Below are 72,089 nucleotides of genomic sequence, written 5' to 3'. Positions count from 1 at the left end.
TCGCCCAGAATAGGAAATAGTAGATGCGCAAGATATCGAGGTGAGGAAAAAAGAACTGATCTCGAGAAAGGAAAGAGCATTACTAGTACTACCTAATCCGCTTGGTCTAGATGCAGCTTGCCCCTCCAAGCTGGATGCCTGGACGGTGGAGGCGAAAGGAGGGGATCGAGCTAGTGGCTTGCATCCGTCAGCTGTCGGCACTCGATCGGGAGAGACAAAGGGGGCTACATAAAGGGGAGGGGTAACATATTTTATTACACAGTGAACTTACTGATGTGACTAGTCATTACATGTCTCACTGAAACTGGGGCCCATAGTGTGGCACCCCAAATTCACTTGAACCTGCACGGTGGGACGCATTGGCGCGTCAAGAAAACCCCCGAATTGTAGCGGGGAAATGAAACATTTCACAAAAAATCGAAATTCAAGCACACTGCCACGCGCCAAGCACGCGGGCTATTCCTTCCTCTTCCTCGGTTCCTCCTCCCCTATCCGAAAAAACCCCAAATCCCAAGCTCAAACAACAACAAAAAAAACCAAATCCCCTGGCCGCCATGCATGTCCTCGTTAACCCGCTGGAGATCGTTCCCGGATGAGGCGGACCCCCCGCCCTGAGATCCCGAGTTCGTCCGTTCCGTCCACCTCGAGGCACTGCGTGCTGTCTCGCAGCGGCGGCTTGAGGGCGCTGCAGAGGAAGTTCCGCCGGAAAGTGCTCATGGCAACCGTGCAAGCTCACCGGCGTGCTGTATCCCGAGAGGAACTGGTCAAAGCTTTGCTATTCGCAAAAAAAAGCGGGCCAAGATCTGGTCAAAGCTTCGTCGATGGCTTGCCGCGAGAGGCTTGGAGTCCAGAGTCAATAAACTAGCTGCTCGAGGACTTGGGCGGTTTACACTGATTCATATTAACTGACTCAAGTTTGTTAGTGTTAACAAATGCATCTAGATACATCCATATCGAGACAAAATTGAGTCAATTAATATGAATCAGAGGGGAGTGCCTGAAAGTGTTTCATGCTACCAATTAATGCGCTGGCAGGACTGGCTGTAGAAGTAATTGTGCTACTACTCATACAATGAACTGATTGTGTGGGTGTCAAATTTTGCAACGCGATCATCCACTGAATACTTAATTATAGTTCTAGCGCCAAAGGCGTACAACTCATAACAAAGATAGTACATACTACAGCACCAGAACATAAAAATACGAAACATAAAGTAGCTCAACATTTTGCATCAGGGCTAGGTGGTCCTGAGACTACCGGGACGCCCCTGATGATCTCCGGGCGTGTATCCGCTTCAACGCAAAGCTGTGTACTCGGTCCACGGCCTCCTTCTGTAGGCTGGATAATCTCAGGTGCAGGACCTTCGTCTATGAAAGGCTCATCATCAGTACCATCCACAGGTGCATCAGGGCTGGGTGGTCTTGAGACTACCCGGACGCAACTGATGATCTCTGGGCGTGCATCCACTTCAACGCAAAGCTGTGTACTCGGTCCACGGCCTCCTTCTGTAGGCTGGATAATCTCAGGTGCAGGACCTTCGTCTATGAAAGGCCCGTCATCAGTACCATCCACAGGTGCATCAAACTGAGATTCATCTTCAAATCTCCCATCAAACTGAGAGACCTCTTCAACTCTATGCTTCTGCAATTAGTACATCAACAGATTAGACAAACATCTAAGGGATGCAACCTGAACAAATGCCGTTTTACATATTTACCTTCTCATCTGGCACAGCACATGTCCCAGAGCTGAAACCCGGTTCCTGAAGCAAGCGCTTTTTCTCTCCTTCCCGTCCATCCATCTGCAACAAGTTAAATTTGAGTACAGAACTTGCACAGCAATGCAAACTATTGATCGAAACAGCGGCAGCATCAATATAAATAATTAACTACATATGCCAGCACACATACAGTGTGAGCAAGATCTGCTTCTCCCGCTGAAGGATCATTATGTGGTTCACCATGATAAACCCACCTAACATATGTGCGGTCCATCCCAAAAATGTGTAAATGATCTTCCACTACATGGTGAGGCCTCTTCTCACCATTCATACATGTGCAGCGCGGGCAATACACGTCCAGGTCGTGACCTTCATGAGCTCTAATAAACCCCATAAAGGGTTGAACACCATTTATATATGAAGGGGAACATAAGTGTCCATGCAGTATCCAAGTTCTATCCATCTGTTGAATTATGAGATACAATGGTTGGTGATTAATTTAAGGCGAAGTAGGAAATGTATATCCATCGAGTACAAAACTATACTAGTACATGATTATGCATTTCAGCAATCATGTCGAGTACAAAACAAAAAATGCCCATCGACATTTTAGCAAACAGATCGTGTACAAATCTCTGCCATGGCATTTCAGCAAATTAACGGATCGAGTGCAGAACTGACTCTATATGCCCACGCAAATGAACAAATTGATCGAGGACAAATCGAGCGGAAAACTATAAAGTGCCAATTAGTTCGAGCATACTGACGATTTTTTTTAGCAGCATCAAGAAAATATAAATCGTTAGGCCATCTTGCCCGATGCATGATTGAGCTAGAGATAGCAACCCTACCATGGATCAACTTGACCGCCGGTGCGTCTCGAGAAGAACGACGGGGAGGGGAAGCTTCTTCTTCGCACGGACGGGATGGGGAGGGGAAGCTCTTCGCACGGACGGGGATAAGTTGTGTAGCGGTGGGTGGGGGGTCATGCGGCCGGGCCGCCCGGTAGGTGGTGTTTAATGGAGTTGCGTGTCACTACAAGAAAAGTTCTGATAGACAACGTCTCAAAATCGTCCGCTAAGGGGTATTTTTCGTCGCCTATGGGCCTAACCCGACGATATGGGTTCTTTTGTCGAAACTGCGTCAGGCAAAGTCCTACCACGTATTTTTCGGTCCGTCGCGCTTGGGTGCCCTTCCGCCACGGAAAATCGGACCGTTGCAGAAGTGTTTCCGGGAGCCCGTTGACTGCTGATGTCATGCAAACTGCCACGTGGTAGAGGCCGTTAACTGGCAGTTAACGGCGTTAACCGCTGAAACCCCGTGGTAGATGGTAGACTGATGGCGTGTAACTCACACGTTCGTTGGGAACCCCAAGAGGAAGGTATGATGCGCACAGCAGCAAGTTTTCCCTCAGAAAGAAACCAAGGTTTATCGAACCAGGAGGAGCCAAGAAGCACGTTGAAGGTTGATGGCGGCGGGATGTAGTGCGGCGCAACACCAGGGATTCCGGCGCCAACGTGGAACCTGCACAACACAACCAAAGTACTTTGCCCCAACGAAACAGTGAGGTTGTCAATCTCACCGGCTTGCTGTAACAAAGGATTAATCGTATTGTGTGGAAGATGATTGTTTGCAGAAAACAGTAGAACAATATTGCAGTAGATTGTATTTCAGTATAGAGAATTGGACCGGGGTCCACAGTTCACTAGAGGTGTCTCTCCCATAAGATAAACAGCATGTTGGGTGAACAAATTACAGTTGGGCAATTGACAAATAAAGAGGGCATGACCATGCACATACATATTATGATGAGTATAGTGAGATTTAATTGGGCATTACGACAAAGTACATAGACCGCCATCCAGCATGCATCTATGCCTAAAAAGTCCACCTTCAGGTTATCATCCGAACCCCCTCCAGTATTAAGTTGCTAACAACAGACAATTGCATTAAGTATTGCGCGTAATGTAATCAGTAACTACATCCTTGAACATAGCACCAATGTTTTATCCCTAGTGGCAACAGCACATCCACAACCTTAGAACTTTCCACATCGTCCCAGATATCAATGGAGGCATGAACCCACTATCGAGCATAAATACTCCCTCTTGGAGTTACAAGCATCTACTTGGCCAGAGCATCTACTAGTAACGGAGAGCATGCAAGATCATAAACAACACATAGACATAACTTTGATAATCAACATAACAAGTATTCTCTATTCATCGGATCCCAACAAACGCAACATATAGAATTACAGATAGATGATCTTGATCATGTTAGGCAGCTCACAAGATCCGACAATGATAGCACAATGGGGAGAAGACAACCATCTAGCTACTGCTATGGACCCATAGTCCAGGGGTAGACTACTCACTCATCACTCCGGAGGCGACCATGGCGGCGTAGAGTCCTCCGGGAGATGATTCCCCTCTCCGGCAGGGTGCCGGAGGCGATCTCCTGGATCCCCCGAGATGGGATCGGCGGCGGCGGCGTCTCTGGAAGGTTTTCCGTATCGTGGCTCTCGGTACTGGGGGTTTCGCAACGGAGGCTTTAAGTAGGCGGAAGGGCAGGTCAGGAGGCGGCATGAGGGGCCCACACCATAGGGCCGCGCGGCCAAGGGGGGGCCGCGCCGCCCTAGGGTGTGGCCACCTCGTGGCCCCACTTCGTCTCCTCTTCGGTCTTCTGGAAGCTTCGTGGCAAAATAGGACCCTGGGCGTTGATTTCGTCCAATTCCGAGAATATTTCGTTACTAGGATTTCTGAAACCAAAAACAGCAGAAAACAGCAACTGGCACTTCGGCATCTTGTTAATAGGTTAGTTCCAGAAAATGCACGAATATGACATAAAGTGTGCATAAAACATGTAGATAACATCAATAATGTGGCATGGAACATAAGAAATTATCGATACGTTGGAGACATATCAGCATCCCCAAGCTTAGTTCTGCTCGTCCGGCGAGTGTAAAACGATAACAAAGATAATTTACGGAGTGACATGCCATCATAACCTTGATCATACTATTTGTAAAGCATATGTAGTGAATGCAGCGATCAAAACAATGTATATGACATGAGTAAACAAGTGAATCATAAAGCAAAGACTTTTCATGAATAGCACTTCAAGACAAGCATCAATAAGTCTTGCATAAGAGTTAACTCATAAAGCAATAATTCAAAGTAAAGGCATTGAAGCAACACAAAGGAAGATTAAGTTTCAGCGGTTGCTTTCAACTTATAACATGTATATCTCATGGATATTGTCAACATAGAGTAATATAATAAGTGCAATAAGCAAGTATGTAGGAATCAATGCACAGTTCACACAAGTGTTTGCTTCTTGCGGTGGAGAGAAATAGGTGAACTGACTCAACATTGAAAGTAAAAGAATTGTCCTCCATAGAGGAAAAGCATCGATTGCTATATTTGTGCTAGAGCTTTGATTTTGAAAACATGAAACAATTTTGTCAACGGTAGTAATAAAGCATATGTATCATGTAAATTATATCTTACAAGTTGCAAGCCTCATGCATAGTATACTAAAAGTGCCCGCACCTTGTCCTAATTAGCTTGGACTACCGGATCATCACAATGCACATGTTTTAACCAAGTGTCACAAAGGGGTACCTCTATGCCGCCTGTACAAAGGTCTAAGGAGAAAGCTCGCATTGGATTTCTCGCTATTGATTATTCTCAACTTAGACATCCATACCGGGACAACATAGACAACAGATATTGGACTCCTCTTTTATGCATAAGCATGTAACAACAATTAATAATTTTATCATATGAGATTGAGGATATATGTCCAAAACTGAAACTTCCACCATGGATCATGGCTTTAGTTAGCGGCCCAATGTTCTTCTCTAACAATATGCATGCTTAACCATAAGGTGGTAGATCTCTCTTACTTCAGACAAGACGAACATGCATAGCAACTCACATGAAATTCAACAAAGAGTAGTTGATGGCGTCCCCAGTGAACATGGTTATCGCACAACAAGCAACTTAATAAGAGATAAAGTGCATAAGTACATATTCAATACCACAATAGTTTTTAAGCTATTTGTCCCATGAGCTATATATTGCAAAGGTGAATGATGGAATTTTAAAGGTAGCACTCAAGCAATTTACTTTGGAATGGCGGAAAATACCATGTAGTAGGTAGGTATGGTGGACACAAATGGCATAGTGGTCGGCTCAAGTATTTTGGATGCATGAGAAGTAATCCCTCTCGATACAAGGTTTAGGCTAGCAAGGCTTATTTGAAACAAACACAAGGATGAACCGGTGCAGCAAAACTCACATAAAAGACATATTGTAAACATTATAAGACTCTACACCGTCTTCCTTGTTGTTCAAACTCAATACTAGAAATTATCTAGACCTTAGAGAGACCAAATATGCAAACCAAATTTTAGCATGCTCTATGTATTTCTTCATTAATGGGTGCAAAGCATATGATGCAAGAGCTTAAACATGAGCACAACAATTGCCAAGTATCACATTACCCAAGACATTATAGCAATTTACTACATGTATCATTTTCCAATTCCAACCATATAACAATTTAACGAAGAAGAAACTTCGCCATGAATACTATGAGTAGAAACTAAGGACATACTTGTCCATATGCTACAGCGGAGCGTGTCTCTCTCCCATAAAGGTGAATGCTAGGATCCATTTTATTCAAACAAAACAAAAAACAAAAACAAACCGACGCTCCAAGCAAAGCACATAAGATGTGATGGAATAAAAATATAGTTTCAGGGGAGGAACCTGATAGTGTTGTCGATGAAGAAGGGGATGCCTTGGGCATCCCCAAGCTTAGACGCTTGAGTCTTCTTAGAATATGCAGGGGTGAACCACCGGGGCATCCCCAAGCTTAGAGCTTTCACTCTCCTTGATCATGTTGCATCATACTCCTCTCTTGATCCTTGAAAACTTCCTCCACACCAAACTTAGAACAACTCATTAGAGGGTTAGCGACAATAAAAATTAACATGTTCAGAGGTGACACAATCATTATTAACACTTCTGGACATTGCATAAAGCTACTGGACATTAATGGATCAAAGAAATTCATCCAACATAGCAAAAGAGGCAATGCGAAATAAAAGGCAGAATCTGTCAAAACAGAACAGTTCGTATTGACAAATTTTATCGAGGCACCAGACTTGCTCAAATGAAAATGCTAAAATTTAATGAAAGTTGCGTACATATCTGAGGATCACTCACGTAAATTGGCATAATTTTCTGAGTTACCTACAGAGAAAACAGCCCAGATTCGTGAGAGCAAAGAAATCTGTTTCTGTGCAGTAATCCAAATCTAGTATGAACTTTTCTATCAACGACTTTACTTGGCACAACAAAACACTAAACTAAGATAAGGAGAGGTTGCTACAGTAGTAAACAACTTCCAAGACACAAAATAAAAACAAAGTACTGTAGTAAAAACATGGGTTGTCTCCCATAAGCGCTTTTCTTTAACGCCTTTCAGCCTAGGCGCGAAAGTGTGTATCAAGTATTATCAAGAGACGAAGTGTCAACATCATAATTTGTTCTAATAATAGAATCAAAAGGTAACTTCATTCTCTTTCTAGGGAAGTGTTCCATACCTTTCTTGAGAGGAAATTGATATTTTATATTACCTTCCTTCATATCAATGATAGCACCAACAGTTCGAAGAAAAGGTCTTCCCAATATAATGGGACAAGATGCATTGCATTCAATATCCAAGACAACAAAATCAACGGGGACAAGGTTATTGTTAACGGTAATGCGAACATTATCAACTTTCCCCAAAGGTTTCTTTGTAGAATGATCAGCAAGATTAACATCCAAATAACATTTTTTCAGCGGTGGCAAGTCAAGCATATTATAAATTTTCTTAGGCATAACAGAAATACTTGCACCAAGATCACATAAAGCATTACAATCAAAATCTTTAACCTTCATCTTAATGATGGGCTCCCAACCATCCTCTAGCTTTTTAGGAATAGAGGCTTCGCGCTCTAGTCTCTCTTCTCTAGCTTTTATGAGAGCATTTGTAATATGTTGCGTGAAAGCCAAATTTATAGCACTAGCATTAGGACTTTTAGCAAGTTTTTGCAAGAACTTTATAACTTCAGAGATGTGGCAATCATCAAAATTCAAACCATTATAATCTAAAGCAATGGGATCATCAACCCCAATGTTGGAAAAAATTTCAGCAGCTTTATCACGTGCAAGCTTGAGCTTTTAGCGCTTTCGTGCAGTTTTGTACGCTTTGCACTAGGAGTAGAAACATTGCCAACACCAATTATTTTATTATTAATAGTAGGAGGTGCAGCAACATGTGTAGCATTAGCATTGCTTGTGGTGGTAATAGTCCAAACTTTAGCTACATTCTTCTCTTTAGCTAGTTTTTCATTTTCTTCTCTATCCCACCTAGCACGCAGTTCGGCCATTAATCTTATATTCTCATTAATTCTAACTTGGATGGCATTTGCTGTAGTAACAATTTTATTTTCAATATCCCTATTAGTCATAACTTTCGATTTCAAAAGATCAACATCAGAGGCAAGACTATCAACTTTAGAAGCAAGTATATCAATTTTCCCAAGCTTTTCTTCAACAGATTTGTTAAAAACAGTTTGTGTACTAATAAATTCTTTAAGCATGGCTTCAAGTCCAGGGGGTGTGTTCCTATTATTTTTGTAAGAATTCCCATAAGAATTACCATAGCCGTTGCCATTATTATAAGGATATGGCCTATAGTTGTTACTAGAATTGTTCCGGTAAGCATTGTTGTTGAAATTATTATTTTTAATGAAGTTCACATCAACATGTTCTTCTTGTGCAACCAATGAAGCTAACGGAACATTATTAGGATCAACATTAGTCCTATCATTCACAAGCATAGACATAATAGCATCAATCTTATCACCCAAGGAAGAGGTTTCTTCGACAAAATTTACCTTCTTACCTTGTGGAGCTCTTTCCGTGTGCCATTCAGAGTAATTGACCATCATATTATCAAGAAGCTTTGTTGCTTCACCAAGAGTGATGGACATAAAGGTACCTCCAGCAGCTGAATCCAATAAATTCCGTGAAGAAAAATTTAGTCCTGCATAGAAGGTTTGGATGATCATCCAAGTAGTCAGTCCATGGGTTGGGCAATTTTTAACCAGAGATTTCATTCTTTCCCAAGCTTGAGCAACATGTTCAGTATCTAATTGTTTAAAATTCATTATGCTACTCCTCAAAGATATAATTTTAGCTGGGGGATAATATCTACCAATAAAAGCATCCTTGCATTTAGTCCATGAATCAATACTATTCTTAGGCAGAGATAGCAACCAATCTTTAGCTCTTCCTCTTAATGAGAAAGGGAACAATTTTAGTTTAATAATGTCACCATCTACATCTTTATATTTTTGCATTTCACATAGTTCAACAAAATTATTAAGATGGGCAGCAGCATCATCAGAACTAACACCAGAAAATTGCTCTCGCATAACAAGATTCAGTAAAGCAGGTTTAATTTCAAAGAATTCTGCTGTAGTAGCAGGTGGAGCAATAGGTGTGCATAAGAAATCATTATTATTTGTGGTTGTGAAGTCACACAACTTAGTATTTTCAGGGGTAGCCATTTTAGCAACAGTAAATAAAGCAAACTAGATAAAGTAAATGCAAGTAACTAATTTTTTGTGTTTTTGATATAGCAAACAAGATAGCAAATAAAGTAAAACTAGCAACTAATTTTTTTGTATTTTGATTTAGTGCAGCAAACAAAGTAGTAAATAAAACTAAGCAAGACAAAAACAAAGTAAAGAGATTGGGATGTGGAGACTCCCCTTGCAGCGTGTCTTGATCTCCCCGGCAACGGCGCCAGAAAAAGAGCTTGATGGCGTGTAACTCACACGTTCGTTGGGAACCCCAAGAGGAAGGTATGATGCGCACAGCAGCAAGTTTTCCCTCAGAAAGAAACCAAGGTTTATCGAACCAGGAGGAGCCAAGAAGCACGTTGAAGGTTGATGGCGGCGGGATGTAGTGCGGCGCAACACCAGGGATTCCGGTGCCAACGTGGAACCTGCACAACACAACCAAAGTACTTTGCCCCAACGAAACAGTGAGGTTGTCAATCTCACCGGCTTGCTGTAACAAAGGATTAATCGTATTGTGTGGAAGATGATTGTTTGCAGAAAACAGTAGAACAGTATTGCAGTAGATTGTATTTCAAGATAGAGAATTGGACCGGGGTCCACAGTTCACTAGAGGTGTCTCTCCCATAAGATAAACAAGATGTTGGGTGAACAAATTACAGTTGGGCAATTGACAAATAAAGAGGGCATGACCATGCACATACATATTATGATGAGTATAGTGAGATTTAATTGGGCATTACGACAAAGTACATAGACCGCCATCCAAAGCATGCATCTATGCCTAAAAAGTCCACCTTCAGTTATCATCCGAACACCCTCCGCATTAAGTTGCTAACAACAGACAATTGCATTAAATATTGCGCGTAATGTAATCAGTAACTACATCCTTGAACATAGCACCAATGTTTTATCCCTAGTGGCAACAAAGACATCCACAACCTTAGAACTTTCACACCGTCCCCGAGATATCAATGGAGGCATGAACCCACTATCGAGCATAAATACTCCCTCTTGGAGTTACAAGCATCTACTTGGCCAGAGCATCTACTAGTAACGGAGAGCATGCAAGATCATAAACAACACATAGACATAACTTTGATAATCAACATAACAAGTATTCTCTATTCATCGGATCCCAACAAACGCAACATATAGAATTACAGATAGATGATCTTGATCATGTTAGGCAGCTCACAAGATCCGACAATGATAGCACAATGGGGAGAAGACAACCATCTAGCTACTGCTATGGACCCATAGTCCAGGGGTAGACTACTCACTCATCACTCCGGAGGCGACCATGGCGGCGTAGAGTCCTCCGGGAGATGATTCCCCTCTCCGGCAGGGTGCCGGAGGCGATCTCCTGGATCCCCCGAGATGGGATCGGCGGCGGCGACGTCTCTGGAAGGTTTTCCGTATCGTGGCTCTCGGTACTGGGGGTTTCGCAACGGAGGCTTTAAGTAGGCGGAAGGGCAGGTCAGGAGGCGGCACGAGGGGCCCACACCATAGGGCCGCGCGGCCAAGGGGGGGGCCGCGCCGCCCTAGGGTGTGGCCACCTCGTGGCCCCACTTCGTCTCCTCTTCGGTCTTCTGGAAGCTTCGTGGCAAAATAGGACCCTGGGCATTGATTTCGTCCAATTCCGAGAATATTTCGTTACTAGGATTTCTGAAACCAAAAACAAGTAAAACAAGAATCGGGCACTTCGGCATCTTGTTAATAGGTTAGTTCCAGAAAATGCACGAATATGACATAAAGTGTGCATAAAACATGTAGATAACATCAATAATGTGGCATGGAACATAAGAAATTATCGATACGTTGGAGACGTATCATAGGCCCACACGAGGCCTGCCACGTCTTAAGCGGGCCGGCCCATTAAGTTTGCGGGCCGGGCCAGCTGACTTAGTTTGACCGGTCAACTATATAGCTGGACTGGTCCATTAGTTACGTGGGCCGGGCCTAACCTCTAAGGTTGACTGGTCAAAACATTAATGGGCCAGCCCACTAAGCATGTGGGCCGGGCCGAATGCACTCATTTGATCGGTCAACAGGCAAAAAGGGCCGGCCCACAGGACATGTGGGACCCACTTTCCTATTATCGGGCCGGCCCATTTACCTAGTGGGGTCCACCTTAAAACAACTGGGCCGGCCCAAGAAGTTATTGGTTCGGCCCAATTAGCATGTGGGTCCCACTTTCCTGCTATCGGGCCGGCCCATTTAGTACGTGGGGTCCGCAATAGATCAAATGGGCTGGCCCAACAAGAAAGTGGGCCGGGCCAAAACACAGGTGGGTCCCACTTCCCTGTTAAAGGGCCGGCCCATTTAGTATGTGGGGTCCACCATATAGCAAGTGGGCCGGTCCAACACCCTAGTGGGCCGGGCCAAAAACACAAGTGGGTCCCTCTTTCCTCTTAAAGGGCCGGCCCATTTAGTATGTGGGGTCCACCATGTAGCAAGTGGGCCGGCCCAACAAGATAGTGGGCCGGGCCAAAAAAACGCAGGTGGGTCCCACTTTCCTGTTAAAGGGCCGGCCCATTTAGTACGTGGGGTCCCCCATATAGCAAGTGGGCCGGCCCAACAAGATAGTGGGCCGGGCCAAAAACACAGGTGGGTCCCACTTTCATCTTAAAGGGGCGGCCCATTTAGTGTGTGGGGTCCACCATATAGCAAGTGGGCCGGCCCACCAAGATAGTGGGCCGGGCCAAAAGCACAGGTGGGTCCCACTTTCCTGTTAAAGGGCCGGCCCATTTAGTATGTGGGGTCCACCATATAGCAAGTGGGCCGGGCCAAAAACACAGGTGGGTCCCACTTTCCACTTAAAAGGCCGGCCCATTTAATATGTGGGGTCCACCACAAAAGCAATTGGGCTGGCCCAGTAGTGGGTGGGGTCCACCTTAAAGCAAATGGGCCGGCCCAATTAGAGTGTGGGGTCCACCGTAAATCAAGTGGGCTGGCCCAATAAGTAAGTGGGCCAGCCCGTTTAGTTGCTGTTTATATGCCGGCATAATAGGCGCTTTAGGATTTTGCGGGCCGGCACATATGTGATTTCGGTTAATTGGGCCGTTTAAGGGATGGGAATTCGTGTTTTAGATACTGAGAATATTTACGCAGCAATGATTTCTGTCGGATAGCCTCACTTAACACAAACAACAAAGAAAAAATGCGCGAAAGAACTATAAAAACTAACTAAATATTACATCAGCTGCACGGCTTTGAAAAAATATTACAGAACCCAGAGAAATTGAATGGTAATTAAACCTAGCAATACAATGAAGCGATCCGGCAATCTTTTAAGTTGTCCATGCCTCACCTATATCTGAAACAAAGACATTACAAGTTAAGAAAGCAACAATGGAAAGGCAAAGACACTACAATATTGTTTGCCAAAGAATTTGGAACTCATCATTTCGTCGTTATAACAAGATCATTGTAATGCGCACAATAAGCAAACAAAGAGTGCATGCCGCATACCAACAGCCAATATAACAGAGCATGTTAGAATGAAACAAATAGACTTACTACTGTCGAGTCCCATGCAAACCAACATGTTCAGGGAGTACAAAATTGGCATGAACAACATAGTAGCAGGCTATAAATTTTGTAACAACGACTGAGCAAGATGAAGTTATGATGGCTACATCTACAGAGCAGGGAATGTAAACCAAAAATAGAAGTTACGATGGCAAAAGCTAAAGAGGAGGGAATGTGAACCAACATGTGCCAAGTGCAATTACTTCATTTTGGCCGTGAACTAAATAATACTCCTGAACTTATAGTGAAGGGGATGCAAATCAAGATGTTTCGGGATATAAACTTGAAATGAGCAACACATAGAGTATAGTTAATGCTGGAGCTTAGGATGGACCAGATACAGAATATAGTGGGATCACATGTGAACTTGTATAAGAGGGAATGCAAACCAATATGTTCAGCATTCCATATGTGAGCGTCATGCCAAGTCAGAGAAACAAGTCAATAATGCAGCTTTTGAAGAACAAGATGGCACGCAAAATTATTATCTAGTAATATGACAAGTTTATTTGTACTACAGGCTAGATAGCAGAGTGATAGCATGCCAAACTAAGTCCTTACTTTGTTAGCTTACAATGAAGTAGATACAAAACAATGGCATCACCTGTAGTACAGGGAATGCAAGCCAACATGTTCATGGTGTAAAAAATTGGCACAAACAACATAGTAGCAGGCCATATTTTTTGTAACAACGACTGAGCAAGATAAAGTTATGATGGCTAGATTTACAGAGCAGGCAATGTAAACCAAATATAGAAGTTACGATGCCAAAAGCTATAGAGCAGGGAATGCGAACCAACATGTGAAATTACTTAAAATTGGCCATGAACTAAATAATAGCAGGATGTTACTATAATACCTATAATTTTTGTAACAACGATCGAGCAAGATAGAAGTTATGATGGCTACATCTACAGGCAGGAATGCAAACCAAAATGTTCAATCGCTTAAAGTTAGCAATGAACTAGAAAATAGCAAGGTGTTACGGTCATAGCTAGGAATGAACTAAAAGAGCTTCAGACAAACAAGCATCTGAACCCAGAACAGGGCGCTAAAACAAGGGACTTACATTAGGAGAAGCACTCTGTGGGAGTCACAGCAGATCTTCCTGGCGTTGATAGATCCGGTGATGAAGTACGCTACATGTGCTACTTGGGGTTGGAGAGACGGCCATTACACTTCATGGTTACTCCTCTCATCTGCAAAAACGTAACGGCGCGTCGTTAGCAGAAACAGGTTCCCCCAAGATTAAACAAGAACTTGCAGGCAAGCAATAGAAAAGCGACAGTAGAAGAGTTTAGATCTTGCACGGCGCCGGTGAAGCAGATCCGGTCCATGCACAGCGGTGTCGGTGAGCAAGATCCGATGCGGTGGACGACGGATCCGGCGAAGCGGCTCCGGTGGGGTGGACGATACCTCAGCTGAAGCGACTGCGGTAGACTGCTGGATGAGCATATGGTTTCGAGGTTCGGCGGGGATGATCCGGTCCGGTTGATGACGGCGTCGATGAAGCAGCTCCGGCAGGCAGCCGGATGACGAGGATCGCGAGGCCTCGGGTAGGCCAGGGAAGTCCGGCGGGGATGTTCCGGTGCGGTGGTCGTGGAGGTGGGAGAGAGAGGGACTTGGGAAGTTCCGGTGGGTGTGGTCTCAGAGGAGAGACTGAGGGAAATGAATTCTTTTTCGGTTAGTTTCCGGGGCTAGGGAGGTGGTGATCGAAAAAAATGACGGGTAGACCCCCCACCAACCGACTTATACATGGACATTGTTGTCATCTTTACGAGGGTAGAATGGGAAGTTAGAAGCGTGTGAAATATTTGTATTTTTTGGGCGGGAAGTTTTGCCGCTGGAATGAGATTTCGAATTTGGCTACAGTCCAAGTAATACAAAAATATGAGACCGTACTAGTACGGCCAAATGTCACATCAAGTCATCATCACGTTGAAAATCGGTTACCACGATCATAATCATGATGTATCTTGAAAATCCATTTTGAAAAGCCCTTTATTTCAGGATTGGTTGGAGATTTTGCAGCTTGACTGAAAATTGATTTTGAATACGGCTATGGTGCAAGTAATACACTCGTGATTGTAATATATAAGGCCAGGGGTAGACCATGCTACTTTGTAGCCCTGTTCAGCAAAAAAAAGGCCAGGGGTCACATCAAGCCATCATCATAAAATCATTTACACCCAAGTTCTTTCAAAGTTCAATCCAAAAACGCGTCTAAAATATTCCGGATTCATTTTGTGGGGGGGGGGGGTTGCCTCTCGACTGAGATTTTGAACTTTGAACTTTGCTACAGTAGAAGCAATATTAGTACTAGAAAAATGGTAGATCGGCGTAGTGCCTCAGTTCAAGAATCCAAGGCCTACGGTCACATCAAGTCATAATCACAACCGAAATCAGTTCCCATGTACTATCTCCTAAAAAAACTTAAATTTGAAAACGCTTAGCGAATATTTTGGAATTTATTGGCGGGAGATTGTTGCGCTTGATAGAGATTTTCAATTTTGGATTTTCGAGGAGTTTCCTTGGCAAGGGATGCGGTGATCGAAAAAATGACGGGCAGACCCCCCACCAACCGACTTATACATGGACATTGATGTCATTTTACGAGGGTAGAATGGGAATTTGGAAGCGTCTGAAACATTTGTATTTAGTGGGCAGGAAGTTTTACAGCAGTATTGAGATATTGAATTTGGCTAAGGACCAAATATAATAACAATAAATTGTAAGACCGTACTAGTACTATGTTGAAGGCCGAGTTACACATCAAATCATCATCACCTTGAATATCGGTTACAATGATCACTATCTATCTTCAAAATCCCATTGAAAACGCGTCTGAAATATTTCAGGATTGGCGGGACATTTTGCCGACGAACTGAAATTTGATTTTGATTATGACTATGGTCCAAGTAATATAATACTAATATTATTTTTGGAGGTGGACGGAGGGGAAAACCCCACCGTTTGTTATTTATTCCCGAAAATAGCCAAGTACACGAGAGAAATATACTACTCCAGGAGTAGTAATACTAAGGCTAGCCATAGTGCTAGTATCATGCGCATTGGTCTCACAAAAATGCTCATGTGGCAGCTAATTAAGTAGGAGAGAGGAGATTAGAGTAACATAGGTCATAGCGCAAACACCGAGAAAAGTTAATGATAAAAAAATCTTGTACACAAATTGGCATTGAGATTCTAAAAAATAATAAATATAGCATGACTATGATACTACTACATGATACTATTCCTATAGTGGGTATGAAATTAGCATCATTAGAAAGTGATTTTTGTTTGACAAAGAATTACTTTAAATATATAAAGATTGTTTGTATGAAATTAGCATCATTAGAAAGTGCTTTTCAATACGAATCCAACGATATTAATTACATATAATATAATCAAGATTGTGTTGCTCAATTTTTATTGTCAAAGTTCGTCTTGGAATACGTGTGGGCCTTATTCCTTGGGACGGAGGTAGTACTTACCACTATGACTAGTCTAATATAAAAATGGTAGACCATGCGAAGTAGCTCTGCTCAGGCATTTATTCCCAGCGGTCATATCATGCCATTATCACAAACAAAATCATTTACACCCATGTCCTCCGAACTGCAATTAAAAAATGCCTCTGAAATATTTCGGACTTAATTGGCTAGTGGTTTTGCAGCTCAACTAATTTTGAGTTTGAGTGTGGCTACAGTCGAAGCTATATCTGTATCTGTCCATCTATATCTATATTTGTCCACCTATCCACTATATATAGAAAAAATCTCAGTTTTTGAAATCAGATAAGCCATCACCATGATGCACAAGCAATTATTGTCGTTGGCACATCAGTTCTCCAACGCTTGATCCAACGGTCAAAGTTCCCTTTTTTAATAGAACGGTCAAAATTCATTTGATTCGCTCGAATCGCGCGCGCCAAAACGAGTCTAGGGTCACATCAAGTCATAATCAGAACCAAAGTCGGTTCCCATGTTCTCCAATTCAAAACGCGTACAAAATATTTCAGTGTGTGAAATAATTGTATTCGATAGGCAGGAGGTACTAAATGCTACAGTTTCGAGATTGTGAATTAGACGGTTGTTAAGCTATTGATTATATGCAGTCGAAATTTGGTACTGTAGCATACATAAGTATCTCTATTCACAACTCGCCTCTGCAGAAGCAGGAACAGCTGTTGAGTTGCAGCACAACACAAAGGAGAAGCCACTGTTCCGTTCATTGCACTCAATACAGCAATGAATGAACTAGACCAGTTGACAAGCTTCTAGACCTGGGCTATATGTAGAAAGCTGGAAATCAATGGATCACAGAAAATCATCAGTATCAAGCTTTAATGCACTAGCCAACGCGACCAAAAGTACGAACTGATGGAAAGGGCTAGGCAATCCACTTTATACATCTCAACATAGCCAACGCAACAAAAAGTCCAAACTGACAGAAAGGGCTAGACCGGGAGAAGAGAAGAGAAGGTTGCGAAAGCGATGACTCGAACTTGAGACTATGGGCTCTGATACCATGTCAAAGCTTCATCCACAAGCCAACGGAACCACAAGTCAGAACTGGTAGAAAGAGCTAGGTAATCCACTTATAATATTAACAATCAGCAGGGTTCCTGTTCAAAAAAAATCCACATCACAACAAGGAAACGACCACCAAGATCATAGCAATTGCAGATAAATGCACCTACGAAATATGCTCAGACTAAGGAACCATTTTACAAGACCAAGATACTGACCTGCCACGCTGTCCCCGTTCATCTCCAATTATCTAGCAGATACTCTTCTTACTACTTACTAGCATTCCTAACCTGCTCCAGTAGGGCCTCCTTCTGTGCTGCTATCGTTCTAAAATTGTCGACTTCTAGTCTTAGCGCACTGATGCAGCCTGCTCTACTTGGAGTTGCTCCTCTAGAACTTGAGCATGCAAATACTTTGACTTGGACATGGACTTGCACTTCACCAAATTCAAAGATTCCGTAAGAAAGTGTTTTTGGCAATGCCTTTCTTTTTTATTGCCATGGAAAATGCCTTCACACATTCTTCATCGGTTTTTTCCAGACCGTTTTTACCGGGTTTTGCCATCTCAAATTTCATATCTTCCTACAAAAAATTCAGTTCGTACACATGTGTAAACATGATAGTTACTACAGAGAAACTTGCTGATAGTAGATTTATCATGTGTATGACCTACTTTTATTCCTACAGTTTGGCATGTCTGATTCACATCACATGAATTTTAATAACCATCTATAATATCATATTGACATGTACTTTACTACTCCTACAAGTTGGGATGTGAGTCGTCACAAAATTTCAATCTTAGAGAAGACTTACAAGAACACTCTGTGCGACTTCTCCAATCACATCAAGTTTGTTCTTCTGGCATGCTTCAAAAATCTCTGGCAGAGTCATCTCTTTGTTTGGTTCCCTTTTACTTGCATTATGTAACATCTGCATTTTAGTACTACCATTTATAAATCGAATAACATGGTTGAAATGGAGGATCATAATATAAGCTGCACACTGGTGTATATACTCTGCATGATCTTTTATTAAATATTTCTAAATAGCAGTATAAAACAACATGTCCTTACTTTTTGCCGAATGTGCACTATAAGGTTACGAGATCCCGTACGGCTTGGTAAAAGTAGTTTACCGCGGTTTTCCTGATTCTGTTTAGCCAAATTCTGCAAAAAGGATACTAGTGAGACACTGCTATAAATAAGAATCCAAGATGTGATCTGGTCTCAGTCTTACAAATCATACCATATTCTTTGGATCAGACCAGTGCTTCACAAGATCTCCCCACTGTTTGTCAGTCATTTGCTTAAGAAGAGATCTAGTTGGAACACTCCTAGTAATCTTTTCAGTGAAGTATTTCTTCTTTAGCCTGCTGTGATACTGGCGCAGACAGTCTGAGAATAGACTGTTGAGAACATGCTTTACTTCCTCTTGGTCCTCATCGAACTCGAACTTTAACTGTTCACAACAATATAAACCGTTGGTGCGATATACATAGAGCCAACAACAAGCTAGAAGGAACGGGACGTGCCAATGTGGTATACTAGTATGAGTAGCATTACCAAGAGAAAGATGACTTACGTGTAACCTGTGCACTAATTTTTCAAAATGCGCAGAGGTGTCTACGTGCTCTTTCCATGTTGGGAAGATAGGAATTTCATTCCTGACGAAAATTCCTACATCCGATGCTAATTTACAAGATTCTTCTGGGTCCAGTGGCCTTCTGCCACCTACGATAGATGAAAGGCGAAATCTTGATTCCTTCCCAGCAAGCTTAGCTACGAACATTTTCCCTACTGTTGGGCCCCTCGTTCTTCTTGATCGTGGTGCAACTACAAAGTTAAGCATTACATCAAGCTATCATAAAGTATAACTTTATAACGGAGAATGAAACTATAAGCATTGGAAAATGTACCTTCTTTGGTGTGGGGCTCATCCTCAGGGGAGTTGTCTATGGCAGGACTAATATGGGTCAGTGGGAGATCATCAATAGTTTGTTGATGTGCTAGCAGTGTTTGGCCAGTTGTGGTTGTGTCAGCTGGGACTGGTACAATGTGTCCTTGGGCAAGATTTCCTACCACGCTATCGCTGATCCCAATTGTGGCTGAGAAGTTGCCGTGGAAACTGGTTCTCACTGCCAATTGTGGTTGAGAAGTTGCTGTGGAAACTGGGTTCTCACGCCAATTGTGGCTGAGAAGTTGCCGTGGAAACCGGTTCTACCGCCAATTGTGGCTGAGAAGTTGCCGTGGAAACCGGTTCTCACGCGATTGTCGCTGGTTGAATGGATTGGTAACAGGTGGCTAATTCAACCGCTTGGGGTGTTCACCACGTTTTTTTATTTCAGTACTCTTAGCATTTGCGTTATTTTCTTCAGCTAGTGCCATGAATCGCTGAGACTGTCTAGTAGCAGAAGCAGATTTCTTTTTTGGTTGCAGCTGTTCTATCACCGATTCAGGTACACTGTTGAAAGGTCTTCCTCTCATTGGTGGTTCCTCGCGAAATTCTTACTTGAAGTCAGCAGATTCCTAGCACACATAAACGATATTTCAGTCTACGTAAGTCCCATATATGATGATATGCAAATGGAATAGAATGAAGAACAAGAAAGGATGACGTGCATGCTGAAACATATATATGATGCGTTAAGGAGACCTAGAGGTGGCATGTGAACATGTTTGGTGGGATTCAGGATACAAGTATACAACACATGGAAGTTGCAACAGATATCTCCAAGTAAAAAAACAGAAATCACCTGGTGGGGTTGAGGAGAATGGTCAGGCAAGGCATCTTCCTGAGTTAGCTCTCCAAGAGGCTCAGCAGGATCAAATTGTGAATCATAACATTGTTCTTTATCTTTGGGGAGGGGAAAGGGTTCTTCTCCGATTTTGTTCAGGTTTGCACTAGAGGCAATAGCGTTACAGATGTTTGTGCCCACACGGCTTGCAAATCTGCTACATATCTTCCGTCTCCGTTTCTCTTTTAATTCATTCTGTAGTGCAATAATATCTAGCATGCATTACAAAAAAATGCTAATGAGATGGCGGTGCAAGTAAGCAAAAAAATACTTTTCGAAATCACCTGCATAAGGAAAGCGGCCATATCAACCTTCTTGGGAGTGTGCGCGTGTACGCTTTGTTTTCCTGCCGTGGACAATGGAGGCGCTTTGTGTACCCATCTCTCCAGTCCGGTGGACGGAAGGAGTCGGGGATTAAGATACGAGAACCCGGCGATGGTGAATGTCGCTGACAAGGCGGCGGTGGAAGTCGGCTACGGAGGAGCTCGTATGGTACAGTGGTCGTCAATGGGGGTGGGGGAGGTGGAAGCTACTCCGGCTTGCTAAAAAGCAAGGGAGACGGTGGAACGTCGTCGGTCACTACGGTGGCCGATGAGAAGGCAGCAGTGCTGGTGTGGGAATGGGACAGTGGGCCGGCGCCGGTGCCGGCGTGTGAGATGATCCGGTGGGTCATGCAAGGTGGAAGCGTGAGAGAGAGATGCGGGGTTCGGCGCCGCCGGTGATAGGTCTGAATTGAGCGGTCCGGGGGGATAAGATCGGCACTGTACTTATTTCACATCGCTTTGAATTTTGGAAGCGGGGGGGGATTTCGGCGGGAATTTTTGGGCAGAGTTGAAATTATTACTGGTTGGTGGAAAACTGTGGAACCCTAGCCTACGAAATCCCAGGTCTGAAGCTGAGGGCCCTTTTGTTGTGGCTTTTTTTGGCTTTTTGGCTTTGGCAAAAGCCAAAAAAAGCACCTATTTAGAAGCCAAAAGAATAGGATCTTTGTTTATGGCTTCCAAAATCCAAAAGCCAAAAAGCCAAAAAAAAGCCACAACAAAAGGGCCCTGAGTAGGTTCGGGGTCAAGGGGATATGCTTGTTGGTTCTTGGGTGCATATGATCTCTTTATTTCGAAATTCATCTTCTATACATTTTGAAATGTCAAGAAAGAATAAAACGAAAAATGCATGTGTACTTCTTCGCTTTCTATATACACATAAGATATTTCAATGGAAAATCGAATAGTAATTTGGGCTATGTAAAAAAGAGTTACTCCGTAAAAAAATTGTGCTAACCATAAGGCTTTTTATGAGACATGTTTTCTCTCTTTTTTTACATCGACCATGAAAAAAACTTGTTTTTTTACATCAACCATGAAAAATACTTTTTTTACATCGACCATGAAAAATACTAGGAATTTGCTAAAGTTATATTTTCCATCTTCTAATGTCTAGGTGTAACATCTCTACTACTAGTAGTATATACTAGTAAATTGCACGTGCCTTGCACGTGAGAGCTCTTTTTTTAGTGAAACAACTTCGATGCAATAAGAATTCGATCTTTTTTTAACAAAGGAGGGGGGCCCAAGGGCTTGGATACCATTAAGTGCAATAGAGGGGTACATATTACAGATTGCAATAACAAATACTTGGGTTGGAAGCCAATGCAAGCCCGCCTACATGATAGCAGGATTTTGTGAAGCTTTTTAACTTAATTGGTCAAACATGCGAAGCATGTGCCATTTACTTGTACAACTTTCGGAAAATAATTACTTGTACAAGCTAGTTCCCCTAAGAACTACCAGCACATAAGTAAACAAAGGAACCAGGGACATCATCAACTGAAACAACAATCTATTCATATAGCGGCTCTTGCATCACCCTTTGAAAATCATCTACCTGCAAAGATGAGTGCAGAGTTTCTACTCGTGCTTTCACCTGTTCCAAGATCGTCCAGTTGATCTCATGGACATCTCCAGACGCACCAAAGCGGTAACCAAGTTGCCACCACTAGTTTCGCAGATCAAGAATAAAGATGTAGGCCATCTTGAATTGTAGAATTCCATCCTCGGTTCATTTCTTTGTTCCGCCAAGTGGCCACATCCAAGTCCTTTTGAAGACGCCTAATCTTAGCTTCCCCAGTGCCACATCCTTCTGTTTTGTTCCTACAAACATTTGCATCACTGGAACTCTGGACATCTGTGCTACAATGCTGCTTAAGGTGGACATGAGCAATACTTGCTTCTGCGATTTGCCATGCATTAAATCAATCAGCAGATTAAAAGGAAATATGTTGGTTGATTCATGTCACCACTTTGAGCAACCCATGAGTTTCTAAACCTTAAATGGAGTCTAAAACATTGCAATAAAAGGGTGGGTGCATCATTTGGATGCAGAGGTCAAGCGACCCTATTTTGAAGAAAAAATTAGGAAATCTGAAATCTATATCTATATCTCTACCATCTATACCACTCCACTCCTGTTGACAGTTTGATCTCTTTCAGTACATTAGATTATGTCATGTTTAAAACACTATTATAAAATTACCTCCTTAATGTTGAGCTCAGGAGGATCCAGATGTGCTGATCCTAGGTGGCCCCTCAAATGATTGCTTGCTAGAACAATAGGACCAAATCCCGCCTCCTTTCTACCAATGTCTGCATCACTGGCGCGCTCACTGTCTTTGTTAGGAACATGAGCAGTGGCTAGCTGCTGCAAATCAAAGTTCATCAAATCAATCAGCAAACAACACATATGAAATTTGAGCAGTGTGGCTAAATACCTTCTTCAGCAGCAGCCCCACGGGATCGTCCTTTTGGCGGCACATCACACGGGTGAAAAATCTCGGCAACGACCTCGGGTGCGGTGATTTTGTCCCATTCCACGGTATGCCGATCGAGGCTACAATTATCTTATTCTGCAAGATATTTTGCCTCCGAGATTCTTCGTAGGCATTCTCGAGTGGAATATCTAGCAGGCATTACAAAAAAAACAGATGCTAATAACAAGCAGTGGAAGCAAGCAATAAACTAGTCTCGAAAATCAAATACATAACAAAAGCTGCCGGACAAAGTGTTCAACCTTGGTCGACTGGGGAGGTGGCACGTTGGCCGTTCGGTTTGGTTCGGTGGATCATGGTGGCGCTTTGTGTACCGATCTCGCCGGCCGGTACGATGAACCAGTGAGTCGGGGAAGCAGATCCGACGAAGCGGACGGAGTGTGGTTGACGGCGTCGCTGAGCTGGCTCCGGCGCGGTGGATGTCGGCTACGGATGGAGGACTGAGAGGGAGCGAGACGGACTAGGAGCGAGGTAGGGAGAGAGGCCCTTGCTTGTCCATGGGTGTGGCTGGATATAGGGGAAATGAAAGCCCTAGAAGATAGCATCCTGCTAATATCCTAGTACAAAACAATTGAACTATAAAATCCCGCCAATATATGGTGCTGAATTGCGGGCGGCTCATAGCTTGTGCACAAATAAAATGGGAAAATCCAAAAAATGTAGTTCAACAAAAAAAACTCTAGTAGGCAAAGTCGCTAGCTCGCCATGAGACAATGCACTCCGCCAAAAAAATGTGACAAGCTAGTTTGCTATGGATCTTGCATTAACGCTGCTCGATAAAATGGTGGGCACAAAAGACAAGCTAAATCAAAAATAATGGTGGTAGAAAGATGTAAACTCTTCAATGTAAACTCTACTAAACAGGGCCAACTCCAAAACATGCCTCATATTATTTGTACTTCCTCCGATCCATATTAACTGCCACTACAATGGATGTATCTACAAATGCATCCATTTGAGTGGCATGTATATGGATAGGAGTAGTAGATCAAAGGAGTTGCGAGACAGTGGAGGAAATGAGGTGGGGAGGAGGAGGGTGACGACCAGACCCCCACCTCCACGGCACCGCATAAATAGAAGCTAAAATATGTGAAACAGTGGAGGAAATGAGGTGGGGAGGAGGAGGGCGATGACCAGACCCGATAACAGTACTCCCCCCGGTCGAACTGCTCCTCATGTCGCGCAAGGTGAAAAAAGGGGTATTTTTTCATTGACTTGATGGAGAAAAAAAACTTCTTTTTAGCCCCAGCGTCACCGCAAAACTATTCACATCTGAGTTTCTCTTTTTTGTTTCTCGATGTATATTTCGAATTTTGATCTGAAATTTTTAGGGGTTATCTTAATATGTGATGTGAACGTGCATGATTTATTTCAGATTTTTTCGCAATGTTTCAATTTGGATTTAGGCCGCATGTCACACGGGGTGCATGTCACCTCGCTACCGCTCGAGAAATGGAGGCCCTCTCCATTGGGCTCCAATAAAAGCTTCACTGCTCGTGTCGACTGTTGAAGAACGATGGCAAGTGCATGTCAGGGGGACAGAGAATAAATTGCGTCCACGCGTCGGCGCGTGCTGTCTACCCCAAACCCTAAACTCTATCTTATGAAGTCAAGCATGGATGAAGAGAAGTGGTTTTTGGTTTCAAACATGGAAATTTCAAAAACCCTCCCAAGAGCTACATTTTGGAGTGACTAATTATTCATATTCATGATTTAAACTTGTTTAAATGGGCATAAAAATGGGCATAAAATTATAAATCGAAATAAATGAAAAACCAAGGCACATAGTCTTCTTATGTCATATAGTAAGCATTCAATTAAGTTGATAAACAAGGTCTAGACATATTCAAATCAGAAAAATCATGTATCTCCCGGTAACCCTAAACTCTGTCATATGAAGTCAAGCATGAAGAGATGTGGTTTTTGGTTTCAAACATGGAAATTTCGAAAACCCTCCCAAGAGCTTCATTTTGGAGTGACTAAGAAGCATACATGCTTACTTTTTCATATTCATGTTTTAAACTTGTTCAAATCTTGGTCAACCCTAGGATTTGACCAAGATTCAAATGGGCATAAAAATAAAAATAAAACAATGAAAAACCAAGGTCTTCTTATGTCATATAGTAAGCATTTAATTAAGTTGATAAACAAGGTCTAGACATATTAAACCTGAAAATTCATGTATCTACCCCCTAACCCTAAACTCTGTCTTATGAAGTCAAGCATGAATGGTGAAGAGAAGTGGTTTTTGGTTTCAAACATGGAAATTTCAAAAACCCTCCCAAGAGCTTCATTTTGGAGTGACTAAGAAGGATACATGCTTACTTTGTCATATTCATGTTTTAAACTTGTTTAAGTCATGGTCAAACCTAGGATTTGACCAAGATTCAAATGGGCATAAAAATTCAAAAAAAAATCAAAAACCAAAGCACATAGTCTGTGTATGTCATATAGTAAGCATTCAAGTTGATAAACAAGGTCTAGACATACTCAAACCAGAAAAAACATGGAAATTTCAAAAACCTCCTGCGAGCTTCATTTTGGAGTGACTAAGAAGGATCGATGCATGTTACTTTTCATATTCATGTTTTAAACTTGTTTAAATCTTGGTCAAACCTAGGATTTGACCAAGATTCAACAAATGGGATAAAATTCAAAAAAAGCAATAAAATGAAAAACCAATGCACATAGTCTTCTTATGTCATACAATAAGCATACAATTAAGTTGATAAACAAGGTCTAGACATATTCAAACCAGAAAAATCATGTATGTGGCTACCCCTAACCCTAAACTCTGTCTTATGAAGTCAAGCATGAAGAGATGTGGTTTTCGGTTTCAAACATGGAAATTTCAAAAACCCTCCCAGGAGCTTCATTTTGGAGTGACTAAGAAGCATACATGCTTACCTTTTCATATTCATGTTTAAAACTTGTTCAAATCTTGGTCAAACCTAGGATTTGACCAAGATTCAAATGGGCATAAAAATTCAAAAAAAATGAAAAACCAAGGTCATCTTATATATGTCATATAATAAGCATTCAATTAAATGGATAAACAAGGTCTAGACATATTAAACCTGAAAAATCATGTATCTACCTCTAACCCTAAACTCCGTCTTATGAAGTCAAGCATGCATGGTGAAGATAAGTGGTTTTTGGTTTGAAACATGGAAATTTCAAAAACCCTACTAATTAAGAGCTTCATTTTGGAGTGACTAAGAAGGATACATGCTTACTTTTTCATATTCATGTTTTAAACTTGTTTAAGTCATGGTCAAACCTAGGATTTGACCAAGATTTAAATGGGCATAAAAATTCAACAACAAAATCATAAACCAAAGCACATAGTCTTTGTATGTCATATAGTAAGCATTCAAGTTGATAAACAAGGTCTAGACATATTCAAACAAGAAAAATAATGGAAATTTCAAAAACCTCCCACGAGCTTCATTTTGGAGTGACTAAGAAGGGTCGATACAGGCTTACTTTTTCATATTCATGTTTGAAACTTGTTTAAATCTTGGTCAAACCTAGGATTTGACCAAGATTCAACAAATGGGGATAAAAATTCAAAAATTAATCGATAAAATGAAAAACCAGTGCACATATTATTCTTATGTCATATAGTAACCATTCAATGAAGTTGATAAACAAGGTCTATACATTATCAAACCAAAAAAATCATGTATCTAGCTACCCCTAACCCTAAACTCTGTCTTATGAAGTCAAGCATGCATGAAGAGAAGTGGTTTTTGGTTTCAAACATGCAAATTTCAAAAACCCTCCCATGCAAGAGTTACATTTTGGAGTGACTAATTAAGAAGGATAGATGCTTAATTTTTATATTCATGATTTAAATTTGTTAAAACCATGGTCAAACCTAGGATTTGACCAAGATTCAAATGGGCATAAGAATTTAAAAAAAATGAAAAAATGAAAAAGCAATGCACGCATAGTCTTCTTATGTCATATAGTAAGCATTCTCAATTAAGTTGAGTGACTAAGAAGGATGCAGGCTTCCCTTTTCATTTTCATGTTTTAAACTTGTTTAAATCTTGGTCAAACCTAGGATTTGACCAAAAGATTCAAATGGGCATAAAATTTCAGGAAAAAATCAAAATAATGAAAAAACAAAGGACATATCATTCTTATGTCATATAGTATAGTAAGCATTCAAGTTGATAAACAAGGTCTAGACATATTCAAACTAGAAAATCATGTATGTATCTACCCCTAACCCTAAACTCTGTCTTATGAAGTCAAGCATGAATGGTGAAGAGAAGTGGTTTTTGGTTTCAAACATGGAAATTTCAAAAACCCTCCCAAGAGCTTCATTTTGGAGTGACTAAGAAGGATACATGCTTACTTTGTCATATTCATGTTTTAAACTTGTTTAAGTCATGGTCAAACCTAGGATTTGACCAAGATTCAAATGGGCATAAAAATTCAAAAAAAAATCAAAAACCAAAGCACATAGTCTGTGTATGTCATATAGTAAGCATTCAAGTTGATAAACAAGGTCTAGACATACTCAAACCAGAAAAATCATGGAAATTTCAAAAACCTCCTGCGAGCTTCATTTTGGAGTGACTAAGAAGGATCGATGCATGTTACTTTTCATATTCATGTTTTAAACTTGTTTAAATCTTGGTCAAACCTAGGATTTGACCAAGATTCAACAAATGGGATAAAATTCAAAAAAAAGCAATAAAATGAAAAACCAATGCACATAGTCTTCTTATGTCATATAATAAGCATACAATTAAGTTGATAAACAAGGTCTAGACATATTCGAACCAGAAAAATCATGTATGTGGCTACCCCTAACCCTAAACTCTGTCTTATGAAGTCAAGCATGAAGAGATGTGGTTTTCGGTTTCAAACATGGAAATTTCAAAAACCCTCCCAAGAGCTTCATTTTGGAGTGACTAAGAAGCATACATGCTTACCTTTTCATATTCATGTTTAAAACTTGTTCAAATCTTGGTCAAACCTAGGATTTGACCAAGATTCAAATGGGCATAAAAATTCAAAAAAAAATGAAAAACCAAGGTCATCTTATATATGTCATATAATAAGCATTCAATTAAATGGATAAACAAGGTCTAGACATATTAAACCTGAAAAATCATGTATCTACCTCTAACCCTAAACTCCGTCTTATGAAGTCAAGCATGCATGGTGAAGATAAGTGGTTTTTGGTTTCAAACATGGAAATTTCAAAAACCCTACTAATTAAGAGCTTCATTTTGGAGTGACTAAGAAGGATACATGCTTACTTTTTCATATTCATGTTTTAAACTTGTTTAAGTCATGGTCAAACCTAGGATTTGACCAAGATTTAAATGGGCATAAAAATTCAACAAAAAAATCATAAACCAAAGCAGATAGTCTTTGTATGTCATATAGTAAGCATTCAAGTTGATAAACAAGGTCTAGACATATTCAAACAAGAAAAATAATGGAAATTTCAAAAACCTCCCACGAGCTTCATTTTGGAGTGACTAAGAAGGGTCGATACAGGCTTACTTTTTCATATTCATGTTTGAAACTTGTTTAAATCTTGGTCAAACCTAGGATTTGACCAAGATTCAACAAATGGGGATAAAAATTCAAAAAGTAATCGATAAAATGAAAAACCAGTGCACATATTATTCTTATGTCATATAGTAAGCATTCAATGAAGTTGATAAACAAGGTCTATACATTATCAAACCAAAAAAATCATGTATCTAGCTACCCCTAACCCTAAACTCTGTCTTATGAAGTCAAGCATGCATGAAGAGAAGTGGTTTTTGGTTTCAAACATGCAAATTTCAAAAACCCTCCCATGCAAGAGTTACATTTTGGAGTGACTAATTAAGAAGGATAGATGCTTAATTTTTATATTCATGATTTAAATTTGTTAAAACCATGGTCAAACCTAGGATTTGACCAAGATTCAAATGGGCATAAGAATTTAAAAAAAATGAAAAAATGAAAAAGCAATGCACGCATAGTCTTCTTATGTCATATAGTAAGCATTCTCAATTAAGTTGATTTTAGAGTGACTAAGAAGGATGCAGGCTTCCCTTTTCATTTTCATGTTTTAAACTTGTTTAAATCTTGGTCAAACCTAGGATTTGACCAAAAGATTCAAATGGGCATAAAATTTCAGGAAAAAATCAAAAGAATGAAAAAACAAAGGACATATCATTCTTATGTCATATATATAGTAAGCATTCAAGTTGATAAACAAGGTCTAGACATATTCAAACTAGAAAATCATGTATGTATCTACCCCTAACCCTAAACTCTGTCTTATGAAGTCAAGCATGCATGGAGAGAAGTGGTTTTGGGTTTCAAACATGCAAATTTCAAGAACCCTCCCAAGATTTACATTTTGGAGTGACTAATAAGAAGGATAGATGCTTAATTTTTATATTCGTGATTTAAATTTGTTTAAACCATGGTCAAACCTAGGATTTGGCCAAGATTCAAATGGGCATAAGAATTTAAAAAAATCAAAAAATGAAAAACCAAGGCACACATAGTCTTCTTATGTCATATAGTAAGCATTCTCAATTAAGTTGATTTTAGAGTGACTAAGAAGGATGCATGCTTCCCTTTCATTTTCATGTTTTAAACTAGTTTAAATCTTGGTCAAACCTAGGATTTGACCAAAAGATTCAAATGGGCATAAAATTTCAGGAAAAAATCAAAAGAATGAAAAAACAAATTAAGGACATAGCATTCTTATGTCATATATATAGTAAGCATTCAAGTTGATAAACAAGGTCTAGACATATTCAGACTAGAAAATCATGTATATATCTACCCCTAACCCTAAACTCTGTCTTATGAAGTCAAGCATGCATGAAGAGAAGTGGTTTCTGGTTTCAAACATGGAAATTTCAAAAACCCTCCCTAGAGTTACATTTTGGAGTGACTTAAGAAGGATAGATGCTTAATTTTCATATTCATGTTTTAGACTTGTTTAAATCATTGTCAAACCTAGGATTTGACCAAGATTCAAATGGGCATAAAAATTCATAAAAAATTAAAAGAATGAAAAACCAAAGCACGTAGCATTCTTATGTCGATCATATAGTAAAGCATTAAAGTTGATAAACAAAATGTCTAGACATATTCAAACCAGAAAAAATCATGTATGTACGTATCTACCCCTAACCCTAAACTCTGTCTTATGAAGTCAATCATGAAGAGAAGTGGTTTTGGGTTTCAAATTAAACATGGAACTTTCAAAAACCTCTTAAAAAATTCATTTTAGAGTGACTAAGAAGGATGCAGGCTTCGCTTTTCATTTTCATGTTTTAAACTTGTTTAAATCTTGGTCAAACCTAGGGTTTGACCAAAAGATTCAAATGGGCATAAAATTTCAGGAAAAAATCAAAAGAATGAAAAAACAAAGGACATAGCATTCTTATGTCATATATATAGTAAGCATTCAAGTTGATAAACAAGGTCTAGACATATTCAGACTAGAAAATCATGTATATATCTACCCCTAACCCTAAACTCTGTCTTATGAAGTCAAACATGCATGAAGAGAAGTGGTTTTTGGTTTCAAACATGCAAATTTCAAGAACCCTCCCAAGATTTACATTTTGGAGTGAGTAAGAAGGATAGATGCTTAATTTTTATATTCGTGATTTAAATTTGTTTAAACCATGGTCAAACCTAGGATTTGGCCAAGATTCAAATGGGCATAAGAATTAAAAAAAATCAAAAAATGAAAAACCAAGGCACATATAGTCTTCTTATGTCATATAGTAAGCATTCTCAATTAAGTTGATTTTAGAGTAACTAAGAAGGATGCAGGCTTCCCTTTTCATTTTCATGTTTTAAACTTGTTTAAATCTTGGTCAAACCTAGGATTTGACCAAAAGATTCAAATGGGCATAAAATTTCAGGAAAAAATCAAAAGAATGAAAAAACAAAGGACATAGCATTCTTATGTCATATATATAGTAAGCATTCAAGTTGATAAACAAGGTCTAGACATATTCAAACTAGAAAATCATGTATATATCTACCCCTAACCCTAAACTCTGTCTTATGAAGTCAAGCATGCATGAAGAGAAGTGGTTTTTGGTTTCAAACATGCAAATTTCAAGAACCCTCCCAAGATTTACATTTTGGAGTGACTAATAAGAAGGATAGATGCTTAATTTTTTTATTCGTGATTTAAATTTGTTTAAACCATGGTCAAACCTAGGATTTGGCCAAGATTCAAATGGACATAAGAATTTAAAAAAAATCAAAAAATGAAAAACCAAGGCACACATAGTCTTCTTATGTCATATAGTAAGCATTCTCAATTAAGTTGATTTTAGAGTGACTAAGAAGGATGCAGGCTTCCCTTTTCATTTTCATGTTTTAAACTTGTTTAAATCTTGGTCAAACCTAGGATTTGACCAAAAGATTCAAATGGGCATAAAATTTCAGGAACAAATCAAAAGAATGAAAAAACAAAGGACGTAGCATTCTTATGTCATATATATAGTAAGCATTCAAGTTGATAAACAAGGTCTAGACATATTCAAACTAGAAAATCATGTGTATATCTACCCCTAACCCTAAACTCTGTCTTATGAAGTCAAGCATGCATGAAGAGAACTGGTTTTTGGTTTCAAACATGCAAATTTCAAGAACCCTCCCAAGATTTAAATTTTGGAGTGACTAAGAAGGATAGATGCTTAATTTTTATATTCGTGATTTAAATTTTGTTTAAACCATGGTCAAACCTAGGATTTGGCCAAGATTCAAATGGGCATAAGAATTAAAAAAATCAAAAAATGAAAAACCAAGGCACATATAGTCTTCTTATGTCATATAGTAAGCATTCTCAATTAAGTTGATTTTAGAGTGACTAAGAAGGATGCAGGCTTCCCTTTTCATTTTCATGTTTCAAACTTGTTTAAATCTTGGTCAAACCTAGGATTTGACCAAAAGATTCAAATGGGCATAAAATTTCAGGAAAAAATCAAAAGAATGAAAAAACAAAGTACATAGCATTCTTATGTCATATATATAGTAAGCATTCAAGTTGATAAACAAGGTCTAGACATATTCAAACTAGAAAATCATGTGTATATCTACCCCTAACCCTAAACTCTGTCTTATGAAGTCAAGCATGCATGAAGAGAAGTGGTTTTTGGTTTCAAACATACAAATTTCAAGAACCCTCCCAAGATTTACATTTTGGAGTGACTAAGAAGGATAGATGCTTAATTTTTATATTCGTGATTTAAATTTGTTTAAACCATGGTCAAACCTAGGATTTGGCCAAGATTCAAATGGGCATAAGAATTAAAAAATCAAAAAATGAAAAACCTAGGCACATATAGTCTTCTTATGTCATATAGTAAGCATTCTCAATTAAGTTGATTTTAGAGTGACTAAGAAGGATGCAGACTTCCCTTTTCATTTTCATGTTTCAAACTTGTTTAAATCTTGGTCAAACCTAGGATTTGACCAAAAGATTCAAATGGGCATAAAATTTCAGGAAAAAATCAAAAGAATGAAAAAACAAAGGACATAGCATTCTTATGTCATATATATAGTAAGCATTCAAGTTGATAAACAAGGTCTAGACATATTCAAACTAGAAAATCATGTGTATATCTACCCCTAACCCTAAACTCTGTCTTATGAAGTCAAGCATGCATGAAGAGAAGTGGTTTTTGGTTTCAAACATGCAAATTTCAAGAACCCTCCCAAGATTTACATTTTGGAGTGACTAAGAAGGATAGATGCTTAATTTTTATATTCGTGATTTAAATTTGTTTAAACCATGGTCAAACCTAGGATTTGGCCAAGATTCAAATGGGCATAAGAATTAAAAAAAATCAAAAAATGAAAAACCAAGGCACATATAGTCTTCTTATGTCATATAGTAAGCATTCTCAATTAAGTTGATTTTAGAGTGACTAAGAAGGATGCAGGCTTCCCTTTTCATTTTCATGTTTTAAACTTGTTTAAATCTTGGTCAAACCTAGGATTTGACCAAAAGATTCAAATGGGCATAAAATTTCAGGAAAAAATCAAAAGAATGAAAAAACAAAGGACATAGCATTCTTATGTCATATATATAGTAAGCATTCAAGTTGATAAACAAGGTCTAGACATATTCAAACTAGAAAATCATGTATATATCTACCCCTAACCCTAAACTCTGTCTTATGAATTAAGTCAAGCATGCATGAAGAGAAGTGGTTTTTGGTTTCAAACATGGAAATTTCAAAAACCCTCCCAAGAGTTACATTTTGGAGTGACTTAAGAAGGATAGATGCTTAATTTTCATATTCATGTTTTAAACTTGTTTAAATCATTGTCAAACCTAGGATTTGGCCAAGATTCAAATGGACATAAGAATTTAAAAAAATGAAAAAATGAAAAACCAAGGCACACATAGTCTTCTTATGTCATATAGTAAGCATTCTCAATTAAGTTGATTTTAGAGTGACTAAGAAGGATGCATGCTTCCCTTTCATTTTCATGTTTTAAAATTCTTTAAATCTTGGTCAAACCTAGGATTTGACCAAAAGATTCAAATGGGCATAAAATTTCAGGAAAAAATCAAAAGAATGAAAACAAATGACATAGCATTCTTATGTCATATATATAGTAAGCATTCAAGTTGATAAACAAGGTCTAGACATACTCAGACTAGAAAATCATGTATATATCTACCCCTAACCCTAAACTCTGTCTTATGAAGTCAAGCATGCATGAAGAGAAGTGTTTTTTGGTTTCAAACATGGAAATTTCAAAAACCCTCCCAAGAGTTACATTTTGGAGTGACTTAAGAAGGATAGATGCTTAATTTTCATATTCATGTTTTAAACTTGTTTAAATCATTGTCAAACCTAGGATTTGACCAAGATTCAAATGGGCATAAAAATTCATAAAAAATCAAAAGAATGAAAAACCAAAGCACATAGCATTCTTATGTCGATCATATAGTAAAGCATTAAAGTTGATAAACAAAATGTCTAGACATATTCAAACCAGAAAAAATCATGTATGTACGTATCTACCCCTAACCCTAAACTCTGTCTTATGAAGTCAATCATGAAGAGAAGTGGTTTTGGGTTTCAAATTAAACATGGAAATTTCAAAAACCTCTTAAAAAATTCATTTTAGAGTGACTAAGAAGGATGCAGGATTCCCTTTTCATTTTCATGTCTTAAACTTGTTTAAATCTTGGTTAAACCTAGGATTTGACCAAAAGATTCAAATGGGCATAAAAATTCAAAAAAAATAAAAAAAAAACCAAGGTCTTCTTATGTCATATAGTAAGCATTCAATTAAGTTGATAAACAAGGTCTAGACATATCCAAACAAGAAAAATCAAGTATCTTCCCCCTAACCCTAAACTATGTTTCACGAAGTCAAGCATGAAGATATGTGGTTTTTGGTTTCGAACATGGAAATTTCAAAAACCCTCCCAAGAGCTTCATTTTGGAGTGACTAAGAAGGATCCATAGGAAACTATGTACTAATATAATATAATAATCACCCGAGTTATTAGAGCAACAATTCTGTCACTTACGTGTGGTTCCCATGCGTGAGGCCACACTTCAGTGAGCACAAGTCACGTACGCTAGGTAGGCAAACTCCCAGCCATCTTCTTTGTCAAGAGAGAGGCATCAAGACTCTCTTTCTCTCTCTCCATCTCTCCAATTATCCACCTCCGTTGGCTGCCGGTTTTGGCAGGGCGTTTCTAGCTCAGCTCGGAGGCCATGGTGTGCAGGCTCTGTAGCCATGCTGATTTGGTCGCGCCAAGTTGTTCGTGCCCGGCTCCGACGAGGATCAATCCGGACGGTGGCTGTTAAGGACCCGATCGCATTTCTTGCCTTCAGCCTGGGGTCTACCATGTAAATCTTAGGGATTAGACGTAATTTCCTGTTTATTTTGTGTCCTGCTGTAAACTGTGCTCTGATGCGTATTGGAAAATCTGGGTCCTTCAGGATCGTTCGGTTGTCCCTCTAAAAAATCTCTCTCTCATTCTCGGCCTCGCTCTCTCGCACCCCCGGCGCACTGACAACCCTGCACAATAGTCAGCATCACCCGAAAAAATCTAGACACCATAAATAAGTGGGGCCCCGTGACTGCTCTCCCTTCGTCTCCTCCCGTGTGATCCCTCTTCCTCCGACTCTCGACCTTGCGGAAAAGAAAAATGAAATGAAAGAGTTTCACTGGACGGGCAAACACATGTGCTGCCTAGTAATAATAATAATAACATAAAAAAATCAACCTACGAATCTATTATTAAATAAGCTAAACTAGGGTTTTGCCCAGTACTACGGATCAATTTCTGAAAATCCAACTACGGGGTTCGATTTGGCCTGCTAATATAAAATTATATAATCCGAACTAGTATTCCTCTAAAAAATCATTTTGGTATGCATCGTTTGGTACTTTTCATAGCTAGAGTGCTTACTCCCTCCGTTAGCAAAAGTCTTCATTTTCATGTTTATGAAGTCAAGCATGAAGAGAAGTGGTTTTGGGTTTCAAACATGGAAATTTCAAAAACCTCCCAAAACTTCATTTTAGAGTGACTAAGAAGGATGCAAGCTTCCCTTTTCATTTTCATGTTTTAAACTTGTTTAAATTATCTTGGTCAAACCTAGGATTTGACAAGATTCAAATGGGCATAAAATTTCAGGAAAAAATCAAAAGAATGGAAAAACAAAGGACATAGCATTCTTATGTCATATATATAGTAAGCATTCAAGTTGATAAACAAGGTCTAGACATATTCAAACTAGAAAATCATGTATATATCTACCCCTAACCCTAAACTCTGTCTTATGAAGTCAAGCATGCATGAAGAGAAGTGGTTTTTGGTTTCAAACATGCAAATTTCAAGAACCCTCCCAAGATTTACATTTTGGAGTGACTAATAAGAAGGATAGATGCTTAATTTTTATATTCGTGATTTAAATTTGTTTAAACCATGGTCAAACCTAGGATTTGGCCAAGATTCAAATGGGCATAAGAATTTAAAAAAAATCAAAGAATGAAAAACCAAGGCACACATAGTCTTCTTATGTCATATAGTAAGCATTCTCAATTAAGTTGATTTTAGAGTGACTAAGAAGAATGCAGGCTTCCCTTTTCATTTTCATGTTTTAAACTTGTTTAAATCTTGGTCAAACCTAGGATTTGACCAAAAGATTCAAATGGGCATAAAATTTCAGGAAAAAATCAAAAGAATGAAAAAACAAAGGACATAGCATTCTTATGTCATATATATAGTAAGCATTCAAGTTGATAAACAAGGTCTAGACATATTCAAACTAGAAAATCATGTGTATATCTACCCCTAACCCTAAACTCTGTCTTATGAAGTCAAGCATGCATGAAGAGAAGTGGTTTTTGGTTTCAAACATGCAAATTTCAAGAACCCTCCCAAGATTTACATTTTGGAGTGACTAAAAAGGATAGGTGCTTAATTTTTATATTCGTGATTTAAATTTGTTTAAACCATGGTCAAACCTAGGATTTGGCCAAGATTCAAATGGGCATAAGAATTAAAAAAAATCAAAAAATGAAAAACCAAGGCACATATAGTCTTCTTATGTCATATAGTAAGCATTCTCAATTAAGTTGATTTTAGAGTGACTAAGAAGGATGCAGGCTTCCCTTTTCATTTTCATATTTTAAACTTGTTTAAATCTTGGTCAAACCTAGGATTTGACCAAAAGATTCAAATGGGCATAAAATTTCAGGAAAAAATCAAAAGAATGAAAAACAAAGGACATAGCATTCTTATGTCATATATATAGTAAGCATTCAAGTTGATAAACAAGGTCTAGACATATTCAAACTAGAAAATCATGTATATATCTACCCCTAACCCTAAACTCTGTCTTATGAAGTCAAGCATGCATGAAGAGAAGTGGTTTTTGGTTTCAAACATGCAAATTTCAAGAACCCTCCCAAGATTTACATTTTGGAGTGACTAATAAGAAGGATAGATGCTTAATTTTCATATTCGTGATTTAAATTTGTTTAAACCATGGTCAAACCTAGGATTTGGCCAAGATTCAAATGGGCATAAGAATTTTAAAAAAATCAAAAAATGAAAAACCAAGGCACACATAGTCTTCTTATGTCATATAGTAAGCATTCTCAATTAAGTTAATTTTAGAGTGACTAAGAAGGATGCATGCTTCCCTTTTCATTTTCATGTTTTAAACTTGCTTAAATCTTGGTCAAACCTAGGATTTGACCAAAAGATTCAAATGGGCATAAAATTTCAGTAAAAATCAAAAGAATGAAAAAACAAAGGACATAGCATTCTTATGTCATATATATAGTAAGCATTCAAGTTGATAAACAAGGTCTAGACATATTCAGACTAGAAAATCATGTATATATCTACCCCTAACCCTAAACTCTGTTTTATGAAGTCAAGCATGCATGAAGAGAAGTGGTTTTTGGTTTCAAACATGCAAATTTCAAGAACCCTCCCAAGATTTACATTTTGGAGTGACTAATAAGAAGGATAGATGCTTAATTTTTATATTCATGATTTAAATTTGTTTAAACCATGGTCAAACCTAGGATTTGGCCAAGATTCAAATGGGCATAAGAATTTAAAAAAATCAAAAAATGAAAAACCAAGGCACACATAGTCTTCTTATGTCATATAGTAAGCATTCTCAATTAAGTTCATTTTAGAGTGACTAAGAAGGATGCAGGCTTCCCTTTTCATTTTCATGTTTTAAACTTGTTTAAATCTTGGTCAAACCTAGGATTTGACCAAAAGATTCAAATGGGCATAAAATTTTAGGAAAAAATCAAAAGAATGAAAAAACAAAGGACATAGCATTCTTATGTCATATATATAGTAAGCATTCAAGTTGATAAACAAGGTCTAGACATATTCAAACTAGAAAATCATGTATATATCTACCCCTAACCCTAAACTCTGTCTTATGAAGTCAAGCATGCATGAAGAGAAGTGGTTTTTGGTTTCAAACATGCAAATTTCAAGAACCCTCCCAAGATTTACATTTTGGAGTGACTAATAAGAAGGATAGATGCTTAATTTTTATATTCGTGATTTAAATTTTTTTAAACCATGGTCCAACCTAGGATTTGGCCAAGATTCAAATGGACATAAGAATTTAAAAAAAATCAAAAAAAGAAAAACCAAGGCACACATAGTCTTCTTATGTCATATAGTAAGCATTCTCAATTAAGTTCATTTTAGAGTGACTAAGAAGGATGCAGGCTTCCCTTTTCATTTTCATGTTTTAAACTTGTTTAAATCTTGGTCAAACCTAGGATTTGACCAAAAGATTCAAATGGGCATAAAATTTCAGGAAAAAATCAAAAGAATGAAAAAACAAAGGACATAGCATTCTTATGTCATATATATAGTAAGCATTCAAGTTGATAAACAAGGTCTAGACATATTCAAACTAGAAAATCATGTATATATCTACCCCTAACCCTAAACTCTGTCTTATGAAGTCAAGCATGCATGAAGAGAAGTGGTTTTTGGTTTCAAACATGCAAATTTCAACAACCCTCCTAAGATTTACATTTTGGAGTGACTAATAAGAAGGATAGATGCTTAATTTTTATATTCGTGATTTAAATTTGTTTAAACCATGGTCAAACCTAGGATTTGGCCAAGATTCAAATGGACGTAAGAATTTAAAAAATGAAAAAAATGAAAAACCAAGGCACACATAGTCTTCTTATGTCATATAGTAAGCATTCTCAATTAAGTTGATTTTAGAGTGACTAAGAAGGATGCATGCTTCCCTTTCATTTTCATGTTTTAAACTTGTTTAAATCTTGGTCAAACCTAGGATTTGACCAAAAGATTCAAATGGGCATAAAATTTCAGGAAAAAATCAAAAGAATGAAAAAACAAAGGACATATCATTCTTATGTCATATATATAGTAAGCATTCAAGTTGATAAACAAGGTCTAGACATATTCAAACTAGAAAATCATGTATGTATCTACCCCTAACCCTAAACTCTGTCTTATGAAGTCAAGCATGCATGAAGAGAAGTGGTTTTGGGTTTCAAACATGCAAATTTCAAGAACCCTCCCAAGATTTACATTTTGGAGTGACTAATAAGAAGGATAGATGCTTAATTTTTATATTCGTGATTTAAATTTGTTTAAACCATGGTCAAACCTAGGATTTGGCCAAGATTCAAATGGGCATAAGAATTTAAAAAAATCAAAAAATGAAAAACCAAGGCACACATAGTCTTCTTATGTCATATAGTAAGCATTCTCAATTAAGTTGATTTTAGAGTGACTAAGAAGGATGCATGCTTCCCTTTCATTTTCATGTTTTAAACTTGTTTAAATCTTGGTCAAACCTAGGATTTGACCAAAAGATTCAAATGGGCATAAAATTTCAGGAAAAAATCAAAAGAATGAAAAAACAAATTAAGGACATAGCATTCTTATGTCATATATATAGTAAGCATTCAAGTTGATAAACAAGGTCTAGACATATTCAGACTAGAAAATCATGTATATATCTACCCCTAACCCTAAACTCTGTCTTATGAAGTCAAGCATGCATGAAGAGAAGTGGTTTTTGGTTTCAAACATGGAAATTTAAAAAACCCTCCCAAGATTTACATTTTGGAGTGACTTAAGAAGGATAGATGCTTAATTTTCATATTCATGTTTTAAACTTGTTTAAATCATTGTCAAACCTAGGATTTGACCAAGATTCAAATGGGCATAAAAATTCATAAAAAATCAAAAGAATGAAAAACCAAAGCACATAGCATTCTTATGTCGATCATATAGTAAAGCATTAAAGTTGATAAACAAAATGTCTAGACATATTCAAACCAGAAAAAATCATGTATCTACGTATATACCCCTAACCCTAAACTCTGTCTTATGAAGTCAATCATGAAGAGAAGTGGTTTTGGATTTCAAATTAAACATGGAAATTTCAAAAACCTCTTAAAAAATTCATTTTAGAGTGACTAAGAAGGATGCAGGCTTCCCTTTTCATTTTCATGTTTTAAACTTGTTTAAATCTTGGTCAAACCTAGGATTTGACCAAAAGATTCAAATGGGCATAAAATTTCAGGAAAAAATCAAAAGAATGAAAAAACAAAGGACATAGCATTCTTATGTCATATATATAGTAAGCATTCAAGTTGATAAACAAGGTCTAGACATATTCAAACTAGAAAATCATGTATATATCTACCCCTAACCCTAAACTCTGTCTTATGAAGTCAAGCATGCATGAAGAGAAGTGGTTTTTGGTTTCAAACATGCAAATTTCAAGAACCCTCCCAAGATTTACATTTTGGAGTGACTAATAAGAAGGATAGATGCTTAATTTTCATATTCGTGATTTAAATTTGTTTAAACCATGGTCAAACCTAGGATTTGGCCAAGATTCAAATGGGCATAAGAATTTAAAAAAAATCAAAAAATGAAAAACCAAGGCACACATAGTCTTCTTATGTCATATAGTAAGCATTCTCAATTAAGTTAATTTTAGAGTGACTAAGAAGGATGCAGGCTTCCCTTTTCATTTTCATGTTTTAAACTTGTTTAAATCTTGGTCAAACCTAGGATTTGACCAAAAGATTCAAATGGGCATAAAATTTCAGGAAAAAAATCAAAAGAATGAAAAAACAAAGGACATAGCATTCTTATGTCATATATATAGTAAGCATTCAAGTTGATAAACAAGGTCTAGACATATTCAAACTAGAAAATCATGTGTATATCTACCCCTAACCCTAAACTCTGTCTTATGAAGTCAAGCATGCATGAAGAGAAGTGGTTTTTGGTTTCAAACATGCAAATTTCAAGAACCCTCCCAAGATTTACATTTTGGAGTGACTAAAAAGGATAGGTGCTTAATTTTTATATTCGTGATTTAAATTTGTTTAAACCATGGTCAAACCTAGGATTTGGCCAAGATTCAAATGGGCATAAGAATTAAAAAAAATCAAAAAATGAAAAACCAAGGCACATATAGTCTTCTTATGTCATATAGTAAGCATTCTCAATTAAGTTGATTTTAGAGTGACTAAGAAGGATGCAGGCTTCCCTTTTCATTTTCATATTTTAAACTTGTTTAAATCTTGGTCAAACCTAGGATTTGACCAAAAGATTCAAATGGGCATAAAATTTCAGGAAAAAATCAAAAGAATGAAAAACAAAGGACATAGCATTCTTATGTCATATATATAGTAAGCATTCAAGTTGATAAACAAGGTCTAGACATATTCAAACTAGAAAATCATGTATATATCTACCCCTAACCCTAAACTCTGTCTTATGAAGTCAAGCATGCATGAAGAGAAGTGGTTTTTGGTTTCAAACATGCAAATTTCAAGAACCCTCCCAAGATTTACATTTTGGAGTGACTAATAAGAAGGATAGATGCTTAATTTTCATATTCGTGATTTAAATTTGTTTAAACCATGGTCAAACCTAGGATTTGGCCAAGATTCAAATGGGCATAAGAATTTTAAAAAAATCAAAAAATGAAAAACCAAGGCACACATAGTCTTCTTATGTCATATAGTAAGCATTCTCAATTAAGTTAATTTTAGAGTGACTAAGAAGGATGCATGCTTCCCTTTTCATTTTCATGTTTTAAACTTGCTTAAATCTTGGTCAAACCTAGGATTTGACCAAAAGATTCAAATGGGCATAAAATTTCAGTAAAAATCAAAAGAATGAAAAAACAAAGGACATAGCATTCTTATGTCATATATATAGTAAGCATTCAAGTTGATAAACAAGGTCTAGACATATTCAGACTAGAAAATCATGTATATATCTACCCCTAACCCTAAACTCTGTTTTATGAAGTCAAGCATGCATGAAGAGAAGTGGTTTTTGGTTTCAAACATGCAAATTTCAAGAACCCTCCCAAGATTTACATTTTGGAGTGACTAATAAGAAGGATAGATGCTTAATTTTTATATTCATGATTTAAATTTGTTTAAACCATGGTCAAACCTAGGATTTGGCCAAGATTCAAATGGGCATAAGAATTTAAAAAAATCAAAAAATGAAAAACCAAGGCACACATAGTCTTCTTATGTCATATAGTAAGCATTCTCAATTAAGTTCATTTTAGAGTGACTAAGAAGGATGCAGGCTTCCCTTTTCATTTTCATGTTTTAAACTTGTTTAAATCTTGGTCAAACCTAGGATTTGACCAAAAGATTCAAATGGGCATAAAATTTTAGGAAAAAATCAAAAGAATGAAAAAACAAAGGACATAGCATTCTTATGTCATATATATAGTAAGCATTCAAGTTGATAAACAAGGTCTAGACATATTCAAACTAGAAAATCATGTATATATCTACCCCTAACCCTAAACTCTGTCTTATGAAGTCAAGCATGCATGAAGAGAAGTGGTTTTTGGTTTCAAACATGCAAATTTCAAGAACCCTCCCAAGATTTACATTTTGGAGTGACTAATAAGAAGGATAGATGCTTAATTTTTATATTCGTGATTTAAATTTTTTTAAACCATGGTCCAACCTAGGATTTGGCCAAGATTCAAATGGACATAAGAATTTAAAAAAAATCAAAAAAAGAAAAACCAAGGCACACATAGTCTTCTTATGTCATATAGTAAGCATTCTCAATTAAGTTCATTTTAGAGTGACTAAGAAGGATGCAGGCTTCCCTTTTCATTTTCATGTTTTAAACTTGTTTAAATCTTGGTCAAACCTAGGATTTGACCAAAAGATTCAAATGGGCATAAAATTTCAGGAAAAAATCAAAAGAATGAAAAAACAAAGGACATAGCATTCTTATGTCATATATATAGTAAGCATTCAAGTTGATAAACAAGGTCTAGACATATTCAAACTAGAAAATCATGTATATATCTACCCTAACCCTAAACTCTGTCTTATGAAGTCAAGCATGCATGAAGAGAAGTGGTTTTTGGTTTCAAACATGCAAATTTCAACAACCCTCCTAAGATTTACATTTTGGAGTGACTAATAAGAAGGATAGATGCTTAATTTTTATATTCGTGATTTAAATTTGTTTAAACCATGGTCAAACCTAGGATTTGGCCAAGATTCAAATGGACGTAAGAATTTAAAAAATGAAAAAAAATGAAAAACCAAGGCACACATAGTCTTCTTATGTCATATAGTAAGCATTCTCAATTAAGTTGATTTTAGAGTGACTAAGAAGGATGCATGCTTCCCTTTCATTTTCATGTTTTAAACTTGTTTAAATCTTGGTCAAACCTAGGATTTGACCAAAAGATTCAAATGGGCATAAAATTTCAGGAAAAAATCAAAAGAATGAAAAAACAAAGGACATATCATTCTTATGTCATATATATAGTAAGCATTCAAGTTGATAAACAAGGTCTAGACATATTCAAACTAGAAAATCATGTATGTATCTACCCCTAACCCTAAACTCTGTCTTATGAAGTCAAGCATGCATGAAGAGAAGTGGTTTTGGGTTTCAAACATGCAAATTTCAAGAACCCTCCCAAGATTTACATTTTGGAGTGACTAATAAGAAGGATAGATGCTTAATTTTTATATTCGTGATTTAAATTTGTTTAAACCATGGTCAAACCTAGGATTTGGCCAAGATTCAAATGGGCATAAGAATTTAAAAAAATCAAAAAATGAAAAACCAAGGCACACATAGTCTTCTTATGTCATATAGTAAGCATTCTCAATTAAGTTGATTTTAGAGTGACTAAGAAGGATGCATGCTTCCCTTTCATTTTCATGTTTTAAACTTGTTTAAATCTTGGTCAAACCTAGGATTTGACCAAAAGATTCAAATGGGCATAAAATTTCAGGAAAAAATCAAAAGAATGAAAAAACAAATTAAGGACATAGCATTCTTATGTCATATATATAGTAAGCATTCAAGTTGATAAACAAGGTCTAGACATATTCAGACTAGAAAATCATGTATATATCTACCCTAACCCTAAACTCTCTGTCTTATGAAGTCAAGCATGCATGAAGAGAAGTGGTTTTTGGTTTCAAACATGGAAATTTAAAAAACCCTCCCAAGATTTACATTTTGGAGTGACTTAAGAAGGATAGATGCTTAATTTTCATATTCATGTTTTAAACTTGTTTAAATCATTGTCAAACCTAGGATTTGACCAAGATTCAAATGGGCATAAAAATTCATAAAAAATCAAAAGAATGAAAAACCAAAGCACATAGCATTCTTATGTCGATCATATAGTAAAGCATTAAAGTTGATAAACAAAATGTCTAGACATATTCAAACCAGAAAAAATCATGTATCTACGTATATACCCCTAACCCTAAACTCTGTCTTATGAAGTCAATCATGAAGAGAAGTGGTTTTGGATTTCAAATTAAACATGGAAATTTCAAAAACCTCTTAAAAAATTCATTTTAGAGTGACTAAGAAGGATGCAGGCTTCCCTTTTCATTTTCATGTTTTAAACTTGTTTAAATCTTGGTCAAACCTAGGATTTGACCAAAAGATTCAAATGGGCATAAAATTTCAGGAAAAAATCAAAAGAATGAAAAAACAAAGGACATAGCATTCTTATGTCATATATATAGTAAGCATTCAAGTTGATAAACAAGGTCTAGACATATTCAAACTAGAAAATCATGTATATATCTACCCCTAACCCTAAACTCTGTCTTATGAAGTCAAGCATGCATGAAGAGAAGTGGTTTTTGGTTTCAAACATGCAAATTTCAAGAACCCTCCCAAGATTTACATTTTGGAGTGACTAATAAGAAGGATAGATGCTTAATTTTCATATTCGTGATTTAAATTTGTTTAAACCATGGTCAAACCTAGGATTTGGCCAAGATTCAAATGGGCATAAGAATTTAAAAAAAATCAAAAAATGAAAAACCAAGGCACACATAGTCTTCTTATGTCATATAGTAAGCATTCTCAATTAAGTTAATTTTAGAGTGACTAAGAAGGATGCAGGCTTCCCTTTTCATTTTCATGTTTTAAACTTGTTTAAATCTTGGTCAAACCTAGGATTTGACCAAAAGATTCAAATGGGCATAAAATTTCAGGAAAAAAATCAAAAGAATGAAAAAACAAAGGACATAGCATTCTTATGTCATATATATAGTAAGCATTCAAGTTGATAAACAAGGTCTAGACATATTCAGACTAGAAAATCATGTGTATATCTACCCCTAACCCTAAACTCTGTCTTATGAAGTCAAGCATGCATGAAGAGAAGTGGTTTTTGGTTTCAAACGTGGAAATTTCAAAAACCCTCCCAAGAGTTACATTTTGGAGTGACTTAAGAAGGAAAGATGCTTAATTTTCATATTCATGTTTTAAACTTGTTTAAATCATTGTCAAACCTAGGATTTGACCAAGATTCAAATGGGCATAAAAATTCATAAAAAATCAAAAGAATGAAAAACCAAAGCACATAGCATTCTTATGTCGATCATATAGTAAAGCATTAAAGTCGATAAACAAAATGTCTAGACATATTCAAACCAGAAAAAATCATGTATGTACGTCTCTACCCCTAACCCTAAACTCTGTCTTATGAAGTCAATCATGAAGAGAAGTGGTTTTGGGTTTCAAATTAAACATGGAAATTTCAAAAACCTCTTAAAAAATTCATTTTAGAGTGACTAAGAAGGATGCAGGCTTCCCTTTTCATTTTCATGTTTTAAACTTGTTTAAATCTTGGTCAAACCTAGGATTTGACCAAAAGATTCAAATGGGCATAAAATTTTAGGAAAAAATCAAAAGAATGAAAAAACAAAGGACATAGCATTCTTATGTCATATATATAGTAAGCATTCAAGTTGATAAACAAGGTCTAGACATATTCAGACTAGAAAATCATGTATATATCTACCCCTAACCCTAAACTCTGTCTTATGAAGTCAAGCATGCATGAAGAGAAGTGGTTTTTGGTTTCAAACATGGAAATTTCAAAAACCCTCCCAAGAGTTACATTTTGGAGTGACTTAAGAAGGATAGATGCTTAATTTTCATATTCATGTTTTAAACTTGTTTAAATCATTGTCAAACCTAGGATTTGACCATGATTCAAATGGGCATAAAAATTCATAAAAAATCAAAAGAATGAAAAACCAAAGCACATAGCATTCTTATGTCGATCATATAGTAAAGCATTAAAGTTGATAAACAAAATGTCTAGACATATTCAAACCAGAAAAAATCATGTATGTACGTATCTACCCCTAACCCTAAACTCTGTCTTATGAAGTCAATCATGAAGAGAAGTGGTTTTGGGTTTCAAATTAAACATGGAAATTTCAAAAACCTCTTAAAAAATTCATTTTAGAGTGGCTAAGAAGGATCCAGGCTTCCCTTTTCATTTTCATGTCTTAAACTTGTTTAAATCTTGGTTAAACCTAGGATTTGACCAATATTCAAATGGGCATAAAAATTCAAAAAAATAAATAAATGAAAAACCAAGGTCTTTTTATGTCATATAGTAAGCATTCAATTAAGATGATAAACAAGGTCTAGACATGTTCAAACAAGAAAAATCATGTATCTTCCCCCTAACCCTAAACTCTGTTTCACGAAGTCAAGCATGAAGATATGTGGTTTTTGGTTTCGAACATGGAAATTTCAAAAACCCTCCCAAGAGCTTCATTTTGGAGTGACTAAGAAGCATACATGCTTACATTTTCATATTCATGTTTTAAACTTATTCAAATCTTGGTGAAACCTAGAATTTGTCCAAGATTCAAATGGGTATACAAATTTTAGAAAAAAATTAAAAAAATGAAAAAACAAGGCACATAGTCTTCTTATGTCATATAGTAAGCATTCAATTAAGTTGATAAACAAGGTCTAGACATATTCAAACCAGGAAAATCATGTATCTACCCCATACTCCTAGCTAAACTCTGTCTTATGAAGTCAAGCATGCATGAAGAGAAGTCGTTTTGGTTTCAAACATGGAAATTTCAAAAACCTCCCAAAAGCTTCATTTTGGAGTGACTAAGAAGGATCCATAGGAAACTATGTACTAATACAATATAATAATCACCCGAGTTATTAGAGCAACAAGTCTGTCACTTACGTGTGGTTCCCATGCGTGAGGTCCCACACTTCACTGAGCACAAGTCACGTACGCTAGGTAGGCAAACTCCCAGCCATCTTCTTTGTCAAGAGAGAGGCATCAAGACTCTCTCTCTCCATCTCTCCAATTATCCAACAATTGGATAATTGGGGCACCCCCTGCGCACTGACAACCCTGCACAACAGTCAGCATCACCCGAAAAAATGTAGACACCATAAATAAGTGGGGCCCCGTGACTGCTCTCGCTTCGTCTCCTCCCGTGTGATCCCTCTTCCTCTGACTCCCGACCTTGCGGAAAAGAAAAATGAAATGAAAGAGTTTCACTGGACGGGCAAACACATGTGCTGCCTAGTAATAATAATAAAAACGAAAAAAATCGACCTACGAATACTCGCGCATTTCAGAAGTTGAGTGCCCAGCTTAGAATAAGTATTGCTTTGGTACTATTTAGAAATATCAACATATCTAGTTAGAATAGACATTTGCAATTTTGTTTCTTTTATTTCAAAATTGTAGTGTAGATAGTCGATATACTTGTATCTCTCCATGAACAAGTACATGATTTCCCTTCTAAGAATAGTGTATGCAATCATATCTCCCTTTCTCTCACTCTTTCTAAAAGAGTTCTCTTGTTGATGTCAATCTAAAGAATCATTTTTCAGGTAGGAGGAATTTAAACGCTTGAAAATGGTTCATGCCGGCGTCTTAGCTCCTAAAAAAAATATACACCAATTGATTTGATGAATTGATGATTTACTCTAGTCTGCTTCTAGACCATGCAGCTAGCGAGCATTCATATGTACTGGATGGAGCCCCCAACTTTTGACTTCCCATGTCGGAAAAGGCCTGTTTAATAATGTGGAGCAGTGAGGTACCCCGAAGTATCTAGAGGGTTCCAGTGTTTCAGGCTTTCTTTCAGCATCGCCAGTCCAAGGGGAAGCATGGGTGACGAATCCGTGCATTCACAGCCGTTAGATCTGAAGAGTCCTTGTATGATGAGCGGTAGATAGCACCTTTAAGCTACAAATGAGCATTGGCCGGGAAGGCTGACAGAGTGAAAAAATTCAAATTCAAAAACTCATGTATAGAATAGAAAAAAATTAAAAAAACATGTAGATCGATAGAGGTATAGATAGATATTATAGATAAATAGATTAGCCCAAAAAAGAAGAGGAGGCGCCAGTGGTGACTTCGTCAACCTCAAGATATGCCGGCTCAGTCCCTCGGAGGTGCTCATAGGGGTAGGGTGTGCGTGCGTGCGTTCATAGGGGTGTTTGTACGTGCCTGTTTGTGAGCGTCTGCGTTGTACTGTGTTCTCAAAAGAAAAAAAAGAAGAAGTAGAGGACGGGGAAATTTTCACCAGCAGACACCTCCCTCACGCACCTAAACTTTCGAACGCGCGCCCAATATTTCGAACGCTCGCCTTTAACCCAGCACCCAGCCCACCTTGTTCTTCTCTAGACACCTCCTTCGGCGCCCTGTTCTTCTCTAGACACACCCTCGGTGAACCAGGCCGCGCACCAAAACTTCCCCACGCTGTCTATCAGCCGCGTCAGCCGGCGACTGCTGGTGGCGCCGTTCTTCTCCAGCCGCACCGGCAGGCGCGGTCAGCTGGTAGATCCTCACGGTATGCATGCTATCTTCAGGCCTGGGCAAGTACGATTCATTATAGCTCAATCGAAGTCAGTCGCCCAGCCCTTATAAGTTCATTAGTTCGTTCGAATCGATCGGTTGATATTGTTTTCCTCTCGATGTGTTTTTTTTTCTTTTTTCTCGAAATGGGGATAATACCCCAGCCTCTGCATCAAAATGATGCATGTGGCTGCTTTATTACCTTATTAAAAGAGACTCCAGCGTTTACAGTTTATTACATCTCACTCATCGACTAAAGTCGAGACTAAAATCAACCATCTAAATAAACAAAGAAGTTGTCTCCAAGAAAACATCAAAGATTTAATCTAAGCTGATGTCGCCAGCCACACTGGTTGTAAAAATCCCGTGCGACCATCTCCAGTCGGTTGCACCCAGACTCCATGGCAGCCCGATGATCCTCTGGTTGGAGATAAGACCACGTACGGATCCAATGAATAGCCAAAGGAATTACCTGCAAGAAAGGTTGAGGTTTCGGCTTGTTAAAAACCACTTCATTACGCACATTCCATATAGCCCAAATCAAAGCGCATGCACCCACACGAATCTGCAGTACATCTTTCTTTGCAATACCACTAAGCCAAGTACCAAAAAGATGAGTGATATTCACAGGTGGGGATAAACCGAAAGTCATATATACTATGCGCCAAACAACCTTAGCTAGAGGGCAGTCAATAAACAAATGTTGAATAGATTCATCCTTATCACAGAAAACACATTTCTTGCATCCTTGCCAATTTCTTTTTGCAAGGTTATCTTTGGTTAAAATAACTCTCCGATAGAGAAACCACATAAAGATCTTAATCTTCAGCGGTACCTTCATTTTCCAAATATATTTCCTTAAGAAGATCCTTTTATCTTGTAACAAATCAAGATAGTATGACTTTACAGTAAAATTGCCTGAACTATTTAGAGCCCAAACAAAGGAATCATTTTCATTAGACAACCGAACATGCATAAGACGTTCCACTAATTCTAACCAGAGAACCCACTTGTTGGGTGTTAGAATCCTTCTAAATGAAATCTGAAGAGGGCTATTCTCTAAAACATGTGCAACTGAGACATGTTTTCTTTCAGCAATGTTAAAAAGAGATGGGTATTGCTGTGACAAAGGTGCGTTCCCCAACCACTTATCTTCCCAGAAACTAGTATTCTTTCCATCGCCAATTTTGAAAGATCCACGCTTAAGAATATCATCTTTCACTTTCATCAAACCTTTCCAAAAAGGGGAATCAAGTGGCTTTGCTTTTACTTGAGATAATGTTTTAGATTGAATATATTTGTTACGAAGCAATTCCTGCCACACCCCGTCTCCATTCAAAAGTTCAAACAACCACTTACTAATTAGACTCTTATTCTTTAGTTCCAATACTTCAATTCCCAACCCTCCCTGGTCTTTAGGGCGACACAAGATATCCCACCTCGATAACCTATACTTACGCTTATGACCATCACTCTGCCAAAAGAAACGCGATCTATAATAGTCTAGCCTTTTTCTTAACCCCACCGGGATCTCAAAAAAAGATAACATAAACATAGGCAGACATTGTTTTCCGCTTTACCTATTTGCTCGAATTCATTCGTACTGTACACTGTACTGCTCACCATTGCCCAATGTATGTAGTCGTTGCTTGGTGCCAGTCCTCTATGGACCTGTTTGTAATCTTATTACTTCTGGGTTCTTTGCACTGCTAATACATCGGTGGATTTACGGCCAAAAAGAAGAAAAAATTTGTTGGTATTATATTGCTTTCGATTGATCATTGCTTCCCCCAAGCATTTACAGAAGACGCAAGAGATTCAAGGATGAAATGGCTCTCCTTGTTTGTAAGGCAAAGAGGAAATCATATCATGGCTTATCATCATGGGTAGAACTTTTTTAGCTAGATTTTGCTGTTTGGGATCTATGATCCTTTTAGTTGCTGCTCTCCAGTAACCTTTTCCCTCTTTTTTATTATAGTGAAAAATACACAGCGAGGAAACCACTGTCCAGCCTAAAGAAATAGACCTCATTTGGTTTGCTGAAATCGGCTCAAATAACGTGGCATTTTTTTTTCGATAAAGAATAATGTGGCATTTAGTTATATAGTTTTATATTCGACCTGTTTGCTCAGATATGTTGGTTTACATTCATACGCAACCTGTTGGGCAAGTATGGACACAGCTTCAGTGACTTTCAGGTCAAAATTCCAGCAGTTGAGTGATTTTTGGTTGGATCCATTCCTGTGCGTTCGATCGGCTTTTGATGGCTGTTATTGAGACAAAGTCATGGCTGGACTTTTGACGCAGCTCCAGTGACGTTCAGGTCAGAAGTCCAGCGTTGAGTTTGGTTCAATTATAACCATCCAAAGCCAATCGAACGCACATGAATGTATCCAACCAAAAATCACTCTACAATAAGTCGTGTCCAGACTAAAACAATGTTTATTCCCAAACTATTTTTTTGAATCCGACCAATCTTTCCCAGAATGCAGAAGAAATATAGTATAAGATTTACTGGAATGTTGTTCTTTTTTCTGGACAGTTTGAATTTTAAGTTTAAAGTTGGTTGTAAAACATAAAATGAGGTTTATTGATAAACAATATGGCTGAATCTGATGAAACTCCCCCAGAATGCATAACCCAACATATAAGATTTACTGGATTTTTTTTCAAATATTTCTAGGCAGTACGAATTTTAAGTTTAAAATTTTCCTGTGAAACTAAAAATGGGTAAATTTTGGATCCATCCTCGTGCGTTCGATCGGCTTTTGATGGCTGTTATTGAAACAATGGTTAATTGGTTCTATGTCACTCCTCAATTCACAAGTTGTGTTTATGCCATTACAAAAACTGAAGTTGTGTTTATGCCACTCTCAATTCGCAATATCCCCTTCTATGCCATTTTCAATACTCCACTATAATAAACTAGTCAGCTTCATGTGCTTTGCACGTTAAAAATCAGTCGTTACAATTTCAACTCAAAATAGCTTGCATAGCGTAAAATGTGGGAAAACTATGTATTACTAACATTGAATTGTATTTCTCATGCAGAATTGCAATTTTCTGCCATGTATGTGCTCTTGAATATACTATTGAATTTTGCACGTCTTAGGTTTTGTACTTATTTCTTTTTAGCTGTCAAAATTCAGATCTTCAATAATTTATCCTCCCATCCATGCCCAGTGCCACCTATAGGGAACGTACCAGCACTTATGCAACTGCATGTCCGTGCAGTGCTACCGACCTACTCGCCACACTTTCGGTTCTGACTGAAGTTTGAGTGTGACTACCATTTGCATGCATCGCATTCAACTCTGACTGATCTATGGAGAGCATAGGCTTCCGTGAGTTTTGTTGTCGGGCCGTGACCAGCAGCGTCGCGTATGGAGGGAGCGTGAATTGGCTAGAACAAATATATAGATGTTTCCAGAATGACGTAGAGAATGATGGGTGCTACTGTAGCTGCGAATCCCAATGTTTTAGACCGTCCGATGGTGCACAATCAACAGTAGAGATTGCATTATGATGCTTCGATTCAAACTATCAAAATTGCTACACTATATAGGAGTATAGATATAGCATACCTATTATAGTACTCCATGATACCACCCACTATGCACCCATGTTCCAAAACACCACTCCTGCTGACTGTAACTTATTGTATCGAGCGATAAGCTTGATGAGCAACCCAAACAAACAAACAAAAGACTGTACCTTATTGTACTTGCTCTTACCCGTATCTTCTCTTTCTCTTTCATCGCGAGTGCAGCTAATTCAGTTAGTCTTCCAATGAATATTAATATTTTGAATCAGTGATTTTTATGAAGTACTAATTGAAGATTCATTTTTGAAAGATGTCATGTTTCGACTAACAATTAGCACTTTTGAATTCTTAGATTGCTTTTTCACACGATGCACTTCTTTTAATTTATTTTACCACATTTCAATGTGAACCTTGACCAAATAAATAGGAAAACAATATCACGATCATATAATACATAAGCAGCATTGTTAGAACCGTGATGGAAAATACTTTCTAATGATACCAGTTTTATATCAATTTTTTTTATATACTTCATCCTGAAAAATATGTTTCAACTTCATCAAAACTTGCATGTATCTGCAAACTAAACTCATCTAAATACATGTATATCTACATAAAATTGAAACATCATTTTTAAATAGAGAGATATAGATTAATATTTTTTCGAAGATAAAAAATGAAAAACAAGGGTGCATTGTTTATTGAAATGGAGTGAGTAGTATATATAAAATCATTTTAGTTGCCAATGATCATGTTGAGGTCCTCTATTTCTTGTTTTGCTCAGGCCCTCCGTATTCTCAGGTACGGCCTTGGTGGTCTATGGACCTGTTTGTAATCTTATTACTTTTGACTTCTTTGCACTGCTAATAGATCGGCGGAATTACGGCAAAAAAGAAGAAAGAATGTGTTGGTATTGTATTGCTTTCGATATATCTGTCCCCCCCCCCAAGCATTTACAGATGGCACAAGAGATTCAAGGATGAAATTTCTCTCCTTGTTCATAAGGCAAAGAGGAAATCATATCATGGGTAGAACATTTTATATATTTTTTGCTGTTTGGGATCTATGATCCTTTTAGTTGCTGCTCTCCAGCAATTTTTGTACATATTTCCCTCTTTTTATTAATAAAAAGAAAAAAATACAAAGTGGGGAAACCCACTGGTCAGCCTAAAATAAAATCTGTTCGCTAGGTAGCCGTAGTTTTGCACTCAGTTCGTTTGCTGAAATCGGCTCAAATAATGTAGCATTTATAGTTTTATATTCGACCTATTTGCTCAGGTATGTTTGCTTACATTCGTAGGTGACCTGTTTGTTGAAATAGCTTATCGCTTCTTTGACCATCTATTCCCTCAACAGATGGACAGAACTTGGATATTATTTCACTCATTAAACACACCAACATATTTGAGTGGTATTGAAGACTTCATGAAGCAAGTTAGTGATTTTACTGACGGCGACACAACAAAGGAAGTGATTTGTCCATGCCGCGTATGTTTGAATATTGGGTCCAAGCCTCAACATGTAGTCTCAGATCATTTATTCGTTTATGGGATGGACCAGACATATATCAGGTGGATTAACCATGGTGAACACTATGATCAGCATGAGATTATTGATCCTCTTTATTCTGATGGTTATCAGCCTGAAGATCTCGTCCAGGATGAGGCTACTGCTAATTTGTTACGGGATCTGTATCCATATGCAAGCCAACAGCCCCATGTTTATCACAAAAAGCCTCTTTTCCATGACCTGGTAGAAGATGCTAAGTACTTAGTGGCCCCTGGTTCTGTTGTGTCAAGATTCGAATTAATTGTGAAATTACTTCATGACAAGTCATACCAGGGGATAACCAATAAAGCCTTCAATGCAGTTGCGAAGACATACAGCGATGCACTCCCTGGGGCTGGACTGCCAAAATCCTTTTATGAGGTGAAGCAGTACATCAAGGTACTGGGACTTGGATATGAGAAGATTGATTTTTGCAAAAATAATCGTACCTTTGTTTTGGATGGAGTATAATGACCTCGATGAATGTCCAGTATGTAAGGAATCAACATGGAAACATGATGGAGCTGGTGGTAAGAAAAAGATTCCTTGGAAGGTTCTGAGATACTTTCCACTTGTACAAAGATTGCAGAGGTTGTTTGCTTCAGAACAAACATCTCGGGAAATAAGATGGCAGAAAGAGATTCTCACGCCCGACCCTGATTTACTGAGGCATCCTGCTGATGGCGATGAATGGAAGCAATTCGACCTGGATCATCCAGATTTTGCTGCAGATCCAAGGAACCTGAGACTTGGCCTTGCTACAGATGGATTCAACCCATTTGGCAACATGAGCAACTCGTATAGCATGTGGCCAGTACTAGTTACACCATACAACCAGGCTCCCTGGACATGCACCGATCAGTCGAACTGTATGATGGCCTTACTCATCCCAGGTCCCAAATCTCCTGAGAAGGATTTTGATGTGTTCATGCAGCCTCTTATTAGAGACTTGCAAACATTATGGAAGGGTGTACCTACACGGGATGTGTGTCAACCTAAAGAACAAAATTTTCTATTACGTGATGCTGTACTGTATTGCACCCATGATTATCCAGCTTTGGGCACTATGGCAGGCAGAGTAACATCAGGTTATAATGCATGTGTTCACTGTGATACAGATCAGCTGGCAGTGAGGATAATAAACAAGATATGCTATATGGGCCATCGCCGTTTCCTTCCAAGAGGTCACAGTTTCCGAAAAAATAATAAAAAATTGCAATTTATTGGTGATCAGGCTCTGTGCAAAGACCGAACCGCAGCACTTTACGAGTCACGAGTTGGAGGCGCACCTAGAAGCGGTCAGAAATGTTAAACCAGGAAAACCACCAGCCGCCACAGCAGGTACAGCAGAGAAGAATACAGAAGATGCAGCAGCAGTAGTAGCAGGTAGAAAAAGGAAGAAGAGAGGAGATGAACTGAGTCTAGCAGCTACCAAAAGGAAGATGGGAGGTGAAATAGCAGCATGTACCAAGAGGAAGGAAATGGAAAATGATAGACCGAGAATATTTTATAAGCACAGGGCCACTCTTTGGGACTTGCCGTATTGGGCTGGTAAGAAGCTTCGGCATAATATTGATATCATGCACATGGAGAAAAATATATGTGACAGCATTGTCGGCACATTACTCAACATTCCATCCAAGACAAAAGATAGCTGAAATGCTAGGATTGATTGTGCAACATTGAATGTTAACAGGCACTTGCAACTGGATCGTAATGACAAAGTGAACAAAGGCAAGGAAAAACATTATAAGTTTCGAGGAGCGGAATTCACATTGCCGATGCCTAAAAGGAGATTATTTTGTGAGTACCTCCGAGGTGTGATGTTCCCGTTCGGATTTGCTTCCAACATTGCAAATTGTCTCAATGCTGAAGGAAACAAGCTCCAAGGGTTGAAAACTCACGATTGTCACATCCTGCTGCAAAGGCTTTTAGCTATTGGCATTAAAGATTTAGTGAAGCCAAATATGTACAACGTGATTGCAGAGTTGGGAAGGTTCTTTAGGGAAATATGTAGTAAAACTCTAAGCAGAGCTGTTGTAAAACGTCTTAAGGTGGACATAGCGGTAATCTGTGCAAGCTGGAGCTGATATATCCTCCAGCGTTCTTTGATGTGATGGTGCATTTGGCTGTTCATCTACCTGATGAGGCACTTTTAAGAGGTCCTGCACAAGATGGATGGATGTACCCTATAGAATGTCGACTGTGCACTTTCAAGAATACAGTTAGGAACAAAGCTAGACCGGAGGCTTGCATTGCAGTGGCGTATATTGCTGCTGAAGCATATACATTTGCATCAAGATATATTCCTGATATTGAGACCAGATTCAACCGGGGTCGCAGAATTTTGGAAGTTGGAGGATCTGTTTTTAATCATGGTGTTGAGCTAATAGGAAAGAGGACCGAAAAAACATTAGAGCAGTCTGAATTTGAACAGCTGTCTTGGTATGTGCTGAATAATGCTGCAGAGGCTGATGAATATGTTAAGTGAGTACTATGCACACGAAATCCTCAGTTCCTCGCATATACTATGAACTTGTATCAAAATGAAATATATTCAGCTGACTTGGCTATGTTTTGCAGGTTGTACATGGAAACGAATGGAAAGCTATCGGTACGTGGGAGTGGGTTTCAGGACTGGTTTGAGAAACATGTAAGATGTTCAATTGCACTCTGACTTGTCTATGTGTTTTCACATGAGATGACCTCTTGTCTATTTTGTAATCGTAGATCTCGAAACTCCATGCGGAGAATCCAGGCGTTGTTAGTGCTGATCTCCTTGTCCTATCACGTGGTCCAGATAAGAGGGTGTTGGTAGCTGCAGCTTGCAATGCCAATGGTGTCCATTACAGCTCCTATGAGCGTGAACAACATTTGAAGACACGAAATAGTGGCATCACAACCAGTGGAGATCACTTGACAACCAGAAAGAAGAGATCAGAGTCATTTGACCATTATGGTCACATAGAAGAGGTTATTCAGTTGTTCTATAGTGATAAGGTTACTGTCCGATCTGTGGTTCTATTTAAGTGTTACTGGTATAACCAAGATCCAAACAAGGGCAAAGGTGCCAGAAATGATGGGTATTTCATATCAGTCAATACTACTGCTCAGTGGTACAAGGATGATCCTTATATTTTGGTACCTCAAGCGGCCAAGGTACTTTTCTTGGAAGACAGATCTAGAAAAGGATGGCAGTATGTGCAAAAGTTTGTGGCAAGGAACATATATGATTTGGATGAGAATGCGGATCCAATAATTGGTGCCCAGCAAGATGATTTCGCTGGTTCTAGGCAAACTAAAGTTGCTGACATTGATGAAACCTCGTTGGATACAGGTATCCCTGCACATGATGGAGAAGTAGATTTCACTGTTGAGGTTAGTATAGTCGACAAAGAGATGGATAAACTGAAGCTACCTGGTGAATCTCAGGAGGAGAATGGACACGATGAGCAGGATGAGACCATGCACGAATATCAGAATGAAGACGGAGGTGATGATGATGATGATGATGATGATGATTAGACTCTTGTCTCTGTATCATGCTGTGAGATGAAGAACCATGATTTGTTTTGATTTTTCTATTTGGAAAATGTATGAGTCCTGAAGACAATTATCTGTTGGATTGTAATCCCATGATGAATAATTATTTATGTTTGTTGTCCTACTAAAAGTTGGCCAAACTTAATTGTGTGGAAGTAATCCCAGGCTGTTTGATTCATAGGGTCATTATCCCATAGGAAAATAGAATGATAATAGATCAAACTAATGAAAACATCTTATAACCACAATCAAATAGAATTTATCTTGACATAGCATTCAAGTTGGCATGGCATCCCTATCATACAGGGTTTTTATTCATACTATCCTACAAAATCGAAAATAAGATGGGTCAGCACTTTATCGCGGCAGATAGGGCAGCTGGCGTTCGTTACAAACCAGGAGAAGATGCACTTCCTATGGAACGGGTGTTTGCATCCCCAGAGACGCACCGTTGTGCGCCGCGACAGCCCCTGCATGCATATGCTGCAGTGGCCGTCCTCCGGCGCAACTAGGACCCAACTGTCTTGCAGCGCCGGCAAGTTGACGATGAGCCGGTGGTCCACCCTAAGGGTGAGGTTGAAGTGGAGGCCACCGACCCGACGACACGCCTGCTGCCACATCAGGTGCATAACATCGTAAGGCATGATGATGTCCCACTCCTCCTCCGTGAGGTTCAGGTTCTTGAGCAGCCATACACGGGCAAGAATCTCGCGCATAGTTCGCACGACATAGCCCCCACTACGCAGCTCCCTCGGAGGCAAGCCAAGATCCAGCACCACCTCTTCGCAGGGTGTAGTGGCGATATCGTCCTCATCCAGTGGGGCAGGGAGGGGGCCGGCCATCCTCCTGAGCTCGTACGTCCTCGAGAAGAAGATGTGCACTGTCATAGTGTACGGGGACGCCTCGCCCTCGCCCACGGCCGGCGGCTCGCCGACGGAGAAGTCGGTCGTGCTTGCCGACACACGGCAGGGACTGAAGACATGTGGGCCAGACTCGATGACGCGCTCGCGTGAGGAGCGCTCTAGTAGGGGCGTCGCCGCCATTGGGATTCTTCGGAGGGGTGTAGACTGGCGGCTAGTCGACGGTGAGGTGGTTGGTGTGAGATCTCTGGGATGAGGCCAGGGGAAGTGGGCGAAGTGCTCGGGACTAGGGACTCCCCTCAACTTTCCGCAGTAGTATATAGTATAATATAATAATAATAATTGGTGGACGAGGGAGACTAGTCCAGAGACTACCCAAAGTTGAGTACAGTAGTAGTAGTACATCATGTTCGAGGGAAAATGCCCAAGATTTATTATCAAAATTCAAGCTAATTTCGCCTATTTTGTTCTGCCGTTTTTTTCTTGAACACAGTTCTGTCGTTCATTAGACATCATCCAACGGCCTTGGTCTCTGGGATTCGCTGCTATAGTGTCATCTACTATTTTCTACCCAATTCCAGAAACATCCATAAAGCTATAGATAGCTTTCCTGCTTGTTGGCCCCACCCCATTATTTAAATCTTTTCTTCCTTATCCCCATAGCAGCTACTTGCAGCCATTGCTACACCAAATGAGGTGATCTCTATGATAGGCACGGTTTTAGTAAGACAGCAAGTTGTAGATAGCTAACCATGAGACACATGCCTCTCTGGTTGAGATGACTGATCGAGCTCGCTCTTGTGATTGGGCTCCAATGGTCGAGGTGAGTCACAGCTGCAATGACAGAGGATTGTGCTGGATGTAGGCACTGGGATAGAATTAATTAGCACAGAGGCGTAACTAGCACTAGATGGAGAAGGCATAGTACATGTACACATATCGGACACGAAGTCGCGTCTGGCGAGCAGCTCGCATTCACTTGCATCAGTGCGGTACAACAAAGATGATGAAGAAGGATTGGAGCTTTGAAGGTAGTCAGAAAAGTTAGTACAAAAAATAATACGTGCAAAACTTAACCTGTATAAATGCACATGCATGGATAATTTTAATTTCTGCATGAGAAAGACATGTCAATTTTCAGTAAGACATGGTTTGATTTGTCAAATTTGATGCTCCTTAATGCATTTTAAGTGAAGATTACAGGTTTATTCATTATAATTGCCGATTTTTAACGTTACGTGCAGCTGACTAGCAAACTATAAGTGTGTGATGGCTTGCTTCCAAAATAAGGATATGTAATCATTTTGTATAAGGTAGTCCCAATTAGTCGTTATATTGCAGAACTTAAAGAGTTTTGAGAGATTCAACTCGTTGCTACTCCATAAAAATGGTCATGTTGACAAATTTGATCCAGTGTTGAACAGGGCCAGAAACATTTCTAAAACTTGAGCATGGAAGAGGCTAGGGGTAAATGCCCCAAGGCCAGCCGAGCCTATCGTAGGTGCCATCGCGAGGCCGATGTGCTCGTCGCCGGTACGTATCTCCGCTTAATAGGTACCTTAATTTGGGGCGCGCGCGGACGCTGCGCTACCCCGAGCTCGAGACGCCGCCGTACCGCTAGCTCGACCATGGCGGCGGCGGCAGAAGGTAAAGCTCCTGCTGACAAACATATTGGGCACAAATGGGCAACCTTCAGTAACCCATGTTCCATTTTTTTTGTCAGGATAACCCCATGTACCACCTTCCCAATAGAAAAAGTACTGTTCAACCTTCCCCTGTTGGACCCAATATTTCACTTTTGGGTTGCCAACGAACATCTACATGGTAATTTTTATCGGTCTACTTGCTCCGGCTGTCGAAGCCCAATAACCACAAATGGGCCTTTCTGCTCATGCAATTTCAGCCCTTTTCTAATGAAACACAGATCCTATGATTAGCAAAAAAAAACACGGAGATTCTACATAAAAGTTGTTTTTATTTATTTTGAATTATTGGGTTCCAATTTTTGAAACTGCTCATGCACAATATGAAAATCCTTGATCGCTCCATAACCACATGGATAACGGTATTTTTACAAATTCATAAAGTGGATTTGAAATTTAAAACATATCCTGATAATTCCATGATTTAATCTATCAACTTGCAAGATCTTGGATCGAAAGAGCTTGTATTAGTCTGCAAAAATAATACTGATAAACCTGTCGTTAACAAGAAATGAAGGTTTATCGTTCAGAGAGGATGCCATGTGGGACCCATGAGACAGTAGCGTCCTCAACGTTTCAAAGAAAAAGGCAAGTAGCCCGAAAATAGGGGTAAAACATAAATCCTAGAAAGGAAACATTTATAGTTCATAGAGGCTGACATGTGGGACCGATCTGCCAGCAGCATCCTCATCATTTCGAAGTCGGCGAGGATCGAAGAAAAAGGCTAATAGCCAGAAATTAGGGTCAAAAATGAATCCAAAAAAGGAAACTTTAAGTCTTCATAGAGGAGGACATGTGGGACCGACCTGCCAGCAGTGTTTCAAAGGGGGCAGGGGATCAAAAGAAAAAGGCAAATAGCCAGAAATTAGGGGTAAAAAATAAATCCAACAAAGGAATGGTTTATTGTTCATAGATGCTGACATGTGGGACCATTGAGCCACCTGCGACCTCAATTTCAAAGGCGGCATATGATCGAAAGAAAAAGGCAAGTGACCAAAAATCAGGGGGTAAAAAAATCTAAGAAAAGAAACTTTATTGTACATAGAGGATGACATGCGGGTCCCATGAGCCAGCACCTTACTCAACTTTTCAGAGGCGGCATGAGATCGAAAGAAAAAGGAAAGTGACCAAATATCAGGAAAAAAAAATAATCCAAGAAAAGAAACTTTTATTGTACATAGAGGATGGCATATGGGTCCCACTTATACAAGCTCTTTCGCACCAAGATCTTGCAAGTTGATTGTACATAGAGGATGACATGCGGGCCCCTTGTGTCAGCAGCTTACTCAACGTTTCCAAGGTGGCAGGGGATCAAAAGAAAAAGGAAGTAGCCAGAAATTAGCGGTCAAAAATAACTCCAAGAAAGGAAACTTTTATTGTTCATAGAGGATGACATGCGGGACCCATGCGCTAGCAGCTTCCTCAGCGTTTCAAAGGCGGAATGAGATCGAAAGAAAAAGACAAGAGACCAAATATCAGGAGCCAAAAATAATCCAAGAAAAGAAACTGTATTGTACATAAAAGATGACATGCGGGTCCCATTTTGCAGCAGCGGTGTCAACGTTTCAAATGCGGCTTGAGATCAAAAGAAAAATAGTATCCAGAAATTAGGGGGTAAAAAAAACTCCAGAAATTAGGATGGCATGCGGGTCCCATGAGTCCGCAACTTACTCAACGTTTCAAACGTGGCATGAGATCGAAAGAAAAAGGCAAGTGACCAAATATCAGGATCCAAAAATAATTCAAGAAAAGAAAGTTGATTGTACATAAAGGATGACATGCGGGTCCCATGAGTCAGTAGCTTACTCAACGTTTCCAAGGCGGCAGGGGATCAAAAGGAAAAGGAAATAACAAAAAATCAGAGGGTGAAAAAAACCGAAGAAAATAAACTTTTATAGCACATAGAGGATGACATGCGGGTCCCATGAGCCAGCAGGGTCCTCAACGTGGCATGAGATTGAAAGAAAAAGGCAAGTGACCAAATACCAGGAGCCAAAAATAATTCAAGAAAAGAAACTTGATTGTACATAGAGGATGACATGCGGGTCCCAATTAGCAGCAGCGGTATCACCGTTTGAGAAGTGGCAGGGGATCGAAAGAAAAAGGCAAGTGACCAAATATGAGGTGCCAAAAAGAATCCAAGAAAAGAAAGTTTTATAGTACATAGAGGATGACATGCGGGTCCCATGAGCCTGCAGGGTCCTCAACGTGGCATGAGATCGAAAGAAAAATGCAAGTGACCAAATATAGGAGCCAAAAATAATTCAAGAAAAGAAACTTGATTGTACATAGAGGATGACATGCGGGCCCCATTTAGCAGCAGCGGTATCACCGTTTGAGAGGCTGCACGGGATCGAAAGAAAAAGGCAAGTGACCAAATATCAGGAGCCAAAAATAATCCAAGAAAAGAAATTTTATTGTACATAGAGGATGACATGCGGGTCCCATTTTGCGACAGCGGTCTCAACGTTTCCAAGGCGGCACAGACCAAAAGAAAAATGAAGTAGCCGTAAATCAGGGGTGAAAAAAATCGAAGAAGAAAGATCTCAATTGGGCTGCATCTGGACATCTGGGCCTTCGAACTATCCTGCTTGGCCTTTTGACTCGTACAATTTCAGCCCACTCCAAAACAGGAAAGTTCGAAATTTTCTAAAAAAACAGGAAAGACCTATGCTTAGCAAAAACAAAAAAACAAGGAGATTCAACATATAAGTTTGTTTATGTAAAAATAAAGATTTAATTTATCCGTTTGAAATAGCTCAGAGCGCAATACACTGTTTATTGTCTGCAAAATAATCAAGATATCACATGTTTCTTGTACGGGGAGACTGACATCGGGGACCCATGAGCCAGCAGCGTCGTCAACGTTTTAAAGGCGGCAGGGGATGGAAAGAAAAAATAAACCAAAAATATGTTGGTAAAAAATCCAAGAAAAGAAACATATCGTTCAAAGAGGATGACATGCGAGACCCATGAGGCAGCAGCATCCTCATCGTTTATTGTTCATAGAGGCTGACATGTGGGACCCGTGAGCCAGCAGCGTCCTCAACGTTTTAAAGGCGGCAGGAGATCGAAATAAAATATAAGCCAAAAATCATTTGGTAAACGAAATCCAATAAAAGAAACATTTACCGTTCTGAGAGGATGACATGCGGGACCCATGAGGCAGCAGCATCCTCAACGATTCCAAGGCGGCAGGGGATCAAAGGAAAAAAAGGAAATATCCAGAAATTAATTAGGGGTTCAAAATAAATCCATCAAAGGAAACTTTTATTGTTCACAGAGGATGACATGTGGGACCGACCTGCCAACAGCGTCCTCATCGTTTCAAAGGGGGCAGGAGATCAAAAGAAAAAAAGGCAAATAGCCAGAAATTACGGGTCAAAAATAACTCCAACAAAGGAAACTTTTATTGTTCGTAGAGGATGACATGCGGGACCCATGAGCCAGCAGCTTACTCAACATTTCAAAGGCGGCATGAGATCGAAAGAAAAAGGCAAGTGGCAAAATATTAGGAGCCAAAGATAATCCAAGAAAAGAAACTTTATTGTACATAGAGGATGACATGCGGGTCCCAATTAGCAGCAGCGGTCTCAACGTTTCAAATGCGGCTTGAGATCAAAAGAAAAGAAAGTTGATTATACATAGAGGATGACATGCGGGTCCCATGAGTCAGCAGCTTACTCAACGTTTCCAAGGCGGCAGGGGATCAAAAGAAAAAGGAAATAGCCAAAAATCAGAGGGTGAAAAAAAACCCAAGAAAATAAACTTTTATAGCACATAGAGGATGACATGCGGGTCCCATTTAGCAGCAGCGGTATCACCGTTTGAGAGGCGGCAGGGGATCGAAAGAAAAAGGAAGTGATCAAATATCAGGAGCCAAAAGTAATCCAAGAAAAGAAATTTTATTGTACATAGAGGATGACATGCGGGTCCCATTTTGCAGCAGCGGTCTCAACGTTTCCAAGGCGGCACAGGACCAAAAGAAAAATGAAGTAGCCAGAAATCAGGGGTGAAAAAAAATCGAAGAAGAAAGATTTCAATTGGGCTGCATCTGGACATCTGGGCCTTCGAACTATCCTGCTTGGCCTTTTGACTCGAACAATTTCAGCCCACTCCAAAACAGGAAAGTTCGGAATTTTCTAAAAAAACAGGAAAGTCCTATGCTTTGCAAAAACAAAAAAACAAGGAGATTCAACATATAAGTTTGTTTATGTAAAAATAAAGATTTAATTTATCCGTTTGAAATAGCTCAGAGCGCAATACACTGTTTATTGTCTGCAAAATAATCAAGATATCACATGTTTCTTGTACGGGGAGACTGACATCGGGTACCCATGAGCCAGCAGCGTCGTCAACGTTTTAAAGGCGGCAGGGGATGGAAAGAAAAAATAAACCAAAAATATGTTGGTAAAAAATCCAAGAAAGGAAACATTTCGTTCAAAGAGGATGACATGCGGGACCCATGAGGCAGCAGCATCCTCATCGTTTATTGTTCATAGAGGGTGACATGTGGGACCCGTGAGCCAGCAGCGTCCTCAACATTTTAAAGGCGGCAGGAGATCAAAATAAAATATAAGCCAAAAATCATTTGGTAAACAAAATCCAATAAAAGAAACATTTACCATTCTGAGAGGATGACATGCGGGACCCATGAGGCAGCAGCATCCTCAACGATTCCAAGGCGGCAGATTAATTAGGGGTTCAAAATAAATCCATCAAAGGAAACTTTTATTGTTCACAGAGGATGACATGTGGGACCGACCTGCCAACAGCGTCCTCATCATTTCAAAGGGGGCAGGAGATCAAAAGAAAAAGGCAAATAGCCAGAAATTAGGGGTCAAAAATAACTCCAAGAAAGGAAACTTTTATTGTTCATAGAGGATGACATGCGGGACCCATGAGCCAGCAGCTTACTCAACGTTTCAAAGGCGGCATGAGATCGAAAGAAAAAGGCAAGTGACAAAATATCAGGAGCCAAAGATAATCCAAGAAAAAAACTTTATTGTACATAGAGGATGTCATGCGAGTCCCAATTAGCAGCAGCGGTATCACCGTTTGAGAGGCTGCACGGGATCGAAAGAAAAAGGCAAGTGACCAAATATGAGGTTCCAAAAAAAATCCTAGAAAAGAAAGTTTTATAGTACATAGAGGATGACATGCGGGTCCCATTTAGCAGCAGCGGTCTCACCGTTTGAGAGGCGGCAGGGGATCGAAAGAAAAAGGTAAGTGACCAAATATGAGGTTCCAAATAAAATCCTAGAAAAGAAAGTTTTATAGTACATAGAGGATGACATGCGGGTCCCATTTTGCAGCAGCGGTCTCAACATTTCCAAGGCGGCACAGCACCAAAAGAAAAATGAAGTAGCCAGAAATCAGGGGGTGAAAAAAATCCAAGAAAAGAAAGATTTCAATTGGGCTGCATCTGGACATCTGGGCCTTCGAACTATCCTATTGGGTCTTTTGACTCGTACAATTTCAGCCCACTCCAAAACAGGAAAGTTCGGATTTTTCTAAAAAAACAGGAAAGTCCTATGCTTCGCAAAAACACAAAACAAGGAGATTCAACATATAAGTTTGTTTATGTAAAAATAAAAATTTAATTTATCCGTTTGCAATAGCTCAGAGCGAAATACAATGTTTATTGTCTGCAAAATAATCAAGATATCACATGTTTCTTGTACGGGGAGGCTGACATCGGGGACCCATGAGCCAGCAGCGTCGTCAACGTTTTAAAGGCGGCAGGGGATGGAAAGAAAAAATAAACCAAAAATCTGTTGGTAAAAAATACAAGAAAAGAAACATTTTCGTTCTGAGAGGATGACATGCGGGACCCATGAGGCAGCAGCATCCTCAGCGTTTATTGTTCATAGAGGTTGACATGTGGGACCCGTGAGCCAGCAGCGCCCTGAACGTTTTAAAGGCTGCAGGAGATCGAAAGAAAAAATAAGCCAAAAATCGTTTGGTCAACAAAAAACAAGAAAAGAAACATTTACCGTTCTGAGAGGATGACATGCGGGACCCATGAGGCAGCAGCATCCTCAACGATTCCAAGGCGGCAGGGGATCAAAGGAAAAAAGGAAATATCCCGAAATTAATTAGGGGTTCAAAATAAATCCATCAAAGGAAACTTTTATTGTTCACAGAGGATGACATGTGGGACCGACCTGCCAGCTCCGTCATCATCGTTTCAAAGGGGGCAGGAGATCAAAAGAAATAGGCAAATAGCCAGAAATTAGGGGTCAAAAATAACTCCAAGAAAGGAAACTTTTATTGTTCGTAGAGGATGACATGCGGGACCCATGAGCCAGCAGCTTACTCAACGTTTCAAAGGCGGCATGAGATCGAAAGAAAAAGGCAAGTGACAAAATATCAGGAGCCAAAGATAATCCAAGAAAAAAACTTTATTGTACATAGAGGATGACATGCGGGTCCCAATTAGCAGCAGCGGTCTCAACGTTTCAAATGCGGCTTGAGATCAAAAGAAAAAGAAAGTTGATTGTACATAGAGGATGACATGCGGGTCCCATGAGTCAGCAGCTTACTCAACGTTTCCAAGGCGGCAGGGGATCAAAAGAAAAAGGAAATAGCCAAAAATCAGAGGGTGAAAAAAAACCCAAGAAAATAAACTTTTATAGCACATAGAGGATGACATGCGGGTCCCATGAGCCAGCAGGTTCCTCAACGTTTCAAACGTGGCATGAGATCGAAAGAAAAAGGCAAGTGACCAAATATCAGGAGCCAAAAATAATTCAAGAAAAGAAACTTGAGTGTACATAGAGGATGACATGCGGGTCTCATTTAGCAGCAGCGGTATCACTGTTTGAGAGGCTGCACACGATCGAAAGAAAAAGGCAAGTGACCAAATATCAGGAGCCAAAAATAATCCAAGAAAAGAAATTTTATTGTACATAGAGGATGACATGCGGGTCCCATGAGCCTGCAGGGTCCTCAACGTGGCATGAGATCGAAAGAAAAATGCAAGTGACCAAATATCAGGAGCCAAAAATAATTCAAGAAAAGAAACTTGATTGTACATAGAGGATGACATGCGGGTCCCATTTAGCAGCAGCGGTATCACCGTTTGAGAGGCGGCAGGGGATCGAAAGAAAAAGGCAAGTGACCAAATTTGAGGTGCCAAAAAAAATCCAAGAAAAGAAAGTTGATTGCTCATAGAGGATGACATGCGGGTCCCAATTAGCAGCAGCGGTGTCAACGTTTCCAAGGCGGCAAGGGATCAAAAGAAAAAGGAAGTAGCCAGAAATCAGGGTGTCAAAAAAATCCAAGAATAGAAAGAATTTTGGTTCATAGAGGATGACATGCGGGACCCATGATCCTGCATCGTAAACGGCTCGATCGGAGAGCGTTGAACGAGATGGCGCGATCGAGAAAAAAACAATGCCAGAGAGGCTACCATTTGGGCCCTACATCCCTCGGCGGTGCGGATTTGCGTTGACTCGGCCGGCGAACCCGAGAATTCGAGATGCACCACGTCCCGGGCCACCATACGCAACGTTTTGGCCGGTTTCGTCGGGCTAGGTGGCCTCAAAAACGAGAAAAAAACGTTTTGACATGCACAACGGACAGACCCAAAATCGTCGGCCATGGTACACCAGCAACCACGGCGCGACTTCAACTTCGTCGGCCATGGCAACTTTTCTTGTAGTGTGTGTAATTTGCCGTGCACAAGGTTGAGGAATAGGCGGTTCCCTTTGCCGCGCGCACAATTCAAACTATCCCGCCCATGTAGTTTAAATTCGCCCTATTTTCGTTAAATCGACATAAAGTCATGTGAGTGGGTGGAAATTAGCAAAGTTGCTTGGAAAATAGTAAAACTCTGGAATTATCCTTTAAATATGCTCTACTTCCTGTGAAAATCGGGGTGTGGAGGCATGTTGAGCTGTTTTATTTGTACCTTCTTCATTAAAACTCCCATTTTATGCACTTTGGATGGAAAGAAATCATTTGTACATAAATTTTGACAACGCCATTTGCAAACATTAATTGTTTTACATGCCAAGATGCACCCATCCACCAAATATGGGGCAAAAGTTTATCACAATCTAGATATATATGTATAATTAGTGAGGGACCCCTTTTGATTTTGTGCAATTTCCACTAATTAGCTAGAGAGAAGGGGTCAGTTAATTAGGCCATGTTAGGGGCTATGTGTTTTAGATTAGGGTTGTGTGGATTCAAATACAACTTCTATATTTGTGTGCTATGATTAATCAAAACTAGACCGATCGACTGCGCACACATTATTAGAGGCACATGCCTTTGCGCACAAAGTGCATGTGTGTGTTGTTGGCCACCAACGAGAGAGCGGCGAGAGAGCGATTGAAATCTCCAAATTAAACACATATATAAGCATACATGGTTAGGCCATGCATGCATATTTATTATATATATTGTGAGGCAAATAAATTAAAGTACATGTGTATATATATAAGTGTGTTTCTTGGCCACCAAAGATATATAGATCGAGAGAGAGAGATTGAAATATATATATCCCGAAGAATATCTTCAAACATGTATTGAAATATATGCACGAATGATATGCAAGGTATGCCATGCGCACATGCACACTAATTATATATATTATGAGACAACTTAATCAAATGTGTTTTCATTGGAGATCGAGAACTTGTCAAAAATCAAGTTAATTAATTTATCAGCGCTAATTAGTTAATTGGTCACCTACTTGATGAGCAATTAAGTGTCGTTGGCCTATATATATATGTAGGGTTTAATTAGGGTTTAGGGTTTAGGGTTAGCTAGCTAGGGTTTTAGGGTTAGGGTTTACGGTCTAGGGTTTAGGGTCTAGGGTTTAGGGTTTAGTGTTTAGGGTGTTTAGGGTGTACATTTAGGGTTTATGGTCTAGGGTTTAGGGTCTAGTGTTTAGGGTGTTTAGGGTGTACGTTTAGGGTATAATTAGGGATTAGGGATTAGGGTTTTAGGGTTTAAGGTTTAGGGATCAACGATCGAGTGCACACACACATTATTAGAGGCACCCGGGCCTTTGTGCATAAAGTGCATGCGTATATATATAAGTGTGTTTCTTGGCCACCAACAATATATAGATCGAGATAACAGAGAGATTTAAATATATATATATATCCCCAAGAATATGTTCAAAAATATATTGAAATATATGCATGAATCAAGTTAATTAATTTATCAGCGCTAATTAGTTGGTCGCCTGCTTGATGCGCAATTAAGTGTTGTTGGCCTATATATGTAGGGTTTAGGGTTTAGGGTTAGCTAGGGGTTAGGGTTAGGGTTAGGGTTTAGGGTTTAGGGTTTAGTGTTTAGGGTATAGGGTTTAGGGCTTTAGGGTTTAGGGTTTAGTGTTTAGGGTGTTTAGGGGGTGTATGTTTAGGGTATAATTAGGGATTAGGGATTAGGGTTTTAGGGTTTAAGATTTAGGGATCATCGATCGAGTGCACACACACATTATTAGAGAGGCACCCGCGCCTTTGCACATAAAGTGCATGCGTATATATAAGTGTGTTTTTTGGCCACCAATGATATATATATAGATCGAGAGAGAAAGAGATTGAACTATATATATTTATCCCCAAGAATATGTTCAGATATATATTGAAATATATGCACGAATGATATGTGCAAGGTATGCCATGCGCTCATGCACACTAATTATATATATATTATGAGGCAACTTAATCAAATGTGTTTTCATTCGAGAGAACTTATCAAGATTCAAGTTAATTAATTTATCAGCGCTAATTAGTTGGTCGCTTGCTTGATGCGCAATTAAGTGTCGTTGGCCTATATACATGTAGGGTTTAATTAGGGTTTAGGGTTTAGGATTAGCTAGATAGGTTTTAGGGTTAGGGTTAGGGTTAAGGTTAATTAATTAATTAGGGTTTAGGGTCTAGGGTTTAGGGATTGGGGTTTGGGGTTTAGTGTTTCATTAGGGTTTAGGGTATAGGGTTAGGGTTTAGGGTTTAGGGTGTAGTGTTTAGGGTTTAGGGTCTAGGGTTAGGGTTTAGGGTTTAGGGTGTAGTGTTTAGGGTTTAGGGTCTAGGGTTTAGGGTTTAGTGTTTAGGGTGTTTAGGGTGTACGTTTAGGGTATAATTAGGGATTAGGGTTTTAGGGTTTAAGGTTTAGGGATCATCGATCGAGTGCACACACACATTATTAGAGGCACCCGCGCCTTTGCGCATAAAGTGCATGCGTATATATAAGTGTGTTTTTTGGCCACCAACAATATATATATAGATCGAGAGAGAAAGGTTGAAATATATATATTTATCCCCAAGAATATGTTCAGATATATATTGAAATATATGCACGAATGATATGTGCAAGGTATGCCATGCGCGCATGCACACTAATTGTACATATATTACGAGGCAACTTAATCAAATGTGTTTTCATTCGAGAGAACTTGTCAAGATTCAACAAAGTTAATTAATTTATTAGCGCTAATTAGTTGGTCGCCTGCTTGATGCGCAATTTAGTGTCATTGGCCTATATATATATGTAGGGTTTAATTAGGGTTTAGGGTTCAGGATTAGCTAGCTAGGGTTTTAGGGTTAGGGTTAGGGTTAAGGTTAATTAATTAGGGTTTAGGGTCTAGGGTTTAGGGTTTAGGGTTTGGGGTTTAGTGTTTAATTAGGGTTTAGGGTCTAGGGTTAGGGTTTAGGGTTTAGGGTGTAGTGTTTAGGGTTTAGGGTCTAGGGTTTAGGGTTTAGTGTTTAGGGTGTTTAGGGTGTACGTTTAGGGTATAATTAGGGATTAGGGTTTTAGGGTTTAAGGTTTAGGGATCATCGATCGAGTGCACACACACATTATTAGAGGCACCCGCGCCTTTGCGCATAAAGTGCATGCGTATATATAAGTGCATGTGTTTTTTGGCCACCAACGATATATATATAGATCGAGAGAGAAAGATTGAAATATATATATTTATCCCCAAGAATATGTTCAGATATATATTGAAATATATGCACAAATGATATGTGCAAGGTATGCCATGCACGCATGCACACTAATTGTATATATATTATGAGGCAACTTAATCAAATGTGTTTTCATTCGAGAGAACTTGTCAAGATTCAAGTTAATTAATTTAGCAGCGCTAATTAGTTGGTCGCCTGCTTGATGCGCAATTTAGTGTCGTTGGCCTATATATATATGTAGGGTTTAATTAAGGTTTAGGATTTAGGATTAGCTAGCTAGGGTTTTAGGGGTAGGGTTAGGGTTAGGGTTAATTAATTAGGGTTTAGGGTTTAGGGTTTGGGGTTTGGGGTTTGGGGTTTAGGGTTTAGGGTCTAGGGTTTAGGGTTTAGTGTTTAGGGTTTTTAGGGTGTACGTTTAAGGTATAATTAGGGATCATGGATTAGGGTTTTAGGGTTTAAGGTTTAGGGATCATCGGTCGAGCTAGTGCACAGACACATTATTAGAGGCACCCGCGCCTTTGCGCATAAAGTGCATGCGTATATATATAATAAGTGTGTTTCTTGGCCACCAACGATATATATAGATCGAGAGAGAGATTGAAATATATATATCCCCAAGAATATGTTCAGATATATATTGAGATATATATATGCACGAATGATATGTCCATGGTATGCCATGCGCGCATGCACACTAATTGTATATATATTATGAGGCAACTTAATCAAATGTGTTTTCATTCGAGAGAACTTGTCAAGATTCAAGTTAATTAATTTAGCAGCGCTAATTAGTTGATCGCCTGCTTGATGCGCAATTTAGTGTCGTTGGCCTATATATATGTAGGGTTTAATTAGGGTTTAGGATTTAGGATTAGCTAGCTAGGGTTTTAGGGGTAGGGTTAGGGTTAAGGTTAATTAATTAGGGTTTAGGGTTTAGGGTTTAGGGTTTATGGTTTAGGGTTTGGGGTTTGGGGTTTAGGGTTTAGGGTCTAGGGTTTAGTGTTTAGGGTGTTTAGGGTGTACGTTTAAGGTATAATTAGGGATCATGGATTAGGGTTTTAGGGTTTAAGGTTTAGGGATCATCGATCGAGCTAGTGCACAGACACATTATTAGAGGCACCCGCGCATTTGCGCATAAAGTGCATGCGTATATATATAATAAGTGTGTTTCTTGGCCACCAACGATATATATAGATCGAGAGAG

This window comes from Lolium perenne, chromosome 1 (assembly GCF_019359855.2).
Source record: "Lolium perenne isolate Kyuss_39 chromosome 1, Kyuss_2.0, whole genome shotgun sequence".
NCBI classification, from domain to species: Eukaryota; Viridiplantae; Streptophyta; class Magnoliopsida; order Poales; family Poaceae; genus Lolium; species Lolium perenne.
This window is presented reverse-complemented; position numbering follows the sequence as displayed.